The sequence below is a fragment of the Hypomesus nipponensis genome, chromosome 2 (genome assembly GCF_054491055.1).
Source record: "Hypomesus nipponensis isolate SF chromosome 2, ASM5449105v1, whole genome shotgun sequence".
Classification (NCBI taxonomy): domain Eukaryota; kingdom Metazoa; phylum Chordata; class Actinopteri; order Osmeriformes; family Osmeridae; genus Hypomesus; species Hypomesus nipponensis.
The window spans coordinates 17,250,646-17,322,734 of NC_140362.1; the positions used below are offsets into that span (position 1 = coordinate 17,250,646).

The 72,089-nt window shown below is 42.4% G+C and overlaps 1 protein-coding gene across 3 annotated transcripts; it reads left to right on the forward strand.

Moving 5' to 3' along the window:
- The first annotated feature begins 2,507 nt into the window (after window positions 1-2,507).
- Window positions 2,508-41,647, forward strand: satb1b (SATB homeobox 1b). 3 transcript variants are annotated; one of them, XM_084708718.1, is made up of 14 exons: window positions 2,508-3,538; window positions 4,613-4,851; window positions 6,477-6,653; window positions 7,436-7,562; window positions 9,414-9,537; window positions 13,368-13,479; window positions 15,583-15,660; window positions 17,686-18,194; window positions 20,033-20,245; window positions 25,450-25,521; window positions 25,828-25,983; window positions 37,208-37,414; window positions 37,555-37,593; window positions 39,051-41,647. In XM_084708718.1, the coding sequence occupies exons 2-14, from the start codon at window positions 4,638-4,640 to the stop codon at window positions 39,660-39,662; spliced, it is 2,640 nt and encodes an 879-aa protein (XP_084564844.1). In that variant the 5' UTR covers window positions 2,508-3,538; window positions 4,613-4,637; the 3' UTR covers window positions 39,663-41,647. The 3 variants fall into 3 exon arrangements, with proteins under 3 accessions (XP_084564844.1, XP_084564845.1, XP_084564846.1); XM_084708719.1 differs by having other exon boundaries at window positions 9,414-9,462; XM_084708720.1 differs by lacking the exon at window positions 15,583-15,660.
- The last annotated feature ends 30,442 nt before the right edge of the window (window positions 41,648-72,089 follow it).

A 72,089-nucleotide genomic window follows, 5' to 3' on the forward strand; every position in this document is an offset into this window, starting at 1 on the left:
TAATCTGAGCAATTTACTTGTAATGATGTCTGTCATTCTAGTGAATAGTCAAACATTGCAAGCAAGCACTATCTCTACAAAGATGCATTGTTGAAGCCTGTGTTTACAAATCTCACTTTTGTAAGATGACACCTTTATTTGCAAGGTGTTCTGCTATAAATTGTTACTGTTACTTTTCTGTACCTTACTAATCAAAATCCTAAATCATGATATGAACTGGCAGAACAGAGTCTTGATGCAGCCTTTAAACACCGAAAAATAATTTTACTCTCTCTGATAGAAAAACTGTATATGTTAATTGATAATCAGTAGTGTTGATTCAGTGGTGCATTCAGTGCAAATCTGTGCCCTTCTGGATGTCAGAGGGTTTTCACAGACATTTCTGTGCCAACCAAGCTGGCAGTGGCAGCACCTGTTGGCAGTGCCAAGGCCTGGCAGGGTTATCAATGCTCTCTGATGGTCCCCGACAATCACAGTAGAAATGACTGCGGTTTCTTGCGTCACGCCAAAGAGAAAGAGCATTTGCTTGTTTTCCGCATTTCCACCAAGACCAAAGCAGAGAATGCAAAAGGTAAGTATTTAAAACAGTTACACAGGCAAACACGTCAGTATGTGAAAGGTGTGATGTATTTAGTAATTTCATTATAGCATATAGATTTACATGCATTCATTTAGCCAACGCTTTTCTTCAAAGCAATATACAAATCGATAAGTGATACATCTTGCTACAATGTTTTCTTGAGCAACTGTATCAAAATAATCAGGTGATGCTTGTCTGTAGCATCTTTATAATCTTTAATAGTACTTCATAACATTGCAGCTACCTAAATCTGTGGACCCACGTTAAACCCACTTTTTGAGCTGCTTAAACAGTCCCCCAATTTCCTGTGAGAAACCGCACAGGACTGGAACACAGTCTTTCTGTGATGTCACACTACTAACACTTCCATCTGAGTTTCAGAACATGTTTACGATACCGTACCTCTGACACAACCTACCTTGTTTACTTCCGTCCCACCTTCCTTTAAATGCTTTCATTAATCAGAAATAAAAAAAATACATTTCTTTTGATCTGGGAAACTGACACAAGTGTATGAATAGTTTTACTAGAGGTTGATTGCTTTTCTAATTCTGTGTCTAAAGTGTAATTTATGAAGGATATAACTTATATTTCAAATCTAGTTATAGGTATAGAATCACCAAAGCACTCTCACATAATAGCAAACAGTGAGTGACAGACCCTAATCTACCACAACAGTCAAGTAGGCTATATACAAATTTGTGGGAGTTCATGAGAATCCAATTAGAAGAGTTGACCGTCCAACATTAATCTTTTCATCTGGCGTCTGAAATTTTTTTGTTAGCTAATCTTATAGCACTTTTTATTTTCCTGTGAGACTGACTAAACAATAGGTTTGTTTTTGTGAAATTAGATTAATCCTCTTTATGCATTATGACCTTGTAATGTTTAAGACTGCAGATTTTGGAGAACTTCTATATAACCTACTGAGGTGGCCTAGACCCATTGTCTACTGTGCTTTCCCTATGTGGGGTTAATGCTATTGTTTGTAGAGGTAGGCCAACTCTCACTTCTCTTTTTGTCAGCTTCCTGTTTTTCAGTTTTTGTAACTGGAATGGCTTGTTTTGATCTTGATAATATGTATGATTCTGTTGATCGGTTATTGATCAGTACACATTAGCTGTCACTCCTCTAATAGCCTACATATCCATTTTAAATTTGTTTGTATTTTTAGGTTGAACACACAACTGAAGAGACTTCTTTTACTGCATATCCATATGTGTGCAGTGGACACTTGCCTGTCTCTTATTAGGAATCCTTTAATAACTGCATGGCTAGAAAACTATGCATATATTTTGGTAACTGGGACAAGTTTAAATGTTACCTGTGTTGACGAGTTAGTGTGTGTGTGTGTGTGTGTGTGTGTGTGTGTGTGTGTGTGTGTGTGTGTGTAGTGCTGGAGCAGTGTCACAATAAGGCCAGAATATCAGAAACACGAACTGGTAAAACATGAACTCTCTGCCAGTGAGTTACATACATTTTAAGGAAATGTTGATACACAACCTGTTCACTGTTATCTATGAAATCATAGTAACGTCAGATTTGGCATGACTAGACAAGAGAGAGGAGAAAAAGTTAAGGATAAGGATAATTATCATGTAAAATATGTTCATGCAATTTCATACAAACACGGAGGTCCACGTCCAATATTATTGTTTGGACAATTACGGGCGAACACTGACGTAGAACATGACATTCAAAATGGCATGGGAGTTCTATTGTGTATTAAGGTTTTATCATCTACTGGGTATCGGCCTATATTATTTTCTCAACTGTCTACGATCCTAGATGTGTGCTATTTTGTCCATTCGCATTGCCCCTTGAGTGTGTATGCGCCTGTGTGTAGCCTATGTGCGTGTGTTACTCAGTTATAAATGCAGAACCGCCTCACTCTAATCAAGCTGATTAAAAATTCCTGCGCGCACAGCCGGAAATCGCACCATCCTCTCTGTTTTCTCTCCACTTTTTACTTTATTTTCGGCTCTCCTCTTCGCCAGGACATCGGTAGTGGCGGGCAGCTTTCATAAACGACTCGACATGCGGTTTAAATCGGGTTGTTTGGGGGGTATTTCCTTCTGAGATGAGGAGGAGAAAGGGAAAGCACAGGCAGCGCCAGCACCAGCAAGGGGAGTGATGAGTCAATACAACTAATAATTTAATGGGGACACAGAGGAGGAAAGAGAAAGAAAGAGGAGCTCCGTCCGGACGCATATCAAATGAACAGACTGAACCTCTCCTTTTGCAAGCAGCTTGATCTATATTTTTTGCAATCCTTATCTGTTTTCGACATTGGAAAGTGAATGACACTTTTTAAAAACCTGTTTGGGTTTCGCATATTGTTTCTTGATCGTTTCGAGCCCGGTCTACATGCGATATATGTCGAATATTTCAACAAAATATGATCGGACAGTAGGCTACAGCTCTTATCGTCCGGTATGCTTTAAACATAACACCCGGACTGATAGAACCAACGCTGACCTACGATAGTGCTATTCACGACTGCCTCTTTATCGTGGTGGATTTAGTGTGAACTAAAAAGAACTCGTTGCACTTGTAGGTTGACAAATAGGCATGCTCGAGACACTTCATTAGTTATTTTTAGGTTATGGTATCTTATTTTAGTCGGCAAGACGGAAAAATGCGTTTTTTTACAACGTTTAACGAATCAGTTATGTAGCATAGCCTACATCATTATTGGACTTAATTGCTTATCAATGCATCCCAGTCTTTTCCGACTTGTCTTGTCTCGACTACACTCGGGTTGTTATTTTTGTCAGCGTGTCGCCTTTCGAAAGAAGAAGATACACTGCATTTTAGTGTGTTTTAGAATCCCATATGCAATTCAGAACGCTAAAGCTGCAAACACTGAAGTTTTCTTTTACCTGGCAAAACTTGAAGAAGTCGACTTTCAACAAGACTGCATTACATGGTTTCGAGTGGTCACGTGCTGATTTCCAGGTTGGTCTTATAGCCTACTGATTTATTTGGAGAGAAAAAAAATTGAAGGTCAATAAAACAGACCTATTTCAACCATCTCTCGGTTTGGATTCTTATGCCCCCGATTTAGAGAATTTGATGCCTCGTTGCATATTATGAATGAGAGAGTTCACCATAGTTCGCGAACTGGTGGGTTGTGGGTGTAGATGGTTTCATTATGTTCGTTGTTTAAGACACAATGTCTTAAACATACCATAAATACCCAATGTCCAGTGTGGAAATGTGTTGAAACGATAATCTACCTCTGAAACTGTCCTTTGGAAAAAAGTATCAACTACAGATGGTGGTTGTTATGTTATGCCAGTTTAGGGTGGCTTTATTGAACCACTCTGTGGGACCTGCCTCTATGTTCCTTTCTTCTTCCTCACATCACGTTAACTTTTGGATGGCCTGTGATGAGTCAGCAACTTTTATATCTGTGTCTTCCAAAGTTTTCACACTGGTGTAACTGTTTTAGCTGTTTACATATCTGACTGATTTCAAGGTTCCTCTCACCAAACCTATACAATTTGAATTATGCCATGTTAAGTTGCATGCCAGATTGTACATGTCACAGCAAATAATGCTTTGCGAGTCCTGTACCTTTTGATGTCTCTTAACGCTCCGAGCTGTTTGGTAATTTGCTCAAATGATTCAGAGTAAATATGTTCTCCACTATTTCTCAGTGTTGTTCCCTCTCAGCCTTTACCATGGCAGGGACTTGTGCTGTGAACTACAGTAATCATCGGAGTGGAATCTCTGTGCAGATGAATGTGTTTGCACAAAAATGAACTTATTTGCCCTCTGCATGGGAATCTGTAGTGGAACAGACAGATATATGTAGAAAAATGGAAACATTATGCTGGGTGAAAACATCTCAAGCGTTAAGGCTGAACAGAATTGACAGTTTGTTGTATCCGGCATGCTTCGGAGGCATCGAACTACTGTACAGAACAAAACATGAATTAAATTATCTTATGGAGGGTTATAGTCTTAACATTGCCCAAATCATGCCAACTGACCCCCTTGTTATGGGCCCTCCTGTCTCCCTCTCAGGTGATAGTGAGCAGAGCTGCTGAGAATGATGGACCATCTCAGCGAGGCATGTCTGGGAAAGGAGAACTGTGACCTGGTCAACAGCATGGGGGACACCAAGGCCCCCCCTGCCAAGCTGGCTCGGCTGGAGCAGAACGGCAGTCCCCTGGGTCGGGCCCGGCTGGGCAGCACTGGAGCCAAGCTCTCTGGGGTGCCCTACAAACCTTCGGGACACCTCCTCAAGCCCTGCCACAAAAGGGGTGAGTAGCACCAGTCAGGGAGTTTGTGTGAATGTTTGTTTGTTTGTGTTGTTTATGTTGATGATGTGTTTGGTGAACATGAAATGTGCAATGTCATGTTTTTACAGTATAATGCATACAGCTTTGTTTTGAACCCCATGCTTATCCTAAACTCCCTACCAATTTCACTGTACCTGAGTCATCTTGAAGCATTTACCAAGACATTACTTATACAGGGTCTGTTAGAGAATGACTGATATTCTGCTGCATCGTCCCTGCTCCCCTTGTTGTTTGCTGAACGGTTCAGCCCTTAAAGTATTTAACATTGAAATAAACACAATACATAGCTTCCTCACACAGCTTCCTCACATGCATAATATGATAGGTCCAAATGAACTTCATTACTTCTTGGAGGGAGCTGAAATCAGTCAAATATCTGTAATGTTTTTGACAGTATTTAGTTTTGAAAGTATTTGAGCTCTAAACGTTCATCTGTTGGCTCTCTCTGGAGTGACAGACCCAGGAAGTGGTTTGTTTTGTACAGTTGCACTCCTCCTCTGCACCTTCATATGTTATGCTCAGAACATTGATATCTCACCTCCTTAAGTCGTAATCCCTTTGGCCACCTGCGAAGCCACAGTCCTCCCTGCGAGTGCATTTTCTGTGTTTCCACAGGAAATGGTATACAGAGTTCAGAGGCGTCCGTTGCTGAAGTATTCACTGGGCCCACAGAGGGTTTTGTCTGAGCAGGACAATATTTACCATGGGCTCCTCTCGGCCCCCAGAAAACAAAGCCTGTATTGATCCCCAAATAAACCTACACAGCAGTCTTTATTGTTAGATCTTTATCTATTAGGATCAGGGAGGAGAAAGCTGCCCTTCAGCACATTCCCTGGCATCTGTTAGTGATTACCCTATTTATTGATGGTTTTGGGGGGGGGGGAAGTCAAAGCAACTGTTATAACTGAGTAGTTTCCTAGACTACTACATGAATTTGCTTTGAAATAGCAAGTTTCCCCAACATTTAATACAAAGACAATTAATACAAAAACTTTTGCAGACAATTTCAACTGCGTTTATTTTCAAAGCTAAATAGCATTGCCTGATATTTACACTGTAGCCAGAACACTTGTCTATTGACAAGGATTCTTCGTTTCACCAAACGACAGTGTGATGTTGACACAGACTAGTAAACCCAAGAGTGGAGTGAATGGTAGGGAATTGGAGTGGTGCATCTTGAGTAAAACAAGGTTTGCATTTGATTCATACTGTGTTTTGAGAACCTTGACAATAACAAACCTCTTTCAAGCCAATAAGCGCTTTGTGGAAAGTTAACCTTACGCTCTTTGCTTTTCCAATAAAATTATGTTGACTATGCTATCTAGAAAATACAGTACCATTTCCCAGTCAATGACAACCATGACCAAGTCAATTATGTCCACAGCCAATGACTCAAAGGCATGCAATAACAAACTGCATTCCCATTAATAATGCCATCAACCATAATCTGACTGGAAGCTTCCTTGGTGAATGAATAAAAGGCGTTATGTGACTGTATCAGCTGTGCTAAATGCAATATTAATCCCCCCCATATTGAAGGTCACCATTTGTCATTTATGAGCCCCCGCTGTTTTGCGTCTCTCCAGGCAACATGCTCCCTGTGTTCTGCGTGGTGGAGCATTACGAGAGCCCCATCGAGTTTGACAGCAAGGAGGAGCATGCCGAGTTTGTGCTCGTCAGGAAAGACATGCTGTTCAACCAGCTTATTGAGATGGCCCTGCTGTCGCTGGGCTACTCTCACAGCTCGGCCGCTCAGGCCAAAGGTAAAGCAACAAGCATACAGACATACAGACGTGCACTGCTCTTTTGCTACCTCTCCCATACAAGCACCCACTCAGTGACCAACACACACACACACACACACTCCCTAAGCTGCTCAGCCGTCGTATACAACCCCAGCTGATCTGAAGGCTTGGTAACTTATCCTGACATTGATCCAGGCCAGGAGATGTTCACGTCTCCCCAGGAGTCTCTCCGCCCCCTCGCTGTATCACACACACACACACACACACACACACACACACACACACACAAGCGCACACTCAGTGGGAGTGGGAGGGAAGTTGGGACCCAGTGCTGCTAATTGCTCACCAACACACACATTCTGGCGCTATTTAAAGGTGTCGCTCAGAATGGCCTTTATTATAGGTTGTCCATCAAACTGCAGCACTCTTCATTCAAATATACTTTCTTCACTTTGTCCACCAGCGTCTCATATGTGGGCTCTTAATTCTCGAGACCAGTTTGTTAAAAAAAAAAAGGTTAAAAGCATCCAAAAACATTTCAATGTTTCATCACTGCATGTTTGGAACATTGAAAGGTGAAAAACAACAATTCAAATTCCGTCTCATATGAAACAACTTGTGATTTCCTGTAGCAGAGGTCTTGCTCTAGCTGATGTGACCTGGGCTGAATACTTCTGTTCTACGATCACTGTCCAAGACATCCGATGCATGTTGACTATAACACTTTTTTCCCTCAAGGCTCCTGTAAGAGGAACTGGTCATATGATGTTGCATTCAATGTGTGTGTGCGTGTGCTACAGGTCTGATCCAGGTGGGCAAGTGGAATCCGGTCCCGCTGTCTTATGTGACGGACGCGCCGGACGCCACCGTGGCAGACATGCTGCAGGATGTGTATCACGTGGTCACGCTGAAAATCCAGCTGCACAGGTAAGCTGTCCTCCCAGCCGACCCATCTCAGCCCCACGCAAACGTCCCAGCTGAACACAGGGTTCACCATGAGACACATATTGACCGGCACGCGGTGTGCTTGGGAACTGTCGTCATGCGTGGGACCGCAAGCACAGCCGTGTTAAGACAATACACCTCATCTTATTAGATTGATGCCAATTACATGTCAGTCTGCGAAAGTTGTTTCACGGAATGAGAGAGAGAGAGGGGTACTGAGGCAGAGGGCTGGGACAACTACACGTCCACTCACAAACACACACGCATGCATGTATGAGCACACACATTCACACACACACACACACACACACACACACACACACACACACACACACACATAAGCGCTCACACAAACAGACAGACAAACACATAGCCCCAACCCTTTGCCACTGCAACCCCTTGAGAGCAGTTACCTCTCAGAGAGCAGGCAGGTTGTTCGCTCCCTCTCTCTTTCCTGATTTTTCTGTCTCGCACGCCCATGCTACACTCACACACCAGCCAGGACACAGAAGGTTGTGTTTATTTCCGGCACGCTAGTCTGCCTGCATGGATAGCTGTCTATCTCAAACCCACCACCCCTCCCCCCATCACCCCACCCCTCCTCCCTCTCCCCAGAGGCTGCAGAGCTGCTACAGCAGTTTAAGGTGTTCTGGCAAACCCTCAACCATAGATGTGTGTGTAAGCCTTTGCATGTGTGTGTGTGTGTGTGTGTGTGTATATGAGCAGATGTTAGCCTCTACATTGGCATGCATCCTCATATCCTCTACCTTCTACTCACCCTCCATATCTGCTGTTTTGTCTGTACTGATATGTTCATACATGCACATCCTCGCAAAAACAGTCCCCTAACCACCGTCTTCACAACGCCGGACACAAGCCGAGTGCACATTTCGCATGGCTATTTTACACCATAATTTGAAATATCCGTGCGAGATGAAAAATCGTCATGTCCTGTGCAAGTGAGGTGTGCACAGCTTGCACTTGATCAGACGACAAGATGCTTATCTAAAGCGAACAAGCACTCTCACCAGAGACTAGCTTGGTTTGCTTTCTATATCATCTCATTAATAACGTCTCATTTAAAGAGGGTCCCCATTCGGTATTAGGCTTTATGTTAGCTTTGCTGTACCCTCACACACGTAAACCGTGCCACAGATTCAAAACAATTATTAGTCCAAAGCGCACCGAATGTTAGTAAAATACCGCCTGTTTTTGTTTGCCGCATGTTGTTGTAATTTGCTTCCCACTGCTGCAGAAATCTAGCCAGTAACACCTTAAATTGTTTCGTCGAGCACATCGAGCCAGGAAGGTAGAAGTAACATGAAATAATAGTCGCCACATGCAGCTGATGTATAATTCATGCATCAATACAGCAGATGTGTTGTATAAAGTAATTAACTAATCAGAACAATCAGGAGAGAGAGGGGAGAGAGAGAGGGAGAGAGAGAGAGCAATCTCCAGATGCATCTGCTTGATGCGCCAAATGAAATCTGTCTGTCTTGAAGGGGCGCTTGCAGCAGGAAAAGCAAGCAGGCAAGGCCCCTGTGTGTGCTCATCTCTCTCTCTCTCTTTCTCTCTCTGCGTCCCTCTCTGGTTTTTTTCATCGCTCTCATTTGCTCATCGCCTTCTTGTTTGTTCTCCCCCTTTCTCTCTCCCACTGCTCTCCTGCCATCCTTCCTTTCATACCTATCCCTCTCTCTCCTCCCTCCCTACCTGCCTACCTCACTCCTCTCTCTCTCTCTCTCTCTCTCTCTCTCTCTCTCTCTCTCTCTCTCTCTCTCTCTCTCTCTCTCTCTCTCCCTCCCTCTTCCCCCATTCTATTCTGTTTCACAGTTGTCCTAAACTGGAGGACCTACCACCAGAGCAGTGGACCCACTCTACAGTAAGAAATGCCCTCAAGGAGTTACTCAAAGACATGAACCAGAGCTCTCTGGCTAAAGAATGTCCCTTATCCCAGGTGCTGGAGCCCTCCACTAAACGTCTACCACTACTAGCTACCGTATTGACTGAACTACACTAGTGCCACATCCCTTTTTATCAAATGCCCCGTTTGATAGAGTGGAAAAGAAAGAGCATCGCTATAGAATTTCCAATTGTAACTGCTATCTGCATAGACTGTATAGATTTTCTTTTATGTTGCTGTCTCTGCCTTCTTCCAAATGATAGGGCCAATCTGAAAAAATCGTTTTTTTCTCTCACCTTATAGCCTTGAAATGTGTGTGTATTTAAATATGTACGTATTTGGAGAACTGTCATTGCATTGCGTGATTGTATTCTCCCACAGCTGCAGAAGAAAGCAGTGTATTGGGGATTGTACAAACTCCTCGCTATATATCACGAGCTCGCAGTTCAGTAAGGAATGAACCTGCGATGTATCGCGTCGCGCTAGCTGACAGCAATGTGTGTGCACGTGTGCAATATGGAATCAGCTGTCCCTTATAGACCACAGCGTGGTCTTCCGGAGGCCCTCTCTACGCTCATGTGTTTGTGTGTTTAGCCGGGCATGAGTGTGGTGATGATGTAAGGACTCCCAGGGTGCCATTCAGTCGGAGCATAGCCGGCGCTCCCTCCTCAGCCCCGTAATCACCCTGTTTACGGTCCATATGTGAACCGCTCCACCGTGCCACACTGGGGTCCATCCACCAGGGCGACCACACACACAAACACAGGCCAGTTTAAAGGCAGGGCCGCAATCGTCCTCAATGTTATCTGCTTGATAACAGAAATATGTTAGGGAGTCCAAGCTGCCTCTGTCTGTGTTGTGCAGGGTTCGAGGAGCATTTATGATAGATGTGTAGCTCTTTAAGAGGCAGATACTCGGTTTTCTGCCTCTGTTAGTAACGTCGTTTTCCCTATTTGGCCGACGTGACGGCTATGTGACATCTGGAATACTGCGGGCTTTGCATTGGTCAACTCATGGATAGAGTCATGGAATGATCCTTGTCCAATTTGCATTTGTTTAACATCTGTTAGTTGGGGTCAAGTGTTACCCTGGTCTTGTCGCCTCACAATTTGACTGTACCTCAAGGTCTTTGATATGAATGTCCCCCGAGATGTTTGATAGGCAACAGGTGAGAGGCAGCGACGCTCTTAAGCTTTAAGGGCTGTGGATAACCAATGGGGGTGGGTTGGGGGTGGAAAGGGCGTGTCAGAAGGGCAGCGATGATTGGCACCTTTTATGGGATTAGTGTCTCCTTGATACTCAGGCGCGTAATCCCAAAAGAAAAAAAAGGTTAACAAACCAGAGAGTGAGAGAGCGAATGTGAGAGAGAGTAAGAGAGGAAAAAAAGTGTGTGTGTGTGAGAGAGAGCGATATAATTACCCCAGCTTAAAAGAAGGGGAGGGGGGTTACCTTGAAAAACAGCCCCTTTTTGTCCCTAGTCTTGTCAAACATTTAGTTTCATTCCTTTGTTGTGGGGAGTCATTCTTTGTGTTTTGCCTACAAATGCCACGAAGAGACTAGCTGAGAATAACGGAAGAAGGGATGGAGCTTGGAGGTGAACCTGGAGAGAGACAGTGACAGAAAACAGTATTGTTCACTCATACTATGGATACAGCGTCAAACGTAGTTCAGTTTCAGTCTCCTCAGATACATGTTGGATGTGTAAAAGCAGGTCTCGCTCAAACTTACTGGTGTGTCCGGTAAACTCCTCCAGCATTTAGGAGGCCCGCTCAGCAGCTAGGAAGCAGGCTTAACCCCGCTTCTGATGAAACTATGGCAACAAAGGACCCTCATCTCCCTTGTTGCCCCCACTCCCCCTCCTCCCACTCCCCTTCCTCACGCTCCCCCGCCTTCCTTTTCCAGGCAGGCGACTTGACAGAGCAGCTGTTCTGTTGCATAGCAGCAAATAGCCATCAAATGCCATCTCTGAATGGGCCACAGCAACTGAGGCTGTCAGAGCTAAGGTTGTTGGGCCTCATTTTGTGTGTGTGTTTCTGTGTCTATGGGCTAGGAAGCTGTAAGCATGTCGTGGGCTGTAAATGGCTGTAATTATGACGAGTTAGATATTAAGGAGAGAGAGAACTCATATTGTGGGAGGTGAAATGGGCATCCCCGTACCCCTTCCCTGCACACAGTATATCTGAAGATATCTGGCTGATTTTGAATCAGTGGAAAATGTCTGTGCTTCCGTACGTGTGTGTGGACACCTTTACAACCGGGCTGTCATGTGTCTTTTTCCCTTGACGAGGGTGGGCAAGAAGAGCAGAGTAGATGTTGGAGGCCGATAATGCCAAGCACGACATCCTGGACTCTGATAAGCTCCTGTGCTGCAGATGGCTATCACTTAAAGGGCCCAAACCAACACATCCTGGTGCCACACACACTACCTGTTGATGGCTGCTGGCAGAGGCCCCACGGGTGTGACGATGACGGCAGAGCTGGTTATCTGCCTGATTTGGTGTGTGTGTGCGCGCGTGTGTGTGTTTGTGGACGTGTGTGGGTGCCTATATGTGGATGTGCCGTGTGTTTTGTGCTAGGATTCAAACCACAGAGGCAACCACACGCACACACACATACAGACACACACACACAAATGCGCACACACATCCCCCTGTGAGAGGAGGAGTGATGTATTGAGGGAGAGGGCTGATTAATGAGGAGCGTTTATTAGAACATCTGTGTCAAAGATGGCAAAGGAGCCAAGGCTGTGCCTCGGGTGAGCTCTGCCTAGCCCACATACTGTAAATAAAACACGCTAAGTTTGAAAAGGAATATGTTCATTACGCTCATTATCCTAGATACTTGCATGCAACTTTCCAAGAAATAGTCATTTGACTTTTGGAAAACTGATACAGTTTTTGGAAGGTAAAAGTGTATTAGTTGGAAAGTAATACACTGTAATACAACTGTAAGTGTATTACTTACAGTTTTTTGGCGGTGCTGTAACAGGAGACTCCTACGTGTTGTATTTTGGGGTCAGGAGTTCAGTCTTCTGGTCTACGATGGCGTTCACTGCTTCCTCCTTATACTTCCCAAGTGTCTGTGCTAAGGAGAAGACAGGGCTGCATTCGGCACTGTGCAATGCTGGCAGGAAGAGCTGTTGTGCCAGAAGGTTCCTCCAGTCCCCAAGTGCTCATATTAAAGAAATGATAAACACGGCATACCTGTAATTTGAAAACAGATGGTTTTCATCTTTTGAATATTTATAACAATCAAAACAGCCCTTCGCCCTGGAGGCCAGTAAGGTGTTAAAACATTCATTTTAATGAAAAGGAAATCGCGCCTTTTTTATTTTTATGAAGTGCATTGTAAAGGAATATAGAAATATTAAAGCAAGTTGTTAGAAGGCAACAGCACATACATAAGAGAGAGCAAGCTTCTATAACAGTGGAAGTTGTATCTATCAACATATTGTTATACAAAATAAAACAGCCAGACTTTCACATGTTGATATTTAACAACAGTTAATTAATTCAATTTTACAATTTGCGTGCTTTTAAAAACAGTTCTATTCTTCTTGGTGGCATTTGTTATAAAGGGACAGGCCTGTTTACAATTTCAGTATTTTTGTTTGCATTTCACAGTTGGAAGTCAAGACCAGATTTGTGCATGACTTACTTTAAATTATCTTTTGCTAGAAATGTTTTATTCATTTTCACAAGAGCAAGTGTTAGTGCATGTTTCACAAGATTTGATGTATGTCCGTATATTCCAGATTGTGGATCCTGAAGGCTTTCTCTCTCTATCTCTCTCTCTCTACTTCTCTCTCTCTCTCTCTCTCTCTCTCTCTCTCTCTCTCTCTCTCTCTCTCTCTCTTTCTCTGTCTTTATGAATCTGTCTTTCAGAGTATGATTTCCTCCATTGTGAACAGCACTTACTATGCAAATGTGTCGGCGGCAAAGTGTCAGGAATTTGGGCGCTGGTATAAACATTTCAAGAAGACAAAAGATATGATGGGTAAGCAAAACGGAGGGGCGCAAAATGTTACGCTCACACTTTGTCTCATCACACCCACCTAATCAACATTCCAATACACTTCACCCCACCATGGTTTTTTTGTCTCCCTATCATCTATTGATTACACATTTCACAACTAATGTACACATTCTTAGTTTGCTTTTTTGTACACTCTAAGGCCATTTTAAGGCCTTTGGCTATACTGTTGTTTAGGTTACTGTAGGCCGTGAATCGAAAGGCCAGAGACGCGCTTGGTGTTTGTCCCTGGCTTGGGAACCACAAGTCACCTTTGGTTAGATTCTCAGGGAGATAATTGACTCGTTAATATCTGACTCCAATTTTTGACAATGTGCACAAGTGCGTTACCTGTAACCTTGAGCGCTAAACAGTTAATGACATGAAACTCTGACGTAGGTAAAAATCGTCTGCTTGATCAGAGCACCGACCCTAAAGTATGCGTGTTCACTAAACAGTCGTTTATCTCTACTATAATATGGATTTTAACCATAGTAGACCTAGTAGGATATGTAATCGATCACTCAGAGGCTCCGGTAAATTCCTTCGGAGCGTGGAGATCCACTGTAAGTGACTCAGAGGCCTTAAGTTAAAACCTACTCCAAAAGTCTATGTTTATAATCAGTTAGCCGCATCAACCAGACTAGATCAAAGTTTTCACCGCCGTAGCTTGATAGATACGTTTCAAGGAGAACAAGTAACTTTAAAATGCACACATTAATAGTTTATTATCTAAATAGCAAGATAATCAATACAATGATAATGAAATATCATCAAGTACAAAACATACCTTCAGAGCAATGGTTAACAAAGGTATTCACAATGAGGACTAGGCGCCTAACGCACCGGAGCTGTATCGTAAACAGAACTCGAAGTGATTGGTAAAAACTTCTTCCTATATACACCCAAACCTGACTAAAATGGGGACACCGGTCATGTGACAGAAAAGTTGTCGAACGCATACAAATTCAAATTGGATCATTAATCAAGACTGCAGTAGACCAAGTGGTGCCCTTGCAAGACAAGGGAATATGTTAAACATATGTTGATCTGCTGCAGGCACAAACTCTGTAAACCCTGTACATGTACATGTTACAGTGTTAAAATTATTACTAGAATGTAACACACAAAATAAGAAACAAAAGCATATCAAACATGACATTTAAAGCTGTTTAGAACCTTATTTTCAAGAACACAACTTTTAATGATAATTTCAGAGTCTTCCTCTGTCCACCTTCCTCTTCAACTGTTGAGACCACCTCTCCAGAGGTGTGTCATCAAGGTGTGATTGTCATTTTAGCATTCATGCAAATCAACAACTGTCCCAGACGAGTGTCTGGGTGACCAGTGACAAAGGGGATGCCAAAACAGCCCTACATTACCATATACAAGATGGCAATTTTCCTGCTTTCATCAAGTTAGAAATCCAATAAAAAAGTTAACTTTCTGCAACAAGGCACCCTTTGTATTATCATAACTTACTAACTCTTTTCAGTAAACTAGGGTTCCCATAATTCAGATACTGTTACATATTTGCAGACACAAGTCTGATGTTTGTTTTGATAAAGGCAAGACATGGGGAATGAATCATGCAGCAGTAATGAAATTGTTAACATCATCAGCTTTAATCATCTGTACCACAAACCCCACCATCCCAAGAAGCTAGTGCCCACTCTGATGAGTCAAGATATAATATGAGGACATTTTTAATCTTTTCTCACTTTTTTCTCACTGTCTCTTACTTTTTCTGTAGGATAATACACTACTCACACCATATATTTGCACCTACGAGCAACCTTTTTCCCCTTTTCACTATCTCTCTGTATGTTATGGTAAATCCAATTTTAGGACACAAGTTACTTGTTTGGAAAAGTGATATTTAGATTTCTGTGGTGTATGGAGGGTAGCATGGACTGTCCTGTGCTTGAATTAGCCCTGGTCTAACACTGGTCCTCCCCTCTCTTATCCTTTACAAGCACACCTCACGAGCCTTAACCCTCTCTTTCTCTCTTCACACCTGTGCCATGTTTGTCTTCTCCTATCTGTGTGTGTGTGTGTGTGTGTGCCCATCTGTGTGTGCCCGCGCAGGCATGCGCCAACCTTCCCAGCTAGAGGGCTACCTGGGGACGTGTGTCCTCCATGACAGCCCGCGTGCCAACACACTAGGTACGTCCCGTGGCTCTGCCTGACCGTCTGTGGGCACACACACACACACAAACACACACGCACACAATATACCATGCCACCCTGCTCCAGACCCCCCCCCCCCCAATCACCCCACAGGTGACTGCTCATTGCCTGCGGTGACACGTTTAACCTTAATATTGATGAAGAGAAGCTGCTCGCCATGCATGCCCACAAATGCCAGTGATGGCAAAGGGAGAATTGGGAAAATGCCAGCCTTTAGATCTGATAGACCATGGTCTATCCTTTGTGTTTCACGTCATCTAAGAGTACATATTTAATCACGTACATTGAAGATATAGGTAAGCCGTCATGGCTTGGGGTGATAAAGAAAGAAAATCCAATAGGGAACCTACATTTCAATGGGTTGAATACGTTTTATTTTGAAACAAACAGCTAGATAAGTTGAGGTCCTTATGAAACCTAGGAAATTTGACCCCTCCTTATGAAGTACTAGTGCAGTAATCGGCACCTGTATTTGACACAGAGCAGAGAGAGGCCTGTTTTGATGCCTCTCTCTCGCTCTTTCTCTTTCTCACTTTGCCTCAGCCCACATCCCCATTCCCATTGTGTGTTTAATCCAGGGATCTTTTGTGGCTGTATTCCACACAAGGACTCCCGCTTCTGTGGCTGTCTTTTCTCCAGGGCATGTCGTGCTTTTCTGTCACCCCCTTTTTTCAATTTGCATGGAAATGCTGTGTGTGTTTGTGAGCGTGCCCCCCAGCAGTTTGTGTATGTGTGTGTGTGCATGAGTATGCGCACACGCACACACACACAAGGAAGTAGAGACACACCATGGCGTCAAACCAGGGAATGCCGGGGATTATGGGAGAGATGTGATTATTACCAATTTTTTTTTCTTCTTTTTTCTATTTTTTTTTCATTTGTTTCAACAAATACTGAATAGAGCACACTTGTTCAAGGGGTTTGTGTTCAGAGACAGTTAAGAAACACAGCTATACTCAGATTATTGTGGGTATTTTTGGAGGAATTCCATGTGCAGTATTTAATCTTTTATCTGGTGCTGAAATATTCAGCTCTTTGGAGATTCTTCCCTGTTAACACCAATTTGTGCTTTTCTGAATCTCTTTTGTGGAGGCAGTTGCACACTGTACAATTTTGACCGAAAATGTTGTTATTTCTTTAAGACAGCAGTCTCTTGGTTGAGTGCATGTGAATGTAATTGCAGTTTGAACTCTTAAAAATTCTGAACTTCGAACTCTGAGTAAACATCAACAACCACTTTTGCCACAAATAGTACAAAAATACTGCGATGCAATGCATTCATTTTCCCCAAAGGTCCAAACGGCAGTTTTTCCCTTCCGCCATACACTGCGTTGTCTTTTTTACCCCTCCAGACAGTCCCCCAAAAATGTCATATTGGTTAGATGGTGTACCTTGTTTTAGAATTTGGTCTGAAAGAACGATTCAAGATTATCAGGCACTTCTTGTCTACATACACCCACAAACACATACTCACTTCTTCTCATGCAAACCTTGGTTAGACACTCCAGGCTTGTTTCTAGTGCTCACATGATTGGGCGACCGACATGAACTAATTTCTAGAGCTGCCCTAGCTGTGGGAAGTTTCAGGTCACACAAAAGGGCCTTCATCCTCGGCCTCCATCAGGGAGGTTTTGAAAGAGCCTGGACAGCCAGGTCTGACACCAAACAGAAGGACACCAGTTATCTCAGTAGTGGTGAGAGGGGAGGTTTTGCCTGATGATTTGCACTTCTAAAGAACTTTGTCAAGGGGAAAGTTTGCAGACCCAAAACTTCCAAGAATGTTGTTTAGACTATTTAATGTGGCTAGTGAATGAGCAATAGATAAACTGACAACAGGTTTGAACAATAATTTTGTTTCTATTCACACTGTCTATTTTTTTCCCTTTGTTTTATCTTCATCCATCTCCCTCTTTCTCCTTGCATTTCTCATCTCTCTCCTCCCTCCATCTTTCTGTCCTTGCCGCCCCCTTGTTCTTCCTCCTCCCCCCTGCCTACATCCAGCCGAAATGGACAGCCTCTCGGACCTATCCCCACCTGGGTCTAATCACAACCACAACCACAATCACAGCCACCTGACCTTCTCCCAGCAGCCCATTCCAGGCAGCACCGCCGAACAGCCCCCCTCCTCCCCCGTGCCCCCGCTCCCTCCTCCGCCACCCCCCCACAGCGGGGGCCAGGGAGGGGGCCGGCAGCCCCAGCTCCCTGGCCTGCACCACCCAGGCCTGGTCTCCACGCCCATCAGCCCTCAGCTGGTGAACCAGCAGCTTGTGATGGCACAGATCCTCAACCAGCAGTACGCCGTTAACCGTCTGCTGGCGCAGCAGTCGCTGTCGCAGCAGTACCTCAACCACCCGCCAGTGAACCGCAGTGCTCTGACCAAGCCCCTGGAGCCCCAGGTGGCCTCCAGCACAGAAGTCTCCTCTGAAATCTATCAGTGGGTGAGGGACGAGCTGAAGAGGGCCGGCATCTCGCAGGCTGTGTTTGCTCGCGTGGCCTTCAACCGGACACAGGTGAGGGAGAAAAGCACATTTGTAACATATCGCACAGCACCTAATGTATTTACAAGTCCATTCATAATGAGTTATAGCTTATCAGTTCATATTCTATTCCCTTTTATATAAACTGTGTGAAAGACAAACCTGAAATCATCCAAACAATTAGCTGAGTTCAGACCTCATTTTGTTAAAGGACTACAGACTTTTTTTTTAATAGTTGGCCTGCTGGACTTACTTTGACTTAGACAATCTGTTCAACAATTTCCCACTCTGCTTTACGCTTTGGCGTCTTAAAAAGCAGGAAAATGCACATTCCTAACACCTGCTGCCTTACCCTAAAGCACTCTGATCAACATTTGTCACACCAAGTGTGAGTTTGGTCCAAACATTCCCAAATCATCCAAACGGTGCATGTTAACCCCTCCAGTGTCCGCCAAGAAGCTTGCCCCACTGCCAAAACATGATTTAATTCACTCTAAGGGCGAGGGCCCTGCTTCCAGATAAGGTCTCTTTAAAGACGTTCTGCATATTTTCGAGGGGGTGGTGACGGCAAACCTCATTACGCCTCTGCTGCTTTGAAGTCGAAAGTAAAACATTTAGATAAGGATCCACTGGAAGAGGTGCATGTTCCCCCCCCCCCACCCCAAAACAGCACAGTATATAGCCTCAGCCAGTGGTGTTTTTGTGAAAATGTGCAAATCCCCCTCAATCGCACCCTTATCTGGTTGATATGAGGATTTAGAGATGTGCCGTCGGAGAGACTGCCTTGTATTATTTATTGTGCGTTTTCCCTTCTTGTCGAAGCGTGTTAATAAAAGGTGGGGCGTGCGGTGACACGAAGGGGCTGGCGTCAGGATGGGGGGGGGGGTGGGGGAGGTGCGCAGAGAAGGCGCGGGCCTCCTTTGTGGCCTGCTTTTGGAGAGGCAGCAGATTGACTAGGGAGATAGAAAGGGATGATGGCTAGGGACGATAAACGCGCCCACGCACACATGAAGACACGCTCCCATTTTGGCCTGTATGGATACACAGACCATACACACACAGACAGAAATGTACGCACGCATACACAGACCCTATCTTTTGCGCTATCTTCCGTGCTCTGGTGATATGTGCTCTCTCTGCCTTGGTCTGCAAGCATTTCTTATCCTCAGATTTCTTGTCTGTATCGGAGCATGCATGCTGTTAGCTTTACCTATTCAAACAGGCACAGTACCATTAACTCCCCAGTTCTACAAAATGTAGTAACTGTCGTTAAATTGTGCACGCCATTTAGTGGTTGTTCACTCCGCCACTTATACCCAAAGGACGGTAACTCTTCAGCAGGAGTGCTGGAGTGTTGTCATGTTATTCTCATTTAAAGCCAAATCACACCTATTGATAGAAAAGAGGCAGATGATGGGTTTCACAGTGTGCGTCCAACACCCGATGAAAAGCCTCAATCACACATTCCCCACGATCCAGTCAGTGCAGTCACCAAAGTGAACCCCACATAATGATGGAATTCACTGCTATTGAAAAGCAACAGAGGATACACTGATTGCTACTGTATGTTGGGTGACGCTCAATAAGTAAATGGTGTGCAGAACTAGGGAACACTGAAATGGGAATACGTTGGAAATGGATTGGACGTGTGTGAAACTAGAGGATGGACGTCCATATTTCAAATGTTTGTTCAGCAACATGCTCAACAATCATGGTTATATAACATTGAACGTCCTCTTTGACGTTTGCACAGTAAAGGTGACTATAATATATAATGATGTCCGTCAGGCTCTGTAATTGAGTCAAGTAACTAAATGTGGTCTTTCTTATTTGTTTTTGTTCACCCCCCCCCCCCCCTCCTACTCTCTCAGGGCCTCCTGTCAGAAATCCTGCGGAAGGAGGAGGACCCTAAGACGGCGTCCCAGTCACTGCTGGTCAACCTGCGGGCCATGCAGAACTTCCTGCAGCTGCCCGAGGTCGAGCGGGACCGCATCTACCAGGACGAGAGGGAGAGGAGCTTGACCGCCGCATCTGCCATGGGCCCCGCCCCGCTCATCAGCACCCCGCCCAGTCGGCCAGTACAGGTACCACACACGGGAGGGCGCGCTGCAGCTGTGGCTCACACGTGCACACACTTACACAACGTGCATACTCGAGGGCCGTCCGCGAGACGCTTGAAGAAAAGTGGTCGGGTGCAGCTTTTCCAGGTCTTGTGCAGAGTTGGGAGTTTGCGAGGTCGTCGAGGAAGTTGTGCGTAGGAATGTCAATTAGCAACGCTTTGTTTAATTCTCCAAACTGGCAAAATAATCTGGTGGTCTATGTACTGCCTCGCAGAAGCCTTATTGTAACGTGTTAATGTGCTTACCACTTGTGTTGTTGTACAACTCAGATATGTCATGAACAGTTCAAGTGAGCTCGTCCATGTTATTTTGTGCCACAACAATTTATTCAAATCGATTGCTCGGTGTACACTTTTAATGAACCTTTAAAGACACGCTTGCTTACTGACTTACACGTAAACACATTTCCCATCCCCAAACAGGTGAGTCAGCCCCCCAGATGGGAGCTAATTTTACGTGCAAATTCTGACCTTTTATCACACATTAGGCACCTCTACCTCTGCCTGACTCCTAAAAATAGGATTCGCTCAGCAATGACGAGTTCTGTGGGGGATCATAATAATAATAATTCAATTTTTATAGCGCTTTTCTAATACTCAAAGTCGCTTCACATGTATGAGTACAAGCAAAACAAGACAACCGTAAAATATAAAGACAAAGGATTGAACAAAACAGACAACATAATATTATAAAGAAAACTAACATATAAGTCCAGTAGTGGAGGGAAGGGAGCAGGGGATGTTCAGGTGAAGGCGAGGTTGAAAAGGTGGGTTTTGAGGGATTGTTTAAATAGTGCTATATTGGGAGCCAGACGGATAGGGAGAGGGAGGTCATTCCAGAGGGAGGGTGCGGCAGCAGAGAGGGCCCTGTCACCCCAGGTCCGGTCTTTAGTCCTGATGGTTTTTAGGATGTTTGCGCCGGCGGACCTGAGGCAACGGGTAGGGGCATAAAGGGGGAGGAGGACAGAAAGGTAGGAAGGGGCCAGGTTATTTAGGGCTTTGTAGGTGGTGAGTAGTATTTTGAAGTTGATTCTGTGTTTGACCGGGAGCCAGTGGAGGTTTTGGAGGACTGGGGTGATGTGTTCGTAGCGGCGGGTGGCGGTGAGCAGACGAGCGGCAGAGTTCTGGACATGTTGGAGTTTGTTGAGGACAGTGTTTGGAGAGCCATATAAGATGCTGTTGCAGTAGTCCGATCTGGAGGTTATGAGTGCGTGAATTAGAGTTTGGGTGGTGGTAAAGGACAGAGAGGGCCGGAGGTGTGCAATGTTCTTGAGGTGGAAGAAGGCAGTTATGGTGATGTGATTGGTGTGGGGTAAGAAAGAGAGGGTGGAATGTAAAATGATACCAAGGTTACGGACCTGGGTGGAGGGGGTGATGGTGGAGCCGTCAATGCTGAGGGAGAAAGTCTGGGCTGAACGGGTGAGGTGTTTAGGGCCGATAATGATTATTTCAGATTTATTGCAGTTTAGTTTGAGAACATTTAGTTGCATCCACGGTTTTATATCAGCAAGGCAGATGGTAAGAGTGGAGTGGGTGACTGAGTTGACGGTCTTGGAAGAGAGGTAGAGTTTGGTGTCGTCAGCGTAGCTGTGAAAGTGAAGGTTGTGGCGACGGATGATTTGTCCAAGGGGAAGGATGTAAATGATGAAGAGGAGGGGACCAAGCGCGGAACCTTGGGGGACACCGTGGGTGACTGGGGAGGTGGAGGATTTACATTTGTTTATGGAAATGAATTGATGTCGGTCTGAGAGATAGGAGGTGAAGCAGGAGAGGACAGTGCCAGTTATGCCAAGGGAGTGCTGGAGACGCGAGAGGAGGATGGAGTGGTTGATGGTGTCAAATGCGGCACTGAGGTCAAGGAGGATGAGGATGTTGAGGAAGCCAGAGTCAGCAGAGAGGAGTATGTCGTTTGTGACTTTCAGTAAGGCAGTCTCTGTACTGTGTTTGGAACGGAAGCCAGACTGGAAGGGTTCATAGAGGTTATGAAGGTTGAGGTAGGACGTGAGTTGTAAGCCAACAGCTCTCTCAAGGACTTTGGACAGGTAGTGGAGGTTGGAGATGGGCCTGTAGTTGTTGGGGATGTCGGGGTCAAGACCAGGTTTTTCAGTGCGGGGGTGACAACAGCAAGCTTGAGTGGGGGGGGTACAAGACCAGAGGACAGTGAGGAGTTGGCGATGTTGACAATGAGAGGTGAGAGTGAGGGGAGGCAGGCCTTGACTAAGGAAGAGGGGAAGGGGTCAAGGGCACAGGTGGAGGTGTTCATGCTGGATACTGTTGAGGATAGGTCCGTTTCAGTGATTAAACTGAAGGATGAGAGTGTATGGCTTGGGAGTAGGGGATGGTCATGTTGAGGGCTTGGGGGGGAGGTAGTGTGGAGGACGGAGGCAGCCAGCTGGTTGTGAATTTCAGTGATTTTGTTATTGAAGAAGGATAAAAATGAGTTGCATTTGCTGGTGGTGAAGGAGGTTGAGATGGTGTCTATGGGCTTGAGGAGTTTGTTGATGGTGGAGAAAAGCATTCAGGGGTTTTTGGAGCCAGATTGGATGATAGAGGAGTAGTGAGAGGAGCAAGCAGTATTGAGGGCATCTATATATTGTTGCTGGTGGAGTTTAAAGGCGTCCAGGTGAACAGTCATGCCTTATTCTGTCTGCCAGTCTGTCCCTCATTCATTTTCTCTAACCGCCTTGACCGCTACCCTCACCAATCAAAGGGTTTTTATTTTTAAGGTGCGTGGCAACTTTTCCTACTTAGGCCCAATTGAAGTGTGGTGGAGTGTGTCTGGGAATAGAAGGGACAAACAAAGACCTCCTCTGTCCAGCCTCGACTGAAGATGGGGCTTTTATTTAGGAGAGAAAGAAAGAAAGAAAGAGAGTGTTGAAGTGACAGAAAGAGCAGGGGTAAGAGAAAGTCAAAGAGAGAGAGAGGAGGAGATGGGGAGGCAGAGAGATCAAGAGAGTGCGAGCGAGGTTGGGAAGAAAAAAAGTACCCCTGTGTGCTTACCCATGCCCAAACACAGAAGCTCATTTTTCAATTGAAACAGGAAGGGAGTGTTGGGATGATTTGAGAAGTTTGTTGGATTGTCAGAGGGAAGGCCACTTTGCAGTTCAGCGCTCATCCCCACAATCAAAGCCCTCTCACATGGACAAAGCTCAGAACGAGGCAGGCACTGATGGAGAGAGATAGAGACAGATAGTGTGAGAGAGGGAGGGGAAGCGGAGAGAGTGTTAATAGTTGAAAGTGGGAGGACCTTTGTACAAGACACACTGAACAGCTGTGAATGACAAAAGTTGCATGACACATTGAGCTGTAAATATGAGGCATACCTTTTTTGATAATTTTCCTGAATTAATTCAAGCTCATTTAAATCTTCTTGAAAAAATGTTAATGCAACATATATTATGTATTAAATTATAGGTCAAACATCACGTTGATACCTATTACGCAATTTACATCAACTTTGCCATTTATTATAATTTCTTCTTCAAATTCCTGAAAGCAATATTTAAATAAAAAAAATTAAGATGAAGGCCAATAATATGTATTTAAATAACGTATACAAAAAAGAGAACGTTTTGTCACTATAAAAGAGACTAATGATGCGGTGGTATCTAAAAAAAGAATATATATTTATAGATACCACCATAAAGATATTTTTTAGACACCACATCATGGTTTCTTTTCTAGTCCTCTGATCATACACAAGCCTGCCTATTAGATTGCTGGCTAGCATCCACTGTGTACTCACCTGTATAACATATTATCCTGTCCTTATTAGCTATCTAGATCAGTGCTTATAGCAGGTAGAAGGAATAGCCCTGGCCATATGCCAGATTGAGTCAGACGCAGTGTAATTTTGGCCGCATAAATCAAGCAGGGTGGCAATTCAGGAGAGACAGAGAGGACTTTATAGCGCTCATAAAAACAGATGCGGAGGTATGTTTCTCGCATGCCCTGATGGGTGGCTTGACAGCCAGCGCCAGTTCTTGCACGTCCCAGCCCTAACAATTAGTTTGACACAGTGTCCCAGCTCCGACTGTAGTTAAAAATATAAAAAAATACATTAAAAATTAAGTTCATGTGGCCTGAAGGGGAGGTGTGAACTGAAAAGTGTATAAATTTGAAGAAAATACAAAAATCATAATTACCTGACCATCTTTAAAATTACTTAACACCCTGTGCAAAGATTAGAGCAAGAATGGTCAAAGTACTGCTTAATTAGATGCTAATGAATCAATTGCGGGGAAAATATGTTAAATCGAAAGGTGCATTTTGGACATGAGGGCACAAATCATGTGGTTAAGAGACTGAAAAGAGAGTAAGAGAAAGAGAGAGACATAACTAGTCTGAAACCATCCTAACACATTAAGAATATATCCACAAATATTAAAATATTTACACAAACATACATCATCAATCAATACAAATCTCATATCATTTGTCAATGAGTGAGCAATACATTGAGACCAAACATAACTGCATGTTACGTAAGACTTTTTAATTGGTGAGGAGAGCAGGGCATTTCCCAATTTACAGAAACCCTGTAATGTAAGTTTAACGTTGGAAGTGCTTATCACCACTGAGGAATGTCTGAGCTAACATTTTCAATACGCATGTACTGTGTGTATTATATAATATAAAGTAAGTAACAACGTTTTTTTTTCCCCAGGGCCTTCATCTTGGCTGCAGTAGATTCATTTAGTTAAATTTCATGCAGTCATAAATTGAAGTCAAGCACACCTAAAGAAAGTTGAGGAATATAGCGAGACTTAATTGGTCTGCTGATCCGTAAAATGTTTCTTGCATTTGTCGCTGTTAATTTATGGCCTTGGGTTTAATAGTATACTTTATATCTACGGGGTGATTTGAACAGTAGCCTTTATGGGGTGATTTGAACAGTATACTTAATATATAGGATGATTTAAACTTTAGACTTTTATATGTGGGGTGATTTGAATCCGGGCTGTATTTGTAAGAGGTCATATTGAGGCAAAAAAAAGTCACTGTGATGTGTTTTTTTCTTCTCCTGTATCTGTGTCCGTGCAGTTGCATTTGCATACGGTACGTGACTGTCCACACGTCTGTACACTTCTGTGCATGTGTGTTCAGCTGAATCCCTTTTGTCCCTATAAGTCTGAACAAACAAACCTCCGTTGTCGCCCCCATCCCCAGCCCAGGAGAGAAGACTGTAACAACGTCAGACAGGAGGACTGGAACCCCAGAATCCCAGTGGGCATCTCTCCTGTGAGCAAACAATCCTCTCTGCTATCTCTATACAATTCCACTGCCACCCTAGCGTACACGATAGCCTACAGTAGCATCATGCTTGAAACTGTACACATCCCCCTCATTGTTTTTTGTTGTGCAAAGGCCCACGTTACTGTATATGTGGAGAGTGTCTTTATAAGTCACTTGGCTGATTCAGACCAACATGCAGTTAAACTTGACCAACATGTGACACTGACACATGACACGCATTCCGGTTATTGTCACACAGTAAAAAGAGAATCTACAGGTGCTAAGTTGCAGCCCTTCTTTGCTGTTTCCCAGGTGAAGCCCTCACCCCTTCCAAGCGAATGGAACGGCAAGACAGAGAGCTGCATCCTCAACATCAACTCCTCCATCTACGATGAGATCCAGCAGGAGATGAAGAGGGCTAAAGTGTCCCAAGCCTTGTTTGCCAAGGTGGCTGCCTCCAAGAGTCAGGTACGCAACGTTTCAGTTGACCTCCTAAAAGGTTTGGTTTAGACACAAATGTTCTCATAAAAACCTGTTCTGTTTTGTTACCTGTCCTATGAGGCAGAAAAGCCTCTGTTCACAAAAACAATAGAAAAATATATCAAAACCAAAAAGGTGCCTATGGATGAGCTGAAACTAAAGTAGCAGCACATGGAATGAAACTCAAAAGTAGTATTCTTGTATCTGTACTGTATAGCCAGGGTGACATAATGTAAACACAAATGTGGTATAGTATGAATACAAAATGTACAAACTTTGATACTTACAGTACGACTTTAATAGCTAAGACATTTTAGAAAGGAGCATAACTTCTGATATTTTTTTCAAAGGGGTCTATAGATGCTGGTGTCTTTCTGAGAGACCCCAACGTGCTAAACACACACTTTATCTTTGAATGCACTAGTTACCAATCCTTTACTGTAGGTGTTCTGCAGTGCTACACATATAGTGTTTTCAATTCACGTCTAAACTTGTTATTGAGACAGTGAGACAGTTGGCTCTTTCCTTGTAAGGCAAACAAGCGAAACAAAACAATCCTCAACTAAACCTGGATGTATAGCGTAGACTCCATGAAAACAATTGCGTCCACCAGTAACCAGGGATTATGACTGAAGCACATTACACAACCCTCCTCTATAACGCCATAGAGGTGATATATTGCTATAACGACATACTGTATATCTGCTTTATTGTGGGTTGCAGAGAACAGCAGGTAGTGTTTCAACACAAAACAAATCTGTTTATGTTAGCAGTGCTCTGAATTACTCTCAACTCGATGCGCTTCCCTGTTATCTTCTTGGTGAACAACCCACTCATTGAGCACTACCAGCTTGTGTTCGCAAAAAAATTATCATCAGTTAAATACTTATTAAAAGTAATTAAAGAAATGCGGAGCAAAGCTTTATTATTAAAGGTTGCATATATCTGAAGTAGCACAGTAGGACATTTCTCACAATTGTATTTGATGAAAAAGAAAATAGATTAGAAAGAATCAAATTATCTGCAAATATCTGTGTAAGTTTTTTTTTTCTTGCTGATTAGGATGATTATAGTTCCAGATACCTTTGTTTTACCAAATTGCAGTTTGATGCACAAACCACTGTTTTTGTTCGAGAGTTCAAAGACTTTTTAGAAGTACGGAGGGAGAGAGGGGGAGGGTACAAAGACAAAACATAGCATTAAATCACAACTGTCTCCTCTCAAATGATCATTTGTCTGGGAACAGGTTTCCACTGTGCCTCTTGCCTCTATAGTTTCCATCCCCCCTCTCTCTCTCTCTCTCTCTCTCTCTCTCTCTCTCTCTCTCTCTCTCTCTCTCTCTCTCTCTCTCTCTCTCTCTTCTCTCCCGTCCCTGCTTCATTCATTGCGGGCGGGTGTGAATGTGAATTGAGCAGCAGATAAGAAGTGCGCTAATTATGCCTGTGAAAGGGGGCCTGGGAGAGCACTTATCTCTGGCTCCATCTCGTAATGGGCGCTCCCCGGGCAGCTGGTACCCCCTCCCGGCCCACACTGCCCTCACCACCACCAGGGGAAGTATCTGCTCAACACCAGATCCCCAGAACAGGAGACCCGAGATCCATACCAGACACCCAGGCCTAGGTTGGGCTGTAACCCAGACAGGGCCTGCTGGTGCTGGGGTTGGGGGGTTGAAGGAGCATGGGGGATGGGTAGTGAGGGATGGGTGCATGAAGGTTCAGGTTGGCAGCTTGCCCGTATGGGGTTCAGCAGGAATGGGGGAGGAAGAGAGGCCTCATCTCTGAAATTGGCGCATGCGTGCCTTATAGGCGTGGTGTGCCATCCCTCTGCCCACAGTATCACTGTAATTGTCAGAGGTTACATACATGTATAGAGGCACCCTGGTAGAGGTGGCATAGGGTGGGGGCAGGGGGTTGGAGGAGAGATTGTTTCCGTGTGTGTTTCTGTGTGGGTGTGTGATTGTCTTCCTTGAGTGAGACTGCCCTGCGAGAGACAGATGAGCAAGAGGCAAGGGATGGGATGGGAGGAGATAAAGGGAGGAGATTAGAAAGAGTCTGTGCTTGTGTTTGTGACTGTGTGTATGTGTGTGTGTGTGTGACTGTGTGTGTGTGTGTGTGTGTGGGGGGGGGGGGTTAGGGTGAGATTTGGATGCAAGCCATCCCATCCCCTCTCAGGGCTCGTAACCACAGCAGGCCCCTGCCAGCTTTTAACTGGTAGCTCTCTCTCATATTCACTGTAGCTTTTCAGAACCCTCTTTGCTATAACTGGTTGCACTAAGTCAATGTAAACTACAATATTCAGTCATATTGTACATAGACGTGCTCATGTACAGCCTTTACATATTTCTTTTGTACCTGTGAGACACCCTGTTTTTATCATTTGGTAGTGTTTGTTTTTAGAAACATGTATTTATGAACCATCATATTCTTATCAGATAGAAGTAATTTAATGTTTCAGTTTCAAGAATTGCAGGCTGCACACAACTTTGTTCAGACCCTGTATTGATGTTGGCTACAAGATACAATGCTGGCTGAAGTAGCCTATCACTGAGCATTAGCAGACTCCCCATTTGGTTTGAGAAGGTTAGGCTAGCCTTGTAGGTAGCCAGTGTTAATGTTACGAGTGTAAACCAGCTTGTTGGTGGCAGCCAGCATTCGTTGTTTGTCGCTAAGTTAACAAGGAGGCTAGCTGTGTTGGCTAGGCTACCACTGAGGGTGGTTAGCTGTGCCACTTTGGCTACTAAATAGCAGAAGCTAGCATTAGGGAGGCTAGCTGTGGGGAGCTAGGTGTCTGAGTTGCCCGACACATCCTGAGTGTGATTGTGGGAATCAGAGTCCCTGCTGTCACGCAACAAGCACCCTGAGAGCCCCTTCACCACAGGGATCGTAGCCCCATGATTCTAGAATGACCAGCGGACAACCAATCACCACCAAACGCCCCCGCCCCCCTCTCCTTTCTCTCTCTTTCTTTCTTTCTTTCTCTCTTTATCTTTGTGTGCCTCTTTCTCTCCCTCTCCTACTTCTACCCTGGAAGAGGCTACGCTAATTAGCCAGGCTCTAATGAGACAGAATGGCACTGATCTGGTCTGCCACTGTGCCACCAGGGGGGCCAGGCAGGGGGGCTGCTGCAGTAGGGAGAGCGGGGAGGGGGTTGGGTCGGGGGGCTGGTGTGTGCCATCTGTCACCCTGCACCCACCTGGCACGGTACCCTCTCGGGTGGGGGGGTTGCGGTAGGGGCACCGAGTGTCTTGCTATTCTAGAGTGGAAAAGATGGGGTGGGTGAGAGGGAGGGAGGGGGAGGGGTGGGTGACGCTGGTGAAATTACTGGACGATCACTCTAACAGCCCCCACCTCCCCCTTCCTGCTTCTCGGATGATTCATTTCCTGGGTTAGTTGAAAGCCTTGTTTTTCAGTTTTGAATGAGGACAGCCTGATGGCTTTGCATCCCACTCAGATGTCTCAGCCTAATCCCAAGTATTTTAAATTGGACAAAAAACTCATTCAAATACCTGGTGTTGCTGTGGCCAAACCTGGGGGTGAAAACTTCTTTCAATTTTTGTTATGGACACAGCCCACATGTGTAAGTGAAGGGTGTTTTAGTAGTTGCGTGAAAGGTATACCCTGTTTAGTCTGTTAAACATGTCTGTTTAACATGGGTCTCTGAATCCAAAATTATAGCCAGGATAGAACTAAAGTGTTTTTAAGGTAGCCTCAAAGATAAACTTCTCTTCTTTCGGTGGAAATCTATCTGACTATTATTGGTTTGTTTACAGACTAAGGTGTCTGTCTTTCCCCTTAAATTTAATGAGAGCTTGGTACCAAAAGGGAAATAAAGCCCACACATGTTTATTAATTGATTTATTTATTTATGGTTATTAGGTTGCCGTGGAAACGATGTGCAGATTTTCTGCATTATTAAAGACACTATTCCTTGAACTGTAGACCCAGATGTCTGAATAATTAATTTAACGAATGATCTTGCAAACGACAAAGTCCTCCTCACACTGAAATGAGCTCTTCTCTTATTGTTTAATGGACAGAAGAATCCCCCCCACCAACATCCCACCCCCACCCTCTTTCCTTACCTCCTGCCACCTCTCCCCTGATTCATGAAACCCCCTTTAGCCAGGACTAGAGTCACACTGAGCCTGCCAGCTTACACTCTCCTGACCTATTGCTTTCTCCCTCTCTCAACCTCTCTCACACCTCTCACTGACTTACCCCCCTCCTTTTGTCCTCCTCCTGCTCTACCCTCACCTCTCACTCTCTACCCTCACCTCTCACTCTCTACCCACCTCTCACTCTCTACCCACCTCTCACTCTCTACCCCACCTCTCACTCTCTACCCACCTCTCACTCTCTACCCACCTCTAACTCTCTACCCACCTCTCACTCTCTACCCCACCTCTAACTCTCTACCCTCACCTCTCACTCTCTACCCACCTCTCACTCTCTACCCCACCTCTAACTCTCTACCCTCACCTCTCACTCTCTACCCACCTCTCACTCTCTACCCACCTCTAACTCTCTACCCACCTCTCACTCTCTACCCCCACCTCTCACTCTCTACCCCCACCTCTCACTCTCTACCCACCTCTCACTCTCTACCCCCACCTCTCACTCTCTACCCACCTCTCACTCTCTACCCCACCTCTCACTCTCTACCCCACCTCTAACTCTCTACCCCCACCTCTCACTCTCTACCCACCTCTCACTCTCTACCCCCACCTCTCACTCTCTACCCCACCTCTAACTCTCTACCCACCTCTCACTCTCTACCCCCACCTCTAACTCTCTACCCCACCTCTCACTCTCTACCCCCACCTCTCACTCTCTACCCACCTCTCACTCTCTACCCCCACCTCTCACTCTCTACCCCACCTCTAACTCTCTACCCACCTCTCACTCTCTACCCCCACCTCTAACTCTCTACCCCACCTCTCACTCTCTACCCCCACCTCTCACTCTCTACCCCACCTCTAACTCTCTACCCACCTCTCACGCTCTACCCCACCTCTCACTCTCTACCCCACCTCTAACTCTCTACCCCACCTCTCACTCTCTACCCACCTCTCACTTTCTACCGCTACTTCTCACTCTTTACCCCACCTCTCACTCTCTACCCCACCTCTATCTCTCTACCCCACCTCTCACTCTCTACCCCCACCTCTCACTCTCTAACCCACCTCTATCTCTCTACCCCACCTCTATCTCTCTACCCCCACCTCTCACTCTCTACCCCCACCTCTCACTCTGTAACCCACCTCTACTCCCCTGTCCCCAGTCAGAGCCCAGAGTAGCCCTCACCCTCCATGCCCCCACCCACTCTCCAGCTCAGAAGTGAAGTAGATTGCAAGCCCTCTCCCACTGTCTCCTCTCCTCTGACAGACCACACAGGGCTTGTTCTGAGGCCCATTCTCGCTAATCTGATCAGGCAGGCAAATACGCCGGGAAAAGCGCTTTAATGATCCCCCTAATTACCTCAAGTCAATACCAACTGTATTATTAGACTCGGGGAAAATATTCCATTAGGGTGCCCCCCGTGGGAGTCCCCCGCGCGCGCCGATGTCACGCGCCGCGCGCCCCCCACGCTTGTAATTAATTTTATTTACACACGCAGGAATGCACAAGGTCGCACCTGCAGCCCGGAGCCGCTCGACTCGGCCCGCCTAATCAGATCTGTCATAATTACCATTCTGCATGCTTCTGACACACGCCGGGAAATATTTCAATTTAACTATAGCCACTAGCTCCGGCAGATGCAGTGTGTGTTGAATCGAGAGTGTAATCCTGTGTGTGTGTGTGTGTGTGCGCATGTGTGTGTGTGTGTGTGTGTGTACAGTGTAAGAGTGAGGGACCGTATGGGGGACATTAGGACCCGTTGAAGTGCTCAGGCTGGTGCTTACTAGTTCTCTCTCTGTCTCTCTCTCTCTCTACTTCTCGACCTCTCTTCCTCTCTCTAACTCTCTACCTCTACCTCTTTCTCTCTCTCTCTCTCTCTCTCTCTCTCTCTCTCTCTCTCTCTCTCTCTCTCTCTCTCTTTCTCTCTCATACACATTCCCTGGTACTAAGATTTTGTTTACCAGTCTTTGTTGATGCTATCTGGTTATCTGTTGACCTCTTTGAGCATCCTCTTGCAGTGCCATAGGTCAGGTTGAAAACCCCTATTTTAATAATCTAATATTTTCACAAAGTTATTTCTTCATCATTTCATTTCTCTGTCATCATGAATCATATTGTTTCACCCCCTTAACATTTTCCACTAAAGTTGGAATGTAATGTAGGAAACATTGGCCCAAGGTTTACTTTCAGGTAAGGCAGACCATTCAATTAAGAATACAGATTTAGCTGACACGCACAATTGGCAGGTTCTCTGTTATTTCAATCCATAATTTAATAAAACCAGTTGTGATTTATCAGCTTAATTCTGCTCTGATATTAGCAATTAAACCTCAGTTTTGAATTAAAACTCAATTAAGCTTTTATAATTGATGGAATCCGAAACGCACTTCTCGAAGGAGCTGGATGTGCTTCTAATTCTTGTGCTATTAGCTGTTTGTTGTTTATCAGCATACTTTCTCAACCTCTCCACCCCCCCCCCCCTGTTGTTGATCTATGTTGTATTTACCATCCTAACTCCTATTGTTTCATGCCAAAACCACTGTATATACACAGTCTATAGAAGTTAGTTTTAAAGAGTATTGTAGCTATGCCGTGACTAGCATTGCAGGAATTTTTTTTAAAATATGTAATACATCAACAACAATGTTACCCTAATAGTTACATTTAGGTAAATGATAACTGAATCAAAATGATTTGGGATTATACAAAGTATTTTTAATCTTCTCTACACCCAAGTATCTATGGGTTTCAGAACACTCATGGACAATTTCACGATTTGAGCAACTGTGACATATTGTAACACACAATTGGTTACCATTGTTATGGGAGTAATTGCTGACAAAGAGCCCCATTTCCTGAATAATCATGCCTCGCCCTGCAAGCATGTGCATATGAGCTGCCAGTCTGTTATCTTTGTCAGCTGGGTTATTGTGACTGGTGAGGTCACAGCCTTTAACTCCGTCAACACTGACATCATAGGTTTCCCAGCTGGGGACCTTGAAATCATTCCATTCCCACTCCAGTTCTGAAATGCATTGATCGGGCCTTCCCAAGTCCCACTTGGAAAGCAGAGAAGCAGGTTGCCTTGTTTCTTTCAAACGAGAAGCAATCTTCTGCTGACCATGACAACAGAGGAGGTCTGATAACCAATCAAGCAGCTGTCTTCAAACTTAATGGTAGGCAATTGGGCACTTTTCAGAACATCTAATGATGCTTATTAACTGGTGATGAACTGTGCAACATTAATCATTGCATAGTGTGTTTTATATCTAATATAATAACCTAATTTGAGATGCTTTGCCCTCTATTTAAACTTCAGCTCACTACAGTATGTGAGCATTTAGGCCATTCTGTCTGACCCAAGTCCTCATATGAGAGGGTTAATATGTAAAGAGAAAAAATACATAGAATAAATAAATGAAATGAATAAATAAATAAACATTGAGTACATGAAACTGAATCTTAAGTTTCCCCTCGGGGATGATTATGAGTTCAAAAAGGAGGGTTGACCCATTTCCCCATTCTCCCTCTTCACTCGCCATGCCAAAACCATGACCTTGAATGGGTCTTTCAAGCTACCCTATTTCTATATGACAAATTCCTGCTTTCAAAACAGGGTACATTTCGAGCGGTCAATCTTAACTTATCATAGAGGGAGACTCAGGCCTGGACGTCTACCCAAAGCAAGCATGTTGTAAGTCTCTCTCCCCCAGTCAGCAGATGGACGTGGTCGTCACGGCGTACCGTATTTACGACCCATCACACGTCATTTGCAGGGCACGCATCCGTGCATGCTCGCTCAGGAGGAGAAACAGGTTTGAACATACCGTGTTATCGGCTGCATTTATCTGCATAGCATTGTCTGCCGGCTTTGGCCTGCTGCCAGGTCTATGGAGGGAAAGACAATAATGCTTTGTCACTCCCCTGCTTGTCTTTCTCCCATTCGGACATGAGAGATGTTTGTCTGGCTGATGAACTTCTAGTAAGCCACAACATTCCCAATGTTTTCCTCAAAACTTTTTTTTTTTGTCGGTGTGTGTCTCGGACAAGGTTAAATCGGTGACATCTAAAACACACACAGTACCTTTTGTTTCGTGGTAGAACATTGCATGATTTTTATCATGCTATAATCCTGTCTCGGGGAGGGGGGGGGGGGAAGCGAAAAGCGAATTGATGGACATCTGTCGGCTTGTTTGGTGCGGTGAGTGAGGTCAGGCTGATGGGACCTGATGATAACCAGTAAATGAGATTAGAATAAGGTGTTGGCCATGCCGTGTGACAGAGAAGGCCGAGCTGGCCTCTATCACTCTCGCTCTGGCTCTCTCGCTCTCCCCCTCCTCCCTCTCTCTCTATCTCTCTCGCTCTGGCTCTCTCACTCTCCCCCTCCTCCCTCCCTCTCTCTCTCTCTCGTTCCCATGCAGGGTTTCACAGCAGAGCCACTTGTTTATTAATGCAGTAATGTGTCTCCATTTTGGGGTGGGGGAGGGGGGTGAATACCATGCTGTTCTCTGACAGACCAGGCCTATGCTCTCATTGGCAGCTTGTGACTGCTGCACACACACACTCGCTTACACACACTCACGCTCACACACACTCACGCTCACACACACTCACGCTCACACAAGCACACGCACACGGTGTGCCGCTGCATAGTTGGGTAAATCTCGCGCATGAATTCAGCCATTGTGTCAGGAGTGAAATATTTTTATCAGAACGCCTGCTTGCTATTTATACCATGGCCACACAATGGGAGCTCTACAAGACTGCATGAGGACCGCTGAAGACTTTATTACCTTATAATTCTGCACCTTTTGACCCCAAGGCATGTATATCTGCGCTGAAGGTTCGATCAATGTCGTATTGAAATGGAAAGCCGAGGTGACTCTCCTCTACCGTGCTTTACACAAAATAAGTTCACACAGAAAAAAGAAAGTTGCTTAATAATAATACAGCTTCAGTCTTTTAAAGCACCATGGAAACCGAAAACTATGTACCTTGACAGGGACAGAGATGGTGTTTTCAGCTTTAGTTTTGGGAAGTGTTTTTTCAAAAAATTTGAAAGACTATTTGAAAGTAACTTAAAATATAATTTACATTATAGAGATTTTTCTTATTTTTTCCACTTTTTTGTTGAGCAATTTGAACATTGAAAATGCATTGCGCTTTGCGTATATATATTTTTTGTTGTCATTAATTTCTTTGAGGACTTCCCAGCATTAGGATGGAGTTCACATTGAGCTTTTGTTTGATTGGCTCTAGCACTTTGGGTTTAATCCTGTTGGTTTGGGGAGTATTTGAGTTGGATTACTGTGCGGCAGTGCCGCGGTAGCGTGTTACTTAAGGCTTTGAGTAGAGACTTGGAGGCATGTGGGTGAGGAGGAGGAAAGGCAGGAGGGAGAGGCTGTTCCTCACCGGCGAATCGGCTGAAACCACAGACACCAGAATCGGAGCGCTGCCGTCCAAATCCTCCTGCATGCAAATTAAAAACGCAACAATAAATGTGGCAAAGGAACAAGGTGGGCAGGCAGTCATTATGACCCTCTGTCTCTCTCTCTCTCTCTCTCTCTCTCTCTCTCTCTCTCTCTCTCTCTCTCTCTCTCTCTCTCTCTCTCTCTCTCTCTCTCTCTCTCTCTCTCTCTCTCTCTCTCTCTCTCTCTCTCTCTCTCTCTCTCTGTCTCCCCTCTCATCTAGCTTTCTCCACAAACCCTCCCGGGTTTGATGTGGCTTAGGGGAGGAGTTGGAACAGGGGACAACAGAAATGCTGAGTTATCTCTTGCATGCAGTGTGGCAGCATGGCTCTGCCCTGTGTGTGTGTGTGTGTGTGTGTGTGCGTGCGTGTGGAACACTGCGTTGTAATCCTGTGGAAATGAAAGGTGCTGCCGCACACTGGCCGGGAGATTACAACACCACCCTGTCACCCTGCCAAGACAGGCTACCAGCTGAACAACACACGCGCGCACACGTGCACACATACACACAGTCTGATAACTCTACAGTCCTCCACCCATTATGTCTGTCCCTCCAATCGCCGATGTACTTTCCAAATGCATAGGTTACTTTTAGTTTTTGTGTACACATTGACATACGCAATGGTAATGGAGGGCAGTTAATTACTTACATTCAGTATTGAGGAGGATGTGAGATTGAAAGAGAATGTCTAGCAGGGATCGAGGAGGCTTTGAACTGGCCTTGACTTTGAACACTTTTCTTGGGATTGTGACTGCAACTGAAGTTTCAGTTCACATGACATATACCTAAACTAAAACAAAGGCAAATTTTGTACTGCCTTCTCCAGTTATGTCTACCCTGAAGAATAAGCATTTTTGATCCCTTGTGAATTAATTCATTTTTGGTGGTAAGATGACGGGTGGTCTGGCTTCACAGTGACAGACTAACCCCTTAGTGCTGTTTCTCTACACATTACTCACATAGCCCTTGATGTGTGAGTCACAGACAATCTTCATCCATCGGAAAACTACTGTACGAGTCTGTCTTGTACTCAGTACATGTCAGCTGCACAAATAGAAACCACCTGTAGCGGAACTAAGAAGCAAATACAGTGGGTATCGTTTTGTGAGCCGACAACCTCATCTCTCATGGCCCTCTGCTGGAGTGTGTTAAGCATGGAAGATAAATGTTATTTATTTATTTAAACCGCCTCCTGTGACAAAGAGCTGTGTGCTCGAATCCAGTTCATTTGTACTTGTTACTTTCCATATTCCCAATATTTGTTTATGAAACTTGCCCAAAATGTTACCAGCAAAGGTTTGCTGTATAATCCCATTTCTGTTGTCCTTTCACATTTAGTCATTTAGCAGAGACCTTAACCAGAGCGACTTACAGTAAGTAGAGGGACATTCCCCCGAGGCAAGTACGGTGTAATGCCTTGCCCAAGGACACAACGTCATTTGGCACGGCCTGGAATCGAACCAACAACCTTCTGATTACTAGCCCGATTCCCTACCCGCTCAGCCACCTGACTCCTTTTGGTAGATTCTTTAAGACCCATATTCATACTGCAGGGTCAACCAAAACACATTCAATGATCCCTCCATGTCTCACCATTCTTGTACCCTGTGTGATGCCCTCCGCAGGGGTGGTTATGTGAGCTGCTTCGATGGAAGGAGGACCCATCTCCAGAGAACCGCACACTGTGGGAGAACTTGTCCATGATCCGCCGCTTCCTGAGTCTGGCCCAGGCCGAGCGGGACGCCATCTACGAGCAGGAGAGCAGCGCAGGACAGCAGCACCACACAGACAGGCCCCCCCACATGATGCACGTGTCCACCGACCCCATGCAGGTGAGGCAGACCCCACACACAGGCTGAGCTGTGCAGTGTGCTCTCTCTAGCACACACACACACACACGTAGCTGTAAACACCCAGACACAGTGTGTTCACCCACACACACAAATACCAACTCTGAAATGTTTGCCCACAGACCCCAACTCTGATGTACATGTCTACAGACCCACTGCAGGTGAGGAAAAAAAGTTCCTTTACACACTAAAGCACAAAACAACTCAATATTCCTTGATATATTTATGTTACAGATCATTTTCCATGTTACACAAAAAAACAGTTATTTTCATTCCTTCTAATTAACCAGTTTGTTACCTTTTTGTGTTTGTAACCTTAACCTGAATTACATGTTTCAGATGAGTGTTGTAAAAGTATTATAATAGATCATGCTTCTACTTTTAATGAAAACCTTTTCAAAGTCAAGTTAGCATCAACTAATCTAATAGGTTTCCTTTTTAAAAGGACATCTAGCAAATTAGTGCCAAACCTTTAAGGCTCACACCGTATAAAATAGTGTTGTTGATCAGTTATTTTTGTGCACAAAAAAACAATTTGAAATAATGATTTTTCCACCTTCCATTAAAGGTTATAAATAAATAGCTATTTAGTCTTAGCGGTGCTGAAACAAAACTGATCATGCATAATGTTGGCCCTTTTTTCCATTTGTAATAAATAAACAATATCACACATTTTCACTTAATCTATGAAACCATATTAGTTAACTCCAATTAAAATTATTTTCAAAGAGATTTCACACACAGTGAAGTACAGAAAAAGATATGAGCTTGCATTGGATAACCTGCCCTTAATATAGCTCCTAGTATACTTTTATTACTGTAAATTAGATCTTTGAAAACAGCTGTGCAGCTGCCTGATAAGCTATCTGTAAAGTGCTGTGTTTTCTAAACTTCATTATGAAACACCCAATTCGAGTGGCCCTGACTCGTAAAAAAAATACACAGTTTAGTACGGTCAATAGGGACCACGAGTTGCCCACTCAACCTCTCTCTCCAACCAAACAATGAGACATTCTAGGAGTAATGTGTCATGTGTTTACTCTAACGGATACAGCCTGCAAAGCAGAGCCATCGATAGCATTCTCACAGCTTTGCAATCGACAGACATCTCAACGTGAATTGTACACGCAGTTTGTTTATCTCTGTCTGCTATAGCATTTGAATAGAGTCTGATAAGCCTTTGAGACTACCATGTTCAGTTTCCTTGTGAACTGTCAGTATGTTAGTGTGTGTGTGTGTGTGTGTGTGTGTGTGTGTGTGTGTGTGTGTGTTTCTGTGCGTAGGAATGAGCAATTGTTTGTAATGTGTTCATGTTCATTAGTTTGAGTATTGTATGTGTGTATCTTCAAGAGTTGGTGGCTCTCAACCTCTTACAATAAGACACAATCTAAACACGCACAAAAAACGTTTTTTCAGGAGAACTGATTCAGCGAGATATCCCTTGGAAATTCCTTTAGCTAAGCAACCGCTCTATACACAGAGGGGTCATTTTTTTCCACGCAACTTAATTGATTTTGAATGAAAGGGCTCACTGAGCTGTCGATAAGTGTTTGCTGATCACTCCCCCGTCTCCCCCCCCCCCCCTTCTTGTCTCCTCCTCATCTCCACCCTGCTCCAGTCCCAGCCTCATCAGCCCCCCCAGCCTCATCAGCACCACCAGCCTCCCATGTCTCTCCAGCATCCCTCCCAGCCTCTGCTGTCCCAGCAGCCCATGCAACAGCAGCCTCAACAGCATCTGCCCATGGGCCCCCGGCTGCCCCCTCGCCAGCCCTCCACAGCCTCCCCGGCAGAGACCGAGGACGAGGGCAGCCGCGGAGGGGCCCATGCCAAGGCTCGCACTGGCGGAGGAAAGATCTCCCTGGAGGCCCTGGGCATCCTCCAGAGCTTCATCCAGGACGTGGGCCTGTATCCGGACGAGGAGGCCATTCACACTTTGTCGGCCCAGCTGGACCTGCCCAAGCTCACCATCATCAAGTTCTTCCAGAACCAGCGCTTTTATGTCAACCATCCGGCGAAGCCGCCCAAGGAGCCCAGCAACACCACGAACAGCAGCACCAGCAGCAGCCCAGCCTTCGAGGAAGAGCTGTCGGACTTCAGGGATGGTGGAGAGCTGCTGAAGGAGCTTGAGGAGAGCACTCAGACCAACAACACCATCTTCTCCATCAAGATGGAGGAACAGCTGGCACATGCTGAAGCCCAAGCACAATCAGAGCATGAGGCCAAGGTGTAAACAGGCTCCCAAACACGGTCTTCTCTCGGAGAATGGTGATCTCATACACCTACAGACTGAGAGCTGTGCTGAACGATCGCGCTCCAGAAAAGTTGTGTTTTATCAGTCATGTGGAGTCCAGACTGAATGCATACGAGTAGTGTTTATCAATTGCAGACTGACAGGCCAAGCAACATGTTCTCACACTGGAAAGCCCATTTTCACAGACTCAGTAATACGAGAAGTTTAACTTCTTTATTTTGTACTTGTATTATTCACTGTAAAGACTGATGCACCATTTAAATACCTGCACAAAAAAAATATTCTAAATACATTGCCGTGGATATTTGCTGACTGCACTTGATGTCTGTTGTTTTACACTGATCTTCTTTCATTTTGAGCTACTGATTAAATTAAAAATCCCCCCCCACCCCACGCCCCCTCGCCGGAGTTTGATAGGACTCTGATAGGTGTTTACGTATGTGATGTTAACTGATTTTCGAAATGCATATAAAACTGAGGACCAAGTGGATGACAAGGCCTTAATGATGAGGTACAAAGCCTGGAGCCTTCTGGCATGTTAGCTATTATTTTAAAAAAATTAAATAAATATTTATAAAAAAATTAAAAAACATGACTACGGATCATTCAGACTGTGGAATGCAATCCAGGAGCATTACTGAAAATAGCTCAATCTTTACATATTATTTGTTAGGGAATAAATATAAATATATATATTAAGACATATATTTACTGTAAAAATAAATACAGTCTTAAATAAACTATGCCAACAAATGCCTTGTACTATATGGCACTGCCGATGTTAGATTATTTTGTGAAACCTTTTTCACTGTAACTTTATGATACGCCACATAGTTAAAATGTGAATCACAACCTCTGTTTTATTTGTTGTCCTACATTATTTATTTGCACTCCATGCAGTGTTTTTGATGTAATTACTTTTTTGGAAAGTTTGTTATATACAGTAGCGCTTTTTAATTTCACTGATACTTTTCTATTTATAAATGTAATTTTGATGGGCAGTAAAAAACAAAAAGTGTCTTAACGTTTTAAATGGAAAATGTGCTTTAAAGGTTGCCTATAAAACGTGCTGTATGTCAAGCAACTCATGCTACAAGCTTCACACTTAATGTTGTATGCAATTTTTACTATCATGCAAATAAGCTTAGGTAAATGACTAATCTATAGAACACATTAGAGAGAAAAACATATGCAATTTGTGTGAATATCGATGTCTGCAATGTGTCTTCCTTTGGTTAACAATCCAATTCAGATGCTATTCCTGTATAAATATTCTGTATAAAAAGTGTTTCTTTTTTATGAGTTTATTTCAATGAGAACACCAGTTATTTTGTTACGACTGACTGTTTTATAAGTGTTTCTCGGTTTCTTTATGCAGAAAATGTTCTAACTAGGAGTGGGTATTGATTGTTAATGACACAATTAAACTGTTTGTATTGTACCAGAGAATCTCTGCATTAATTTGACCTGCCACTATACCTGAGTTAGGTTATGTTTTACATTTATTTAAATAATAAAAACATAGTTCCAAAAATCTTTAGTAATCAAATAATTAGTAAATTATTTGACTAACAAACTATTGTAATTGTAATATTTGTAAATTTCACTTTTTGAATTTTAAGATGTAACAAATTCAACTTTGCTGCAGAAGCACAAAACTCAAATCTCTGAATTAGATTTTTTTCTGTAAAGACTGCTGTACTTTGGCTTTCCTCTTATGCATTTTATCTTTCATTACAGTGTGTCTGAAGCACTTCAATGATTTTAAATATATCTAGGTGTGTTAACACCTGAATCATAAAGCCCTCTACAGGGAGGTGAAGTGTTAGAACAGCACAGGTGTCCTAACGTCACCTGAACCTCAGGTGAAGTCAGATGTCTGCTCCATAAGAAAACACCTGTACCTGTTCACACCCTTGAATATGTGCCAGCCAGTCTGTTTTGCTCTTTTGCCCAAATAAAAGTCAGTGTGTAAAATGTTGTGTCCAAAGGGAAGAGCGTAGTTGGAAGAACTCTGGTAGTGTCCATACTCTGGCATGAAGTTAGTAATTGAATGCAATTCCTTAGTGGGTTTAACATAGTGTCGAATAATGAAAGGCATGCTTTTCATGTATTTGACGATATCATCTTCCAACATATCATATCCATTTGTTAAAACAGTGTCAATAAACTGTGAACAAGTCTCTTAACACAGCAACCCATGCATGCATGCATTCAGCCTAATGGTGCTGATTGATCGGCCAATATCATAGTAAGGTTTCCGCAATGTTCACCTTGAGTAAAATAGGGATGTTATTGTCAGGCTTCTGCAATATAACGGTAGGTCTGCCTCATGCAAGACAGCCCTAGATGCCTACCTAACAGCCCTTGGGACTGTGCAGTAAATCAAACAGAAAATGCAGCATAAAGTCTAATAAACGTATTCTAATGATAAGGATCTCAGTGATTTACACTGGGCGACCCAGTGTACATCAAGTTTCCCTTCAACCAAGTCTTTTGGCAAAGCTAAACACTTTGAAGTCGTTTTTTTTTTCACCCCTCCCTGAAGTGTAAGAGGAAACAGAAGGTTAGGGTGTGGGAATTAATAACATTAATCGCAGCACTGCTCTCTCCTCTGCTCTCCTGCCCTTTGCCTTCCAAAAGACGAGATTAAACAAGGACTGGCTCGGGGGGGTTGGAACATCTTTCCGAACACATTAATTTGAGCATCACACTCACATGAATATGCATGGTATTACGTGGAAAAAGTAGCACACGTTTTTATATTATCATAGGTAATGTTATGATCACATTCAAAAAAGGATGTATGCTGCAAACATAATTCCGGGGTTTTCGTACATATTCGGACAATTTCAAGATAACGTATGGTGCATTGCCCTTCCTTGAACCTTTATCACCCTCAAAGCAATTTTTGTTGAAAAATTATTATTAAAGAAATCATGTCTCCACAGACACTATTAGCCTCCGTGTCGCTGTAGAAGTTCATGTTGGCTGAACATGATAATGTTCTGGGCTGATTAGGTGTGAAAGAAATTAATGACCTTACATTCAACTGTGTGCTCTCATGAACTTAGCATGATCTCAAGATGCACAGATTGCCAATGCTCTAACATGTCTTCATGCTTGTAAGGCATGTCCTGTGCTGTAGTGTGGGCAGTGTAGTGTATATCTAGATCACAGTGGACATAAGGAACCCTTCACACACTTCTTAAAGTGACATGAACGTGAACATCCTTCAAACTGTTTCATTGACCACAGAATCAAATCAAAATCTCAACTGGTATATGTACCAGATACAGTAATTATCATTAGTCACTTACTGTCCTTGGACAACATACTGTAGAAATGTTGCCCGGCAACTACAGTATAAAAATATTATGAAGTCCCTTCAATTAACAATGTCTATAGGTTTTATGCAGGGGTGTGGTGGTGGCAGACAGAGTGGATATACGCTGATACAGGAAAAGAGAATTCCACCGTATGTACTGTATACCCAGGGAGGTAGACAATTATGGTGAACAACAAAATCATCCCTATTTACAGAGTCTATGCCCTCTTGTTCATTTCTGGGAATTTAGCTCAAGTGGCCTCTTGTTATTTGAAGTACCATTGAACCCATTTTCCCTTTCTAAACCTGTCTACCTACTTCCATTTTAAAGCAATAACTCATCGATGAACAACACCACTTATGTGCAACCACTTGTTTCAATGGGTCTACTTATGCACTGACCAAAACAGACACAATGCACAAAGTCATAGTATGATTCTAAACCATTGGTTCACTTCTGAACATGAGTGAGTCCAACCACTTATCACATGAATTGCAGAAAATGTATTCAAAGTTTTGGTTGTTTTAAAAACTATAATAGAGATCTGTTCCTTTCCTGATATATACCATTACTGACTTCAGCAATGCAGTACAGATTTGTTTTTAAATCAAGTTACAAACATCTTATTCAAAAATCTAAAGGACCAAAGCAACTACCGTATTGTGGTTTTGCTGATTAGCTTGGATAACCCCTAATAGTTGTGACACACTTCAGATATTGTAACTTTAAGTTAAGTGTGCGTGTGTGTGTATGTGTGTGTTTGTGACAAGACAGTTTGTCTGTCTGTGTGTGTGTCCATATGCTTGTGGGAGCAAAGAGATTGAAATAATGATCCATCAACAAGCAAGGTCAAGTTATCTACCCTACCGAGACTCCTGGCCTCCCATCCCCAGAAACCAGCCATCCACACAGCAGGGAATGTGTGTGGAGCGAGGCAGGGTGTGGTACTTTATTCTGGTATTCCTCTCCCCTTGTCATTATGGTACAGTGACAGATGGGAAATGGCAGAATGCACGAGTATTCTGAGAACGTGACCATGTTTTCAAACAGAGTTCCTGTAAACATCCAGCTTTCAAGTACCTTTAGCACCAACTTGACATATTTTTAACCTTCTAATGGCATTAGATAAAATCTACATGCTGTACAGTAGGTATATTGCTTAGGAGTAAATCTAGAAACATAATTTTCAGGAACAAGTTGACCATCATTTCTAGTTAGAGATGCACATGCCTTTTTTGTCCTCACATAGATGTCTTGCCAAAACGATTGTCAAGACAGCATTCTTCATTGTGGTACAGCAAACACACTCAAACGAAAAAAGCGAGAGAAGTTGGTAAATACCTTTAACAGCTGTGCAGAGGGGATGAATAACTCATTAGCTCAGTGCATTTTAAGTCATCAAATCCCAAATCTTACCCACAAACTAATTTGAAAAGGGGACAGGAGTAAGGTGCTAATTAACGTGATAAAGAGAACAAATATGATGGTAGCACAGGCTCCTTTTTTGTATTACGAGGCTGGGGGTGAGGTGGGGGGGGGCTACTGTTACATCTGTATTCTCAAACACTAAGGGTAGGTGTTATCTGCATGTTTTAGTAAGCTCTCTTTAACTGCAACTACACAAATATAGTCCAATTAGAAACAAAGATGTTTTATTAATGGAAGATTTGCATTATAAAAGAAATCCTGAGTTAAGGTGTAGTCCTCTTCAATACCCTATATGAGTCTTTACTTTTATTCTGAAGTTGAAATGGATATCGATCCTCGCCTCAGATTTACAAAACATGGTTTTGTTACATGGAAGCAGAGTGGACCCAAATGCAGGAGAAACACTGCAAAAGAAGGGGTAGAGGTAGTGGACAGGTGGGGCAGGTAGGCAAACCAGGTAAGCGGGGGGGGGGGGAAGGACGGAAGGTAGGGCACGCAGGTCAGGTAGGGAGGCTAGCAGACTGGCAGACTCAAAGAGGACAGGTAGGTTGGTAGACCGGAAGGTAGGTTCAATCAGACTTACAACCAGATTTACTGTTTGGTTGATGAGTTGATTGAAGTCAGGGGGGCTGATGGCAGACTAGGAGCAGGTGTAGGTGGAGTAGATTAGAAGATGTGGTCTGGATTAACTGGGGCCACACTTACACACACACAGACAGAGACTCAGAAAAGGGTCACCCTTTTTAGTTTGGCTACAGTTTGTTTGCTGAAGTCAAATAAATCATGACCCCAAACCCACAATCCTAATATCCAACTTCATCACATAAGTGTAATGCTTGACTGTCACAGAAATGCACACATTGGGATTGATTGTCGAGGTTTTTATAAGTGACTGGCAGCAGATCCCCTTATGGACACTGAGGGTAGTGTAGTGAAGCATCCGAGTCATGCTATATTGAAACTTTAGTTAGTAGACAATGGCTTGTAACCGATCTGTTGCAATAATAGAGTTTAAAATGAGAAGGGAGAATGTATACTTTATTAGTATGGCTATATTTGTGTATTTTTAATTTCTCTAATAATGAAGCACTAGAGGTCAATACTTTCAGTACTGTTTTACGTGATCTGCCATTTTCACTAATCAAGGTGGTATTATTTGAGAAACTCCATATTCTGGCAAATGACATAAACCACTTAAATAAATTGTACTTCACCCACTGGATAGATCTAATATTATGGGTCTGACATCAACACACATTTTCGCAGCATTGAATCCCTTAACCCGATTCCAATAAAGCCAAAAACAGGCCTTTGTGCCTTTGCATTTCCTACCATTGATCCCACTGAGAACATTTTCATTCTCCCAGGGAGCAGAGCCTGCCTTCGTCTTTCAATTACCTTGAGTCAAAGTGAATGAATTCTTAAAATAATAACATTACACTGAGTGTTTCACCATCTCTCAGAGCACCACAATGGAGCAACTTTTCTGTCACCACTGAGAAAACACAGCCTAATGTATCATGTAGCTACTACAGTTGACTTTAGAAAGACAGCGTTGCTTGAACACAGCACTAACTACAGCCATAATGAATGTACAAGTTGAACAGGGCCCTCTTGGTCAAGTGGATTTGTATTTCATCATTCAGTTTTGAAATCCTATATGTGTTTAATTTATGGGCTCTGGGTGCTTAATTGTCTTGAGTGGGCCCCTCCAGACTAAATATATTCAGCATATAATCATAAATTTACAACTTTCCATCTTGGGCCATGCTGCCCACAGAAGCTTCGCAGGAGCATACGGGCAATGGGGACGATGAGAAAGTGTGTGAATTTTAATTGTGCTTGCAGCTACATAGCCACCAAATACAGTGGCACACTGGTGTTCCCTGAGGTATAAAAATTTAAAATGAACTAAGTAGAAAAGAAAGTTGCCATAAATGGGGGGAACATGACGATGGCGTATCCAAATGAAGAGAGAGAGAGAGATGCGAGCTGCCACAATTCCCCAAAGATGGTTTATTATTCCGTGCTAAAATGAAGCGGGTGCAAGGAGTGGTAGTCAGCGATGCGTCAGAGTTGCTCTTTGAAGACATTAAAAAGCTGAACACACAACAAAGACCAGATGTTCCAACATGCCTTATTTATGCACCCATCAGCCAGCTTCCTATGTCCACAAAACACCAGCATATTTTTACCTTTTAAACTCACACATAGCATATTCTGCAAAAGTGGCACTTTTTAGTAATTTTGTGCAAGTGTCAAATAAAATCAGGAGATATGTACAGTTTTGAAATGTGCACACATTACCAGCCAGAGGCTAACTCGAGGTGTAGTAGAATTGTAATGGTATGAAATAGTGCTCCACTATTAGAGTAAATATGGCAGTTGAACAAGGTAATTCAGAAAATAGAACTGTGGTAAGACAACACTTCTGTTGTATATAGCAGCTGCCGTTGTCACCTCTTGACCCACATCTACTGTACTGGGGGTCTTTGCTATACCATGCATATGTGCATGCATATTTTTCTGTATGTAAACCGAAAAAAAAACACACACAGACACCACAGACATAGAAATACATCATTAAATAATCTTCTATTGTATAGTATATGACACACTGACAAAAATCAAGCATTGAACAAGTATATGACAGTATTGTTCAAAATATGAAACGATTTAAAATCAATTCTAGCATGACTGAAAAGAATCACCTGTTAATATTGTTTTTATGCTCCTCATATTTACACTCATATATATATATATATATATATATATATATATATATATATATATATATATATATATATATATATATATATATATATATATATACAAATGTAGGAAAAGCGAAAGAGACATGAGCAAGAGAGCCTTAAACAGAAATCTGTTTTGGTTCAATTAAAACAGGAGATTCTCTTCCAGCATGGGAGGGGATGCTGGAAACAAAGAATGCTAAATTGATGGCACCACAATAAAAACTATTAGCTGGGGAGTCGACAGATGCTGATGTGCCGGTCTCCTTTCCAGGGATTATTATTTATTTACACTTCTCAATCACAGCCTCCCAGATGCCACCCTGGACCATGGTGTGGCATGTACTCAGAGAGGAGGGGCGTAGAGAGGAGAAATGTGGGTAATCGACTCAGGTGATGAGAGAGGGTTTCTCCAAACCATCAGAGGGTCAGGGGGTAAAATGTGGGTAAGACAGAAGCAATGTATATTTTTTAAAGCACTGGCACTGCGCCAGACACAAAACAACATCTGAAATACCTGATGGATATCTTTCTGACGCATCCTCTGGAAGATTCTTAATCGTCAATTTTCTAATAGGCTTGTGCACATCTGTCACTTAGATGCAAATTGCTTCATTTAAAGACAAGAATTGTGTGCACGAAATGTATCCAATCTTACGTAAATACAAAACCAGGAGTGCAGACACGTGACTCAATTTGTTTCAACATCTTAAAACAATGCATATTAATTCATACGACTATTGGGTCGGGATGAAATTGCAAACGTTCCCACAGCGAATGAAACTCTTCCGTTTTTTTGTGGGAACTTTCCTTTAAATCTCTCCTCCCCCTGTCTCCTCCATCCACCCTCCTTTCCCCCCTTCTCTCCTGCTGTCCTGCTCCCATATCAGTGGCTGTGGCTCCTGATTTGGACTTGTCAGAAACGATGGAGGGCTTTTCCTCACACTTGTCTGTCCTTACTGTGCCTGTCAGTCCTCTTCTCTGGCCTGAGTGTTTGAAGCGTGCTCACCCACCATGCTCAGTATGCACACGACCTCCCCTGAAAAACATCTTTATTCAGCTTCTTCACTAATGTCTGCGGCACAGGCATCAACATGCTTTGTGCGAAATGAATTACTGCTAATTAAAAATCAACAGAAATGAGCATGCAACACTCTGTGCCCCATTAATATTTTAACCAGCAGCAGCAGTAATTAAAGCCGTGCTAATTTTTTCCCTCTCTCGCTCAGCATCCACAAACCAGTCAATAAATTACATCAAAAAGTACAGGTGTGTTTCCCTGTCAGAGCAGTAATATCATGATAAATCGGCATCATCCCTCATAGTTAGCGCTCCCCCTACTACCACGCTCAGCGCCAACTCACTACTTGCTGTAGTCTTTGCCAGTGTAAATGGGAGGAGGTCTCTTGTTTGGGTGCAACACGCAGGTGTCTGTGCTCTTCATTTTCAGGTAGTAAATGGATGCAAAGAGCACAATTAATGGAGATGTACATTTATCCTTCGCCTGTGTGTTTTTAAAAGACGATCTGAAAGGGGAATCTGATGCTTCTTTCACAGTCTTCCCCTAAGGCAGGAAAGCATGCCATCACTCAATGGCAACACTCATGTATCTTATCAGGCGGCTTATCTCATCCACATATTCAGTTGACTTGGTGACTTCTACAGTTCTGTCATGTAAGTTGGTCTCTTCTATGTGAGTACTACATCAACACAGCTTAACCCTCGTGTGGCGTTCATATTTGTGTTACTTGTCCAATGTTCCCCAGTCTGACACTTTCTGTAAACCAATCATCAGTTTGCACCTGGCCTACAAAAGGGAAATAGTGCGATAAAAGCATGAGATATTCCGGCAGGCTGGGAAACAAACAGGTTCTTCGTACTATGATCAAACAGCAGGGCCAGGAAGGAGAAAGACATACACAAAGTAAACACAGGAAATACACAGTAAATACACACAGAAAACCTTTGTGTTTAATTCCTAACTTTTTTTCACCTACACACTTGTGATTACCCACGGGTCTATATGACCCAAAACGCCACTTATGTAATGTAAATGTGTAGGCTGCACAGTGTGCACTGAATTCAAATGTGTTGTCTTACAACACTCAACTCAACTCTGAATATGGATGTTTCATGATCCCAAAATGTGAGTTCCTTTTTGAAAAATCAATAGCTGTCAGAATCTACAGTATTTTTTTATTTTATTTTTATCATGATGTATCTACAAACACGCTTGGACATGTTCTTGCAGGGCCTAATATTGGTCTCCAAAGCAGAGTCCAGGTCATGCATGGGCCCTCTGCTGGTGGACCCCAATGGTGCTAGCAGCCCATCATTATACAGTACTTGAGTATAATGTCATGTTTTCTCTAATAGTACAATGCTTAGCAGATAGACATAGACCAGTGTCTTTGATAGTTTCATTGAAGTACATTGATTGTCACATTTGACATCAAACTCAATTTTTTGGTGCTAGTTGGTGGATGTAACAGATGAGTCAGACTCATTCGGTAAACAATGTACAGAACAGTGCATTGCCGCTTCACAGCAAATAGGTTCTGGGTTCAATTCTCACATGGGGCATGGTTGGGTAATCAGGGTCTCCTGGACTTGTCTTCCCATGCTCACATGGGTTTCATCTGCAAAAGAACATGCAAAACAGATCACTCTCCTGGCAATAACCATGTCCAGGACATGGCTGAGCACTTAGACTTTACCCCTGAGGTACACTGATGTGACTCCTTGCTCCCTGGCCGGAAGAACAGCAATTAAAATGGCATTGATGGCATATAGACAATGAGTTTCATCACAAGTAAATTGGAGTCTAAGACAAACATGTGTACCATTTGTTTATAAAGGATCTTATAGTTTGATATACTTTGATATACTTAGACAAAATTTGGCATATTTGTGTAATAATGTAAAATGTTATATCCAATACTGCAAGACTACTGTACAATGTTTGTGGCCTTATTTAATAGCTGAATCCTTTATATTGTGACTTTGCCCTCACTGGTTGTGTTCCCTGCAAAATGAAATTACACCATGGTAAGCTTCATCTCATAGAGACAGATTCAAGCCCCATTTATTTGAGATTGCTTTTAGTATAATTCAATAAGGTCTTTTTTACTCATTTATTTCCATGGTGAAATGAGTGCTGAGGAAAACAAGGCCAGCATTTCCTTCATTAGCAGTAATAATAACGGTAATAACAATAACAACATTAAATACTGTCAGAGAAATCCCCTGTCATTGTCAGTGATACACAGAAAATAAAAATGTTAACTGGACATCTACAGTATGAATATTAAACAACATTAAAGATTAGAAATAGCACTTGTTTTTACATGCTTTAAAACACTGAATTCATAGGTTCAGGTGAAATATTAGAATTGTAAATGTCTTTGATGCAATATAAATGTGTTTACATACTGTACATTTAGTAACATACTGTTTATTGTGAAAAACATTAACTCCAAGACCATGAATGTTATGGACAAAGCACCATGGGTCTTGGAAATGACTTGTTTAAATTGACATCCTTTTCAAATGATAGATAGGGAGATATCCTTGGAAGTTAAAAGGTAAAGGGGTGTGGGCCCCTGCATGAGAAAACAGGCATTGTAAGGCAATGGAAGGAGATGGTTGTTGGTGGATGGGTGAAGAGGAAGAGAGAGGGATGATGATGGCAATGCAAAATCCACCACTGTGTCGTCACATGCATTTTCCACCACTGGAGGCCAACTGGCTATCAAGATGGCGTCTTCACAGATCAGAGAAAACTTGGGCTCTGGTGATCTCCAAAGCAAGCTCGGAATCTCTGAATGCCCTGCAAAAATAAATATTTGAATATTCTCTCATGCTCCTAAACCAGCTTAAGTTGGATCATTTCTTTGCGTCGCTCGCCCCTGCCAAAATGCCAAAAGAGTGTGGGTCTTGGCGAGCCTCTTGAGCCGAGGCATGCCACACTCCCCCTGGCCATGCCCACCCCTCTGCACTATCTGCTGACACAGAGTCTGCCCCCGGGCCAGCTGCTTTCTCCTCGGCCACCCTCCCGCTGTGAGAGCTGGCACACAGTACCCACGTAAATGCCCCAGACAGACTAGAGCAACCATTGGGCAAGAGGAGCTTTAATTCATAACCGTCAGGTAACTCTGCCGTCCCCTTAGTGATTAAGACTTCTCACATTCAATATAGTCATTGTATGAAATGTCCTCCTTGGGGTGAAAAGTCATTTTGACCTGAGAAAGCTACTTCCTACCTTTCCCTTGACATGATATTCTTACATGGGTAATTACTCTGCAACAAGTGTCGAACTACACTGTTACAATACTGTATGTAAATATGGAAGAGTTGGTTACATACTGTGAATGTTTTTTACATGGCTTGAATCACTCTTTTGGGTTAACTCAAAGATGTCGTTTTGTGCAGTTGTTTATGTTCAAGGTTTACGCCAATAAAGTATGGCGTTAGCATTAGCATTGTCAAACATTGCTATGCTAAGTCTGCAGAATCCTGTTCCAGTGCTTGAACTGAGGCTGCCAGGGATGCATGTCTTCAACTGTCAGAGCCCAGCTGGTCTGTTTGAGGGGTCTCTTGCAGTGAGCGTTAAACTACAGTTCTGTACCTGCCCAAGCAGTAACAGCATTGCTACACTGCTGCACAAACAAGTTAACCAACCTTGCACTGTTCAAACTTTAATGAGGATTGCCTCTGTCCTTGTTGCATTTCAATCTTAAGAAACTTTAATTTCTTATCTATTCTACTCGCATATTTGACAAAAAAAGTGTTATTGCACTGATTGTTTTGATTTATATACTGTATAGTTCCTGTTAACGTGGACCCAAACCATGTTTGGAGAAAGAAACTGAAATTGGTTGCAGGTCTACATGTGGAAATAACCACAGTACTTATTCTTACAATATTTATTTGTAAATTACACTGTAATTTACAGTAGAAATTATTCTGTTAATTACAGTGTATAGAATGAAATTACAAAGTGATGGACTTCGTGTTTGCTTTAAAGAGTCTACAGTGTTGAGGTTGTTATAAGATTTTGTTGAAATATTGCAACTTGTGTATGGATAAAAGTTAACTGGCACAATATGAACAACGTAGCAAGGCAATTTAAAACAAACAGCTGGAAGACTTCAGAGTTGGGAGCACTTTCCTGCCTCTCTCATGCAATGCTGGAATACATCTGTTTATGTTGCCCCTTGCTTCTCATGACTGGTGAAAGCATGTTTTGTCAAAATTCACAACTTCAAGTATTTCGTACTTGGGAGTTGAATTCAGTACATGCAGGTAATGTTAACAGAAGAATGTTTGAGTGTGTTAATGTAAGCAATCTCACAATAAGTATGAAAGGTGTCTATGTAAAAACAACACTATATAATGTGTACTAAGCTAGGTGCTTATTGGTTCTGAACAAATACATTTGATTACAATACAATAGATTTTTAAAGAATGTTGTATTTCACTCTCCTCAAAAAGGAGTTACTGTAAATGTAAAGAACATTATGCAACCAGCTCTGTCCAGTCCCTGCCCCCCCCCCCGCCCCCCCCCCCGCCTCCTTTCTGTTTCTTTCCAACAGTGCAGCTGCAACGTCCTTAGGGCTGCTAGCTAACCAGATCAGGTGCTAAATGCAGTAATTGAATAATTTCTCTGGGCTCCACAATGGGGCCTTTGAAAGTGCTTGGTCTTTGTGTCTGTCCTCATGTGACTGTAAATGGTACGTGTTTTCAATGAAAGAGTAAAACATGGGTAGTGCCTAAAGAGTAAATCTACACGGATTATGTGGTCGTTTAAAAACCTGAATGTTTGTGTAATTTAACAATATTATGGCTTCCTAAGACAATTGATTGTCCTCATTTCCAGACTGCTTATTACATAGTCTGTGAATGTGCGCCGGATGAATATGTCTGTATATTTTTGTATGTTATCGTGAATGTCAAGCCAAAGGTCAGCTTAAAGTAGAAAAAAACGCACTCTCAGGCTTGTCTCATTGCTTCTTTAGACCAGTTTATTAACAAACAGACACGTTTTGGCCTAAGCCATTGTCAGTGTGTCTTTACAAAAAGCCAAAGGTCAGGACACTTAACCCATGACAATATACCAACATGAAAACTAGCTATGGAGGGGGAAGGTACAATCTCCTCCACTATGTCTGCTCCCACAATATCTGATCCTCCACCAAAGATACAAGCTTCTTTAACTTTTCCGCTTGCTTCTCGCTCCCCAACTTTGGAGCTGAAGGCACACGGCCATGGATCCCCATTTCGAATCTTCCTCACCAGCAGAACAACGTCTATTGTGAAAGATTGATCATTCTTTGGCATTCTACTGGCCGCTTCTTACCCAGACCCCTCCCTCCCTCAGTTCCCTCAGGCTAAGGTTGGCCTCTGGAGTTCCCTCAGCCCAGCTCCAGTCGTTTCAACCAGACTACCAGATATTCACTTTTCACAAGTTTCTCAAACGGTGACCACATTTTCCTACTTTAGATTGACCCCTCTGATCCTCCTTTGTGCTGGCACCCAGATTATGAAAGCGGGCGAGATGCAGGGGGAGAGACTGCCAAATGTCTGACAGACAGGATGTCTTTTCTGGGCTCCTCAAGCCTGAAATGTCCCTATGCCATCTTCACTTCGGCCTGCATCAGTCTATATGACTTATGGAGTTTGGGCCCCTCAACTGCCAATCCCACTTAGAGTGCAGTTTTCTGATAAACAAAAGCACATTCAAGCTTTAGCTCCTCATTTCACACTATGTGCTTTGGCTTCAGGCAATGCTTTCCTGGAGCCTCTGGCCTGGAGTCCAAAGAATGGCTCCAGTTGGCTTTCCTTTAAAAAAAAAGAAAAGGCGCCACATGTGGAGGATTAGGCTCCATCTTTCATCCTCCACGCTCTCTGCTCGCCCTCTACTACCGAAGCCATCACTGCTCCGCATGTGCTAGTGAACCAGCCCCCTGGACAAACACTCACTCACACCCTCATGCTTTTGCACACATATACACACATTTTTTCTACTGTATGTCCAACACAGAACACAAGCTCACCTGCCTTCATCCCATCCTCTCCCACACTCTCCTCGGCTCAACTCATTCAACCTTGGGCATGCAAGCAACAATCTCTTTCTTTTCTTTTTTTTTTACCAGGGTTGGATTTAAACTTTTAGTTTGGTGCGCGGGTGGGTCTATTCTTTGCTATTGTGTGAATTAGCTTGGCCAACTTAGCAAAAGCTGCACAACTGTGCAGAGATTTAGACTTCATTCAATTGAATCAAGTTTCTGGTTTAAGTCATAAGACAGTGAAGATACAGTCCACAAACAGATGAATCTAAGTGCAATTTATGAACTATGAATTCCAGACCCATGTTGCTGTTTAACACATATGGTATTTCTATTGAGAGCATGTGCTATCGAATGTGAATTTATTCAATTTTAGAGGTGTACGTTTTGAATATGCTTAACCCACTAAGTGTGAACAACACACCAGATGGAACGACGGGTGAAACAATGACAAACATAACTTTTAATGCTTTCTCTATTAGAAATGTCATGGCTCAGATCTGACAGAGAACAGCCTCAATCGTGGCCCTTTGTCTTCTCTGAAACGGAGATATCAGAGCAGTTATTAGAGATGTGTTTGAAACGCTAGTCGAGGCGCGGGGTGAACCCCAGGGCTTTGCCTGTCTCAGGGAACAGATGTGCCACCCACTCGCAACAGTTGTACCCTACCCACAATGCCCTTGTGGGAGATAGTGGGCAAGTTGTGGACTGAAGATGATACCTCACTTAACTAGCTCCCCTGTTGGCTCTAGGGGAGGGATCAGCTCTTTGTGTGGATGGATGGAGGAGGAAGCAGGAGAGAAAGAGTGGAAGACGATGGAAGGGTAAATAGCACACACATTTAGTAGACCAATATTTACTCAAAATGATTTTGTAGAGCCAACACCTGCTGTATCTTTGTTTAAAGTGCTGGAGAAATTAAATTGGCTGTTCTCCATGGAAGATGCAGTAAACTTTTTTCTTCAATAATAACTTAGAAACTTCAAGTTATGGTTCCATCACAGTTTGCTGTTTTCCAACAGTGGCACGTATTAAAACAATATATCTAATATTCCAAAATTGTTAAGGTCATTACCCGATCCGCGTTTATTTGTAATTTTTTAAAATCCTTAATGAACAGTTTCATTTATACCATGCTACTGGAGAAAACATGCATTGCTGTCTACCGAAAGTAAATTCATTGCTTTTTTAAAGCAATAGTTATGTTTAATTGCTTTTTAATGTTGAATGTAGATTATAATACTGCATAAAAATAAACTTTGTATTTAATTTGTCTTATTTCCATCTGCAAGTGTTATTCAGATTTTTTTTATTATTATTATAATATGCACAGTGCTGATTTACACTAACAATTTTCTTTGTATTATTTCATCAGTGCTTGTAAACTACCATAAAAAATACTTTACCATGTTATGTTTCTTTCTGAAAGCAGCATTCGATAATTTAACATCATATTTAAAATATTTAATATCTTTATGTCTTTGGATGTAAGCACTGTCAACATATAAAAATGCCTGGGTGAGTATGTATATGTAATATACAGAATAGTTTAATTCATACATGTGTTCTTTACTTTTGTGCTATCATATCAAACATGGCTGACATCTTAATTCACAGGGTTCATTCCACAAGTGTCTGTTCTTTGACACATTCAAAAAGCTTCACAAAGCCTTCTTCCCAACAGGAATGGATAAAGTAGGTTGCGGCTTTCTAGCACAGGTTCTAAAGGGATTGTACAGGGATGTGGCTTCCTTCTGTTTCCCCCACATATTCTACAGACAATGTTTAAGCTTGTATTGAAGGACAAATTAACGCACATTGAAAGAAGAGGTACCGGTAGTGGATAAGAGGAATGGGTATCATAGGGCAAAAGCAAAGTTCTCGAAGTACAGATGTACAATGCACAAATGCAATTGTCAATTTAGGCACAGATAAGGCACATTCAACTGTGTCATGAACACACAGACACACAAAGAATACTGAATTTTGTTTATTCACTATGGGAAGTTTATATGAAATGCCTAAGTGTAAAGGAGAGTCAACCCAATGAATTGACCAAATTATTGTAGGCAACTAATTACAATGTATTTGAACTCACAGCTTGACTCTCCATGCTGTAGGATTGTGGAGCTATAAAGGAAGATAGACGATGTGAGAGTTGGGACTAACTGGAATGAACTGTGTTGACACCTAAATCAACATTTCGCACAGAAGGCCTTTGCCCCAAAATTCATTTGTCAATACATTCAGTCAATATTGCTGATCTGTGCCAACCTTCTGCTCTACACTCTACTGAGAAAAACAAATCTGTCCATTGATTTACAGTTATCTATCTATCTTTATCTTGTCAAGATGTGTATTTTGATCACAGTTGTGTCTTTTAATATACCCAGGATCCTGAGTTTCAAGAAACCGCATACAAAGTTTTACCCTGGTCAAGCCTATGGGTCTTTGTGGGTACGTTCATTAAATTAATGCAAAAAACACATCCCTCCACTGGTGTGTGGAGATGCTTTATCACTGAAAGAAATCACAATATGTCTGATACCATGACTTTTCATAACAAATCAGGAGCACCAACGATATCTCTTCCTCCCCCTCTCTTTCACTCTCCCTCCCTCTCTTTCACCCACCCACTTAATGCCAATCAGAGCAAGATGGGAAGATTCCCTCAAACTCTTGAGATACAGCATGTGTTGCTCCCAGAGGGTGAAAATTAATTCCTCCTCCTCCCTCTCGCCGCCAAGGTGCATCATCCTCCCTCTTTCTCTCCCCATGAAAGAATACAAGAGAATGAGAACCTTTCCTGAGGGGATCCTTATACTATTTCATCCACATTTAAATCCTTTGATAGATGTGAATATGAATGCTTTAGCAGGGAACTTGCTGAATAGAAAGTGAGATTATTTTCTGAAGATACTAATATTAGTTTGTTGGCATGGGGTATCGTGAATACCATCCAAAGATATGGGACTATTGATTTTAGTATGTGAGCTTATTTTCTGTGACCAGTTCACTGCCTGTCCTGAAAAGATTTATGTTTTACGTACAGTACCTCTGTGAACTATTCAATATTGAATTTGCAATTGAGACTACGTCAAAAAAACGAATTTGATGGTTCCCTGCAAGTCTTTTGATCAAGAAATATTTCCATCTTTTGAGTAAAATCATTAGATTTTCTATTACAAGAAAGGAAAACTGATCCAATAATAAAATAGTAATGATGACAGCATGCTGCCTGTACAGTATGTTGTATGTGGAACCAATGTGACAAAAGATTTTGACCCAAAAATAACTGAGGGAAGATATCAAACTTTCAGGCACTGTCTGTTTCAATGAGATGAACAACCAGATGATAGGATTGCCATAGCCAGGACTTTAGTAGTTCTTTACAGAACATTGTAGACCTCAACTCTCAGTTCTTGCTAACTTTGAATTATGGGAATTGTGTGATCCCCCCCCCCCCCTTAATCACTCTGATGAGAGAGTCAAGAAAATCAAATCACAGACAGTGTTGGACTTTGAGCAGAAAAAGTAGTTAAGGCCAAAATGTCCTTTGCTTCAAAAATTCCCACTTACACAGCACTATGAGTGGACTTTCTTGTTCTAGCAACAGCCCTCTTTACTGATGCTGTAAAGAACAGACTATCAGGGCAGAGGGTATTGAATCCAAGAGTGGTCTTTATTGTATTTAAGTGTAGTCAGACAAGCAGGGGTCATGGACAGGTAAACAATTAGCAATGCAGCTAACCCAAAAGGGTAGTTAGGTCACAAGCGTGGGTCGGGCGAGGACAGATTTGTTGTCAAAGGCTAGGACAAGCTCAGTTTCCAAGGAACAGGCGAAGGTCGGGATCACAGCGTCTAGAACAAGGGGAGAGCAGACAGGGTCGTGGACATAACAAGGTTGGTATACCAGGTACTAGAGAAATTAGAAATGCTCCGAATTACAGGAAAATACTAACATTGACTCCCAAATTACACTCAAAGTAACAACACTCGACCAAGAACTGAACACAAAACAGGGACTTAAATACAAAGCCAAACAAGACATAGGAGAAAGTAATCAAGCTTACTGGCACACTGAAACAGGCCTTTAACAAGACACAGGTTAACAACATACACAGGTTGAGGAGACAAAGTATCACTGCTGCATCTACCAATCCTAACCCTAACCCTAACCTTACCCTAACCCTAACCACTGGAGTTGAACTGTTAACCCTACGTAGGGTGTAGTGGTTAACACTTGCTGTGTTTTGTTCAATAAGTCTATAGCAGAGGCATATTTTGGTCTAAAAGTGCTATTTCAACTTCAGGCTCTCGTAACTGCTCAATAACACTTAATATGTTTCCTCTGCCCTCACTGCACATTCCAGTGATAATATAAAAGTTTGTTAGATTTGTGAAGGGACTAATATAGACTTTGTGAAGGGACTTTATAAGACTGATGTAGTCATGAATCTTTGAGAATCAGTTAGACAAATGTTTACGGTTCATGTCTTAAGTCAAGCTTAAGACAAATAATAAAAAAAGCTTTCAAATGTTCCTGTTAAAAGAAATGACTAAATATTTCTGAACCTAATAAACAAAATAGAAATTACAAAATCGCTGCACAATACTACAAGAGTGTTACCATGTAATCTGAATCAAACATTTGGCACATTCATTCTTCTCATCACCAGACACATGTAAATAAGCTTTGTTACAGTGTGGAATGATAAAAAAACTTCTGAATTCATGGCTTATTTGAATCATTAAAATATTAATCACAGATTAAGCTCCTTAATGCCTGATGTATTGCCATTTTAGAAAACAACAATAGTTCCCCCACTCTTTTCTTTGAAGAAACCTCCTGGCGCCTCTGAAATCAGTCACATGTTTGGGCTGTAAAAGAAAGGATGGAACTGTAATCCCTATCAATGCACTTTAGAAACCACCTTCTCCCTAAAATGTGTGACTAATGGGCACAAATCTGCAGCTTTAGAAGCTGTCAGCGAGGACTGCTGGAGCTGTTGTTCCGCCCGTCACCGCACAAACGTAATAAACCCATCCCGTTTGTTTCTGCCATTGCTGAAGTCTTTTTGTCTCTCCACTGAGCAAATGTACCTTGAGGTCTTGTGTAGGGTTTCTCTTTTCAAGCGGCGCCTTTTTTCCGCCTGGCCTGCCCGCTTCGTATTGCCGTAATGACATTAAAACACACACACTTAAAGGGCTTTCGGCGAGAGCTGCATTGTCTGTTGTGAAGGCTTCCAGAAAGGAGCTTTTATTATGTTGTGGGATTTAATGCCAGTGTGTGTTACCTGATAACATTAAGGCAGAGCAGGCAGCAGGCTAAGCGAGAACATTCCCCAACTGGCATGGCTTCAAGAATATTGACCACCAACAGAACCGCAGCTGATACTGACTATACAGTCATCGCCTTAGAAACAACTGATAACAGATTTATATCTAGGGAAGGTCCAGTTAATTTGATTTATTTCGACCTAGCTTGAAGTACTGGGTATCATGTTCACACATGAGTTCAAGCGCTCAATTTCCCCACAAACCAGATGCACAATTCTGGCTTGCAATCCTCTGCAATTCATGAGTTTTGTTAAACTTTGACGGAAAGAAAACTATTTGAATGACTCGACCTATCATAGACCATAAGTCTCAGAATCAGCCATCTTAGTTATGAGGCTGAACAATTACAGTACAAAAACTTTTTGAAAATCCTTACTAGAACTTTCAAATTTCAAGCAGGTGTGATCCAAACCTATTTGTTGAGGTGTTTTTGCAATGACAGTTGAATACATTTTTAGGAAATGAATTGAATGAAACATAAAACGGAGTGTGCTTCCAGCTGAATAGCTAATGCCGTTAATCCAAAACTAGTCCGTTTTTTCACTGCTGTATTTGAGGGAAATAATGACAGTGTTTTGTGTTGTTTCATTGCCTTTTGCAATTTGAATGCCAAATTTGTTTTGCAGGTGTTGCTCATGAAATAATGGAGCTGTAAAATGTGGATAAGGTGTAGATACAGTCCCATACACTTAATATGCATTTTAGAAAATGAAAATTGTTCAAATTGTGTCAAGTGTGTCTTACAGATGTACATTTCAGGCTGTGTTGGAGTTGCAAAAGTGAAAAGTATTTTTTCCAATAGACTGATTCACCCTCATGGACTGTCCAATCGGTATGTGAGCGCACTGACACAAGTGGTCCCCCGCCTCAAATGCAATCAGAATGAGTTTACATTTGTGAATCTGCTACAATGCTTTTACACATTCTAAAGGGGCTACTCACCACACATGATGTTCAGTACTCTGTCATGAAATAGACTACAGAATGTGCAAGTGAATATTGTATTGTTTTGCAATAGCAGCTGTTGAACCTGTAAACTAGTGCAGGCCCACCACAGAGTTGAGCAAGCTACATGGAAACATCTACCACCAGACAGTCCATGTAACATTGCGTTGCCTGCACTGTGCTTCTCCTTTCCTTCCTGGCAGGAGTCTCTGCCACACTTATGTGCACACATACACATACACACACACAGCACAAACAAGACAATTGCTATTACCAGGCACACCTGGGTTCCCGACTGCACCATCCTCCTAATATCTTTTAAATCTCCACATAAGGTATGCCTTCCATAGGGCTTACAATACCATTTGCTCTAATAAATTCTTTTGGCAGTGCTGAGCACAAGCTGCTTCTCCCAGGCCCCTGGTGAGCATGGGGATGAGAGAAGGGTGAGGCAGACCAAAATATAAGGATAAATAGTGGGGAATCCTCATGGACTACGGCCTGGTAATCAACATTCTTCCAACTGGAAACATTTTCCAATTCTTCATCTTCATTTAGCTTCTTTACCTACTAATTCCTAGCAGCGGGTAGTGATAATTTGTGCTGACGCTTAAAACAAAAAGCAGGAAACAATCAAGTTGAAGTTTGGTTCAGTGGGAGTGGATAGAGGGAGTGGAGGGGAGGGGGAAGGGGGTTAGGAGGTGATTGTGATAAGCAAATTAAATTAATGACGGTGAGTGTTTGTCTAGCGAAGACAGGAGGAAGCTCGTGGCGGGTGCCATGTTAAACACTCCACATACGGCAAAGTAGCTAATCCAGTCTCCCTTCCTCTCAAGCCTCTCTGTGTGTGATTAGGGGAAAGACACTCCTTGCAAACGCCGCGGAGCAAAGCGGTGGCCCTCGTTACCACACGAGCTCCCTCGAACGAGAGCCTCATTAAGGCTGAGGAAGTGGAAAAAAAAGATTTTTAAGTGTTGACTAATAGCGGAGCTCAAAGGTATTTATTTCTTATTGTTTCCATGCAAATTCATTATGCCAGAATTTCTTCTTCTCTGACGGAAACGAAGAGGTCTAAGTAAGGGAGTATGTGTGTTGGTGCAGGTTTGTATGTTTCCTCCTACTCTCTTCCTCTTTGAGGGAGAAAGTCATGTATTCCTTAACATACAGATGCACATTTGTTGTGAATCTTTAGCTTACTCCGGCAGCATATGAAGTGTCACTTATTATTTTAAATAATAGATCGCCTCTCCCTATTCCCGGCCTGATTTTGCTGGCAGAGCAGAGAATCATGTAGACAGCAGAAGCATCTGTTAGACCCTTAGATTCACACCAAGAAAGTATTTGTAGCCTACACATTTAAATATAGAATCACAATGGTACATTCATGTTTGTTAGAATAGAATACATGGTAAATAATTTGATTTACCTTAATTCAAAAGTGAAAATCACTGTTGCTAATTTAGCAGTACAGTTGAAAATATTTAACTTGTTGGTTGACATTTTGTTTCTCATTTGGCCTTTGGTAAGAACATTTCATGAGGTTTAGCGGCTTCTTAATGGTACAGATATTTAAATATTTTATTCTCTAAATACAGCTTTATGAGTTTTAAATTGTCTTAACAATAGTTTAATTGTTGGGTTAGACGCCCACTCAATAGTTGGGCAATACAAAAAGCAGTAATGGCTTTGCAAAGAAACAGATGAATGAAATTAAAAGACACCTGCACACACCTCTTCTCTATTTGAATAGAATTCTTTGTTAATTTTCAAAGCGCTCACTGTCATTACCTAAAACAGACACTGTGCCCTAAACAGCTTGCAACATTTATCAGCACAATGGACTATTCAATTACATAAATAAAAGATACAGCATCTGTTGCCTTAACTTTGAAAACATTTTTCCTACTGTGTATGGAATAACATTAAGTGGTGCATGGAAAAAGTAGGACTTAACTCATCATCTCTTTATCAATGACCTTAATCAGTTGGTGTGCGGTTTGACCACTTTAGCTATGACTAATTTGTCTATGGATGTGGAAAAGTGAGTTTGCCTCTCTTTCAGCAGCCGGAAGTTTATCATGTCCTCCACTCTGTCACACGACCCCTACTGGTAGAGTCTGGGACTGAGGCTGCAGCGTCAAGGTTTGTGAACGGGTGTGCATTTGTGAGTGCGAGACAGAGACTGCGTGTGACACTGTGTGTGTGTGCATTCACATACTCCCGCTTAGTAAAGCCAACCACCCTCTGTGTCTCCAATGGCTTGGGGCCTTTTTTCTTCTCCCGCGGGGGCACTTGACTAGGGCCAGAATTCCTCCACGTGTGTGTGTGTGTGCGTGTTTGTGTATGTGTGTATGTGTGTGTGTGTGTGTGCGCGTTAGCCACAACGGGATTGCGTTAGACAAAGGAGACATGCTTGCCAGCAGCTGCGGCAGACGCAGCAGCATCTCTACCCCCACCTAAAGCCCCCCTCATTGGTTCCCCATCCTCACCCAGACTCCCTCAGTCCACTCAGGCTGCCACCATGGTGATGGCGGCAGCTCAGGAAAAGGGCCCCTTAGGAGACTGGAAAATGAATAAAGAAAAACTGAGAAATAGAGAATAAGCATTTTTCATGCTTTTTTTGTGTGGAATGCCGTTTCCAAAAATAATTTAGGCCCTGGAAAACAGAAGGTAAGGTTTATAAGAAGAAACACACACAAAAGACACACACAGACTATGAATGGTGGTTTGGGTTGGGTTGTGAGTACCTGATTCTTTCCCCTCTTTTTTTCTCATCTCCCTTTAAAAATCTGCAAATCCATTTGCTAAACAGCTGCACCTCTGTACTGAACAGATAACAACCTGGGCCAGACTAGATTTGCAGCAAGCGAGAGGCAGATAGGCCCAAATCTCTGGCCCTTTTTTGAAAATGCTAATGACGAAGGAACACTTCGCCGGCCAAAAAATTCTCTTGTAGATCTGTCAATTGCTATTTTGACAGATATTTGCTTGTAAGTACACACAACACTTGTTCCCACTGTCTTATCTGGTGCTCACCAGAACACTGACCTACATTACATCAAGCACAATATGATGCACAAACATGCTCTGTTCAATAGCTGTGTTTTTCAATCCCCACTCTCGCCACCCCCCCAGTCTCTCCTTCTCCTTTTCTCTGTATAAAAAAAAAAAAACAGACGGAACCAAATGAAATCCTATAAACAGAAGGTATTTTCTCCCAAATAAAACCTTGTGGCTTAAAGGGAGAATCTTGTGACCATCTCTGGGTGTTTGATTGCTCCTCAAAGAGCTGCCGCAAGAGCACTCGGCGGAGGAGAGTAAATATTGGAAATTCAGCCACAGCTGCTCATTCACTCGAGCTCTCTCTCATGCTTTCGTATGCTCTCTAAAGTATGACAATAATACAGCAGGTTTTGAGATGTTTGGGTGTGTTGTATGTTGAATTGCATGTATACTGCCATATATATGTCTGTAATCGTAATATTTGACAGCAATAATGGGAATAAGCTTTCAAAATGATTGCAGCAGAACCACCATTTCCATTTATGTTGCTTTTTTAGTCCTTTTTTTTTCTACCATGTTACAATTGTACAAGGCTTCTCCACCTACTTTCTCAGTTTTGTTTGTCTTTGTTCATGGTATACAGAGTGCGTTCTGGGAATTGTCCTCACTTAGTTTGACTGACATCTTTGCTCTGAGATACAGAGAGGAAGTTTTGCCCCCTGCATCAGGCCAAGATTAAGCGTGATTGTGAGCCCGCCAGCTAACTTTAGATACTATGAAAATTGACAGTTGGTTTAAGCAGTCAGTACTTACTGGAAATATTGTTTGTGTAGCTTGTGTGTTTTTGGAGCATGTGTGCGCATGTTTTTGATTGTCCTCATGGTGGAGGTTATACTGTTGTTCAATCAAAATCAACAAATCAATCTAAGCACTGTCAGTTTCTGTTCCTATTTATGAAGCATTTTGTATGGAGAGGATTTATCAGTAGTAACACTACAACCACTTAAATGTAGAAGGGTGGAGACTAAGAAAAGGTGTTAGCCTTGCAATACTTCTTTAGGTTAAAACTATTGAAAGGCAAAACATTTTATTCTAAACTTAACCACAGCTTGAATGTAGAGTATAACTTTAATGGAGTCAAGGTATATCTGCATTTCAGTACAGTACAATACTGTAAGTAAAGCATAACATGTGAATAGGGAATAGATTTTGTATAGGGAATTGAATGTCAGTGTGAAATATAAATACGTTGATATGACAACATGTTTACATAGAGGCCTACAATATCCCTCAAATGCTACATTTGAGGGAGAAAATGGAAAAAAGGCCTCTCTGCATCCTTGAGAAACAGGCGGTGACAGAGTAAACAGTTTGTTCCTGTGAAAAGCTCAATGCCAATCAGCGATTAATGAGCCGATGCTGAACACCACCGGCTGAGAGAAGTTAAACTGAGCTGAATTAAGGAGCAATATCATCCCTCATGCAGGTGCTCGCTGAACGAATAACTGCTTTAATTACTGTTATTCAATCATTCGCTTTTTTCATCGAGCACAAACACTGCACTGGCATTATCAGTTTTTCTTGTCAATTTACAATTGCCGATCACAGGCATAATGCTTGCATGCTTTGCTCACGGCACTCAACCATTTGTGACCTCAAAAGAAAAAAAAAAAACAATTAGCTTTGAGCATTGGGAAGACAAGAGGAAGATATACTGCAAGGTGCGTTAAGTGAGTCCCTCCATTTGAATAGGTCCTTATCTTGGTTTGTAGTCTTGTGGGGTTGTGGTAGCCCTTGAAGGGACACATCTGTGTATGGGGGTTCACTGTCAATGAGGGAGAGAAGACAAGTGGGTGTTTCTGCACCTGCAACATTATTATACTCCACAATAGTTATTATTTCTGTCAGAGGTATTTCCATTCATGCCACCAGGCTTGACTGATGGGGACCATGTTAACTCTGTCGGCTCCAACAGGTTGTAAAGGCTTTAACTTGAAAGTGAAAGCAACTATGTTTATCATCTACAGAGATTCATTGACCATAGGCAAGAAGTATGTAGGCAAACTGAACTGAGGACGTTAAGATCTGGTACAGTTTGTTCCAGGACAAGTTGACTTACAGTTTACAGTGAATGAAGAAGTTTTTTTTGTCCCCTAAATATCCTTAGTGTTCCTGGATATTAATTTCAAAAGTAAAGGATCTCTAGCCTTTTGTGTTGATTGACCAAACAAATGTGGTGACTTAGTGATGGGGTTTTCCTTCTAGACCTGTATGCTGACAAGTTCTCTTGCTCTCAGAGAGAGAGTGAATAGAGATGTTATTGTTGCTCTTTGTCTGAGAATCTCACAGGACTTGACCGTAGCCCTCAAGGAGCCACACTTGGCCTCCCTCCCACCCTCCCAGGTGCCCCTTGGAAACACCCCTGTGCTGGTGAGTACTCATGGGACGGCACAATGCCGACAAAGCAATCTGACTCCTGATCCCCTCAGAGTACAGTAGTCTCCCCCTTCACCGCCCCCTCCCTTACTCTTGAAACAAATGGTATTCTGTTGCTGATGTCTTAACAATGTACTTACACTGAGAAACATCCTCCTACTGTATGTGCAGTCTTGTGTGATCCGCAGACAATGCCATTCCTTGTTGTTGTCTTTGCCTTCTCTGTCTGTCAGCCTGTCTTGTCAGCAACATTCTTATTCACACATTTGTGCATTGTTTTTTTCCATTGTGTACTTTGAAATTTGAAAACAGCTATTTATTCTTCTCGGCATAGAACACTGTGAAATTGGGTGTTCTTCAAAAACGTTTCCTTTTTGAGCAGAACATCCCCTTTGTTTTACAAGATTTAAATTATTTTTCTAAAATTCTCACTAAACAAACAAGGTTGCTGAATTCAATCCAAATCAATGAATGTGTGTGATTGTCAGCATAAAAGGTTCGTCTTGTTTACAGTAAATACTCCCCAATTTCCAAAGCCTTACTCTTAAGTTTAGTACTGTGCTCAACAGGTGTATACTGGAGTGACTCTTGACCTGTGAGTGTTAAGGGAAACGTATTTCAGAGCTAGTTCTATTAGATCAACATACACCTGTGATAACAAATAATGAGTCTTTAGGTAAAAGGGTCACTGTTAAATTGAAAACACTCAAATACATTTATGGTAGTTTCTTTCACATTTGAGTTAACTGACAACAAAACTCCAAACGTCCCTAAAAAAATCATTGTATTTTCTTCCTGGATCATATCTTCTCATGTTCCCTACTATCTAATTAGCAGTGTCATCCCTGACAATGACATGAATGCTGCATTTAAAACCCTATTGTTACTGTTGCCCCTGATATTTACTCTTGTCATGTTCCCAGTCATTTACTGAGATGCAGCCTGTGAATAATTAAGTGCACGGGTAACTGCTAAATGCATTCTTAATAAGCAGGAAAGAAGGCATCGCACAGCATCTGAATTACACTGTTACTGTTTTAGCATTAACCCTCAAAAAGTAATGGTTTTGTAATAGTTCAGTAAGATAAAACATTGTTGCTGCTTTAGTACTGATGTTGGGTAGAGAAATGGGTCCACAGGAGGCAGGGAATGAGTCAGGGCCATGGCACGCTGGAATCAGTAACCGCCCGCTCTCCGACGGCTTGTACGACAACCCTGTGGAGAGTACGGTGCCATTACAGCATGCTCAAACAGCGAGGAGACAGGGGCTTCTCATTTAGCTGAACGATCACTTTGCACCAGAGCGGTGGATGAGATGGAGGTAACCCATGGAGATTAGGAGCAGTTTGAGGAGTTAGTCAAACATTTACAACACCAGAAATGCCACCAATCAACGAGGAAGGCTCATATTTACACTCCATTCTCTCTAGAAAATAAATATAGAGGATATAGCGCATCTACATAATATTTTGAGGAAAAGAATGGTGGCATTTTCTCTGTTGGAAGTACAAGTTTATACTGTAAAAGTTTTTTTTGATTCTCATTGAATATGGTTAAACTGAGGGTGTTACTTTATATGAAAATTAAAAGGTGGAAATGGAGCAGTCTGCACCAATAAGGTTGAAATGTTTTGATGAAGGTATTTCAATGCAAAACTCCCCACAGTGATCATAGGTTGTCATGGCCTACAGTCAGAAATGGTACACCATAGTAGCCTTGTGGAAAGCCTAGAAAACCAATCACCATTAGTTCCAAAGTTTAGAACGAAACTAAACCTACAGGTATTAGATGAATCATACAGATTTAAGTATTCCATAATTACATTTAATGTTTTTATGAATGAACTGTGAACGCAATGATTACAATGGAAATGAACAAATGACAAGAGCACTCTTAATGCTAAAGTGAAATGCTTTCTTTTTAAACAACCATACTGAACATGTAGGTTACACAGCTATTGTACCTATCAATCCCAACTTACCACCTTCCTGTTAGACAAATTACAATGGCAAAGTCCTTGTCACTGAAGGTTGCATTACGGCAAGGTGTAAAGTTCAACATAATTTACGCACAATAATTCTAGATGAATGTGATGTCTGTAATAGTGTGCTACTGTCCGGAAAAACTAACCCTAACCCTAAGATGTGGAGAGTCCCAATAACATTTACAATTCTTATCAGTATTACAAGGACCAACACAATGTCTTGAAGCTCAGAAGTTTCTTTGAGGGGATACTGCCTGTCCGTCCAACAAAGCATGTAACCACACCGATTTGTAATAAACAAAACTTGGCTAAGTGCTATCTTGCAGTGTCTCTCACTTTAGTCATTTTCCATGATAAGAAAGGTAAAGATATATTTGGGTTTCAAGAGGAGCATAAATGTTTTAAAACTCTCTAGCATGCAAAAGTGCAGCATTGCACAGACTTATGAATATAAAACATGACTTGAGAGAGGACATTGATTAGAACATTTAAAAAAAGAACTTTCTGTGCAGTGGGCTATCATTTCAAAAAATCTTCTTATTTGTCATTGGTTGGTGGTGAACGTCTGGCAATTGAGAAAAGGTATACCTTGAAGAACATTTAATAATTCCAAATTGTTATTATGAACCCCCATGGGGAAAGATTTAGCTAAATAAATTCATGCATTTTGAAATGGTTCCACAAAAGACACCCCCATGAATTACAAACTGAATTCTAAAAACACAGGCCCATATGGTAATGTTCCATAACACAGGAAGTTTAAAGAGTGAAGCTATGTTTGAAGACAAAAATACATAATAATGTGAAATTTAAGGTTCCAGTTAGTTGTAGCAAATAGGGTAAGAACCACTTTGTAACCAACAAGCATATGTGAATATTCTGCTCAAGCTTTATCAAAATAATGAAGACACAATCTTAGTCTGCTGAAGAACAACTATACTGTACCTCATAGTTAATAAGATTTTAACCTGTGACAATGCCCACAAACTTACAACACTGCACTATGGCTGTGCTCATTAAATGTGTAAATCACAACTGGCAAATGTGTAATAATTTTACATACTTTACTGATATAAGATTGTTTCACAAGAGTTTCCAAACCATCTGTGCAGTATTTTTCATGCAGTGTAATACTGATTGATAAACTGACTGTTTATCAAACAATTTCAAATGTGCACTGAGAACCATTTAGTCCATCTAGGAAGTAGAATTTAAAGTCCCAAGTCTTATGAGCACATTCAACCCAGTATAAATAATCAATCTTGTAATTGTTGTCAACTATCAACGTTTTTAGTTACTATTTTATCTTTTTATTGAAAGTTACGCAATTCAAGCCAAAGTAAATTCAGATAACCCGTATCCTTATTGTTTTCAAGATAATTGGCTGCCACGCAAATATTTGATTTAAGTTTGCTAAAATGTTGTTCAAACTAAACTTTGCCAAGGAAGCATGAACTTGCTATGAAACAGCAGCTTTTCTGTGTTTTCTGGTTATGTCACAAGCTTGTTGGAAGCCTGCTCACTGACCAAGTCCCTCGCGCCTCCAACAAACACAAATTAAAATCAGTGTCTGTGCGCCCTTCTCCAAAGTTGACATTGTTGATTGGTTTGGTTTGTGGTGAGCTGTACAGCTAGAGGTCTTCAAGTTTACAATATAGAATCTGTAACTTTTCTCTCCGTAACCAAACACGTAAATGGTATAATCAGTGATCCTAAAAGCTACCCATAGCCATGACCAAATCGATTGTATCCCTTTGAATCTATTGGTACCAGGCTAAAATAGACAGACATCTGCAACAGCACCAGCAGTTAAACACAGAGAGCTTTCACACAGCAAAACTATCCTTTTCTTTCCAACATGGCAGACGAAGGAAGGAAAATATATATTAGGCTAGTAATTGCTGTACGATTAGCAGACTCAGTGTACTTGGCATGGCTTAAGGTTTTCTCACAGTTTGGAAGAAACACACCTACTGGTGCTTCCTGATACAATAGAGCAGCCTTGACGGCCATACATCCTGCATGTCTTCCTCAGTCTCCCTCGTATTCTCTCTCTCCACCCACCCTCTTGGGTCTCTCCCCTATCAATCCTTCCCCCTCCTCTGCCTGTCTGGACTGGGACCAGCTGGCTTCATTAGGGACCTCCTCCATTCCAGATTGCCTATTTTGTCTGTTGCACATTTTTCGACTGTTTTATCTTAAACACTGTCCATCCCTGGACCCTCACACATATTTCCTTGGCGTTTTAGCATCCAAAACAACAGGCTTCTAATGAAATAATTTATATGTCCATTGTACAGTTTCTTTGTTTCTCAATCTTTGTGCCTTTTCTCAGGGTTTAGATTTTCATTGTTTTAAATCTGCATTGAATTCCTTTTAATGGTTTGAGGCAGTAGTGGGGGAATATACATTTACAAAAGCAATGCTTAGAACATTCAAAATCAGTGCCTGTTCAGATTTAGTTTAATTTATCATCTATGGATGATGAAATATATGGCGTCTGTAAAAACGGTAAACCAATTACAATGAATTAAGAGGTCCACATACTTTTAGTCAACATAATGTTATTTATTGTTGTTTGTTTTTTAAACCTTTTTTTCTTCAAAAGGTTTTCCATCCATTAATTCAGTTCTAGCTGTCGGGAATAGTTGACTTTAGTACCCAGAGAGCACTACAATTTCCCTTCTGTAAAAAATGGTGATGTAATAACTGGACTGGTGACCGAAAGCCACATAAGGTTCTGCAGATTATACTTCTGTCTCTTGATAGGTTAAGGGTCTAACAGATGGTCCTGGAAAAGGGACATCCTGAGAGGGGCAGAGCCTTTGGAAGTATTCACCACTGGTAACCTTTTCATGAACTTCATTCTAAAGGTCAGGGTGAGTGCCCATGTACACTTGAGAGCCCAGTCTTATCCACAAGGGGTTAGGCAACCTGTTCAATGTAGGTAAAACCATCAGATAAATAAAATGTTAAATATAATGTCTTTACGTTTACGTTGTAATTACATACTTTTTCTCACAAGGATCTTGGATCTAGATGCTACAGTATCCTTGATTTGTATTCAGTTATGACTGGACTCTCAACTTGAACGGTTAGAATTAGGGTTACCAGAAAGGTTGTCAGTGGAGGGATAGGGTTTGGCTCAAAGCACATAGCATTGCACATGAGGTTGTGTTCAAGTGGTGCCCCAGCTCCAAAAATAGACCTGATATCTGTTTTCTTTTATTGCTTCATGTCAAGTGACAGCCCCTTTAGATATTGAGGCATAAACCATTGTTCTTACACTGTCAGCATACTTTATAGGACAGTGTACAAAACCCCAATGTCAAAGACATTTCCCTGAGTATCCTATGAAACACTAAAGAAGAAGGACTAGCTTTTAGGACTATAGTTATTTGTATTTCATGCAGGAGTTTGCCTGGTGGAATTATTTATTATTATGCCTTATTTATAGGCTGTTGTTACTTATTTATTTGATTATTTTGTAAATTATTTATCTATTGAATTATTAATTCATCTTCATGACATGCCTTATATTATTCATGACTTAATTTGAGATTATTGCTTCTAGATGCCACATTGTTGTACTGTAGGATTGCCTTTTCACATCAATTCAGACAAGGAAATTAAATCTATCTCCGGGGCTATTTTTACAAGAAATGATCTGAGAAGTAGCTATTTACATACCTACTCTTGTGATACAGGGAAGGAGAAAGACCCATTTGTCTTGTTCACATAAATGTGCAAATAATGTCACTAGGTCCCTTCATTATCAAAGGGCAACTTTGATCGTCTCTTTACTTATTTACAGGACTACTTACAGATATTTATAATACAAATTCCCAGTATATGCTGTTAATATGCTCATTGGCACACAGAGACATCTTAAATTGTATGAGAAGGCATTATACTGCATGCAGTGCAGTCATCTGGTTCTATATAATGTACTGAATGGAAATAGTATCACATCATGTGGGAATGCATTTGTTTCATGACATAAGCTGTATGTATGCAGTGCAGTGGTATGACCAGCTACCCAAAGAGATCCCAAAGTTGGAGTTAAAACACTAAAAAAGCCTGTAATGTTATATTAAAGGGAAGGGCTGAATCGCCAACTG

Bases quoted from the DNA above. Each gene is read 5' to 3' on its own strand.
- satb1b (XM_084708718.1), top strand. From the start codon at position 4,638: ATGATGGACCATCTCAGCGAGGCATGTCTGGGAAAGGAGAACTGTGAC. The intron at 7,563-9,413 runs GTAAGCTGTCCT...TCTGTTTCACAG, and splicing joins CTGAAAATCCAGCTGCACAG to TTGTCCTAAACTGGAGGACC. The intron at 25,984-37,207 runs GTACGCAACGTT...TGCCCTCCGCAG, and splicing joins TGGCTGCCTCCAAGAGTCAG to GGGTGGTTATGTGAGCTGCT.